At 35.5% G+C, this 72,089-nt stretch overlaps 1 protein-coding gene across 1 annotated transcript; it reads right to left on the bottom strand.

Annotated features, from left to right (window-relative positions):
- Positions 1 to 31,483: 31,483 nt before the first annotated feature.
- Positions 31,484 to 37,003, bottom strand: LOC142239898 (uncharacterized). The gene has a single exon (XM_075311642.1). It carries the CDS (start codon positions 37,001 to 37,003, stop codon positions 31,484 to 31,486), a length of 5,520 nt encoding a protein of 1,839 aa, XP_075167757.1.
- Positions 37,004 to 72,089: the final 35,086 nt, after the last annotated feature.

Below are 72,089 nucleotides of genomic sequence, written 5' to 3'. Positions count from 1 at the left end.
CACAATGTTAATAAAAACAAGTATATAGGGCCGTAAGTTCGGCCAGGCCGAATCTTATGTACCCCCCACCATGGATTGCGTAGAAACTTCTACTGAAGACTGTCATCACAATCGAAATACATGGGTTGTGGTATCTTAAAACTTCTTAACATCGTTTTCTAAATTGTGAGTTAGTCCATACGTGGTATATAAATTATTAGACAAAAAAGGTATTTATGGACAGATATGAACCAATTCATGCATGGTTGTTGGATACCGTATACTAACATCACGTACCAAATTTCAACCGAATCGGATGAATTCTGCTCTTCCAAGGGGCTCCGGAGGTCAAATCTGGGGATCGGTTTATATGGGGGCTATATATAATTATGGACCGATTTCGACCAATTTTTGCATGGGCATTAGAGACCATATACTAACACCACGTACCAAATTTCAACTGAAGCAGATGAATTTTGGTCTTCCAATGAGCTCCGGAGGTCAAATCATATGACCGGTTTATATGGGGGCTATATATAATTATGCACCGATGTGGACCAAATTTGCCTGGTCATTAGAGACCATATACTAACACCCTATACCAAATTTCGGCCGGATCGGATGAAATTTGCTTCTCTTAGAGGCTCCGCAAGCAAAATCGGGGGATCAGTTTATATGGGGGCTATATATAATTATTGACAGATGTGGACCATTTTTTGCATAATTGTTAGAGACCATATACTCACACCATGTACCAAATTTCAGCCGGGTCGGATGATAGCTTGTTTCATTCGGAAGTTAGCGTGATTTCAACAGACGGAAGGACGGACATGCTCAGATCGACTCAGAATTTCACCACGACCCAGAATATATATATACTTTATGGGGTCTTAGAGCAATATTTCGATGTGTTACAAACGGAATGACAAAGTTAATATACCCCCATCCTATGGTGGAGGGTATAAACATATGGAAATATGAAGCGAGAGAACTTTTAATGCAATTGTACAAAAGAGCATTTATGATTTACTAGGCGATATAAGACAAATTGAGTAACATTTGCAATTTTTGCTACAGCAGTGACGGTTTTACAAGGATATTGGTTAGATCTTGCCAAGATATGTGATCAAGTGTGGGTTGTGATATATTATTTTGTCAAGTCGGGCGACTTGGGGCCTTATTTAAAACTCAACCGTTCTGTGGAAAGTCTGGCATTGAAGATTTTCGTACGATTCCCAAAAATAGTAAGAATGAACTACTGTATGGTTAAAATGGTAATGATTTGGCGTCAATGATTTTCTTCTTTATTTTTAGTTCATTTTTTCTTCTATGAGAGGATGTAATTTCGTGAACTGGAGTTAAAAAGTACAACAGGGCATTAAATTTTCCTGGTTTTAATATCGCTTTGTGGAAATCTCAAAATGTGGAGCAAAATTTAGTTCAATTTTCGTGCGAGGTAATTCATTCTTCTTATAAAACAGTTCACTTCTTTTCGGTGTGTAAGTGTGGAAATTTAGCCATATTTGTATAATCCGGAAGGAGTATTTATCTAAATCTGAACCAAATTAGATCAAACATGACACACTTAAATATCATATTAAATATATTCTCCGTGGAAACTATGCAGACAATTGGAGGAAAATCTAATTGAAAATGGGTGTAAAATATGAAATAGTCTACCATATTTTCCCAATTCTGGTGTACATATATATGGGAGCTATATATAATCTGAACCGATTTTGACTAAATTTGACATGCATAGTTAGAATAATAATTCTGCTATCTCTGCAAAATTTCACGTAAATGGGAGTATGACTCTGGCCCCAGTGGTCATTTGTGTGTAAATCGGGCGAAAGATATATATGGGAGCTATATCTAAATTTGAACCGATTTCAACCAAATTTTGCACACTCACCGATACTGCTAAACGTACTCCTTGTGCAAAAGTTGAACCAAGTCATGGCTCTTGAGGCCATATAAGTCCAAATCGGACGAAAGATATATATGGGAGCTATATCTAAATCTGAACCGATTTCAACCAAATTTCAACCACTAAAATTGAGTCCATTATTAACATTCAATTATATGGGGCTAAATTTGACCCGATTTTTTCTAACTTCAATAGCATTCGTTTTTGTGCCGAAAAACACAAATTTTCATTAAAATCCGTCGATAATTGCGACCGAAATCTTGAGAACAACAAATGCATGGACATACAGACACCATGGAATCAGCATCATCTTCTGAGTTGATCGGTATATATTTAATGGCGTCTAAAATCAATATTTCTGGTAGGCACATTTTTTATTATATCCTAGCCACTATGTAGTTGAGGGTATATTAATTGGATCAATTAATTTCGAGATAGAATCAGAAGAAAAGATTGCCTGTGAAATGTTCATTAATGAATTTCTGATTTTACACCCTCCACCAGAGGATGGGGGTATACTAACTTTATCATTCCGTTTGTAACACAATGAAATATTGACCTTTGAACCCAATAAAGCATGTATATTCTGGGTAATGGTTAAATTCTTAGTCGATCCAGCAATGTCCGCCCCTCTGTGAAAATCATGCGAACTTCCGAACCAAGCAAGCTATCGGACATCAGTATTTGTTATTGATGTAAGTTAGGTGGTATTACAAATGGATCATATCGGACCACTTTTAGGTATATTCCCCATATAAAATAACCGCCATATTTGTCTTGCGGAAATTTCATTCGATCCGGTTGAAATTTGGTACGTGATATTGAAATTGCTGACACAAACATTTTAAATGAGAAAAAGTTTGCATGATTAAAAAAAAATACGTACGTACATAGTTTTTAGATATAATGTATAAATAATTTCAAGAGAAACTAACCTAACCTATATTATATTTACACTCAAAAAAAAAAAAAAAATCAACCCTCTATTTAAAACCGATTTAACTTTATTTTAGTTCGTGAAAGTTTCCTATAATCTAATAATTTTTTGCATACATTAGTTAAGTGAACTAAAATACTGGAAAAATATAATACAAAACTGAAGCATAAAGATCTAATATATTCGTACTTCTCAAAAAATAGTTCATTATTTCTTTAAATTGGTAAATTTTACTACAAATGCGCCCAACTTGAACTTCCTATAGTACTAAAGACATTATTGCAATTTTGAACTGCAATTTTTTCCTTCAAACTACAAAATTTTCTTCAACAAGTGATCAAAAAACAAGTACATATGGCCGTAAGTTCGGCCAGGCCGAATCTTATGTACCCTCCACCATGGATTGCGTAGAAACTTCTAAGAAAGACTGTCAATCGAATTACATGGGTTGTGGTATATATTAGGCAAAAAAGGTATGTGTAGGTAAGTCTACAAATAATTACGGATCGATATGGACTTTTGCACGGTACGTAGGGAGCCAGAGTTGAAATATGGGGGTCGCTCATATGGGGGCTATATACAATTATGAACTTGGTATGGACCAATTTTTGTGTGATTGGGGATCGATTTATCTGAGGGCTATATATAACTATAGACCGTTATGGACCTAGTTAGGCATATACTAGCACAATGTACCAAATTTCGACTGAAATTTGCTCCTCCAAGTGGCTCCAAAACCAAATCTCGGGATCGGTTTATATGGGGGCTATATATGATTATGGACTGATATGGACCACTTTTGTCATGGTTGTTAAATATCATATACTACCACACTGTTAGAAAAATATGTTTTTCATATGTTCCGATATAAACAAAATGTGTTTCGGGCACGATTTTAAACAACAATATATTTAAGTGCGAACATGTAATGTTCCTAAACTAACACTAAATGTTTGGGACATCTATGTTAATATGTTAGAATATATTATGTTTGGGGCATGAATGTTTCATAAATATAATATGTGTGAATGTAAACATATATAAATTAACAAATTTCGAGTAAACATATATATGTTGTGATATTTTATTCAGAGAGCGACAAAAAGAGAGTATAGAGAAAGAAATAGAGATGGAAACCGGGAGGGTTGGCGAAAGATATCAACATAACAAAGCGAGAGAATGAAAACAGAACAATTTCTGTGAAACCGCTTGTATGTTGTTTCGGAAAACTGTTTTATGATAAGGCTAAAAATTTGATATGCTTAAGTCTAAATATTATTTAATTTGAATAAAGAGAATAGACATTCGGAACCAAGAGAATAGACATTTGAAAAACAAACTGCATATGTTTTCGCCTTGATAGCAGCATTTTATGCATGTGTGAACATGTGTTTTGTTTATCATTTTGGCATTATGGGCACAATTTTTCGTTAAAATAAATCAGGGGTCTTCATAAAAATAACGAAAGGGCACTATACTCTTTTTAGAGTTGGGACAGTAAAATGAAATAAGGAGGAAATAGTGAAAAATTACACAGTAAAATGTAAAAAAACAAACTTTAGTTCTTCTTTATTAAAAAGTAGTCCACGAGGAGTTGACGGACACCATCAAATATAAAAGCGGGCATTAAGTTCGAGTTTTACAGCTAAAACAATTTAAAAAGTTTATTTTCTTTAAAATGAATTATTAAAGAAAAATAAAAGGAATTTTGGAGCGATGGTGTTAAATGCTAGTAAAAAACTGTTCACTCCTAAATAAATTTATGTTTATTTTATAAAATTATGTATGTATGTTTATACTCGACTCCACGTTCTTCTTTTGTTAGTTTTTGAATTCCTTCCAAATTTTAAAGTTTTGTACAAAAACAGCTTTTTATTAAAAAATTGTTATTTTTGCAATAAAAAATAATATTTTATCCAAAAATCAGTCAATTTCGTTTATATCAAGCACTGTTACTGACTATAAATCTTTAATAACACACATTTCGAAGTTTCCTTTAAAAAAATTTAATATAGTATAAATATAAATGTGTAAATTAAAAAAAAAAAAAAAAAAAAAACATGTTCGGTCGGAGCAGGGACTGAACCCACAACCCTTTGTATGCAAGGCAGACATGCTAACCACTGCTCCACGTGGCAAACAAATGTATGTTTCTGTTAAATAATGTTATGTTTGCATGGGCTCGTGGGCGCTGCAAACTATGCTATATAAATGTAACTTAAAACGATAATTATCTACTGGTGACTATAACAGCTACGTAGCCCAGTGGATAGTGTGTTGGCTTACAAACTGTATGGTCCTCGGTTCGATTCTCCGTGCAGGCGAAAGGTAAAATTTAAAAAAAATTATAAAAGTGAATAATTTCTTCAACATTATTTGCATTACAGATAACTAAATGCCAATAACTAAAAAATTTCGTGGAAGTGAAAATTACGAGTATGTTAGGGAATGAGCACAATCGTGTTTGGGAAAAATTCTTCCAAGCATATAATATTTTTGGCTCAAAATGCTTCCAAACATATAATATGTTCACATAAAACAAATATATTAATGTTTCGGCAGTATGCAATAATATATGTGCTTCCTGCAAAATATGTTTGGAACATATGTTAAAGAAGCGATTTTTTTGAGGGTGCACCACGTACCAAATTTCAACCAGATCGGATGAATTATGGACCGATTTCGACCAATTTTTGCATGAGTGTTTAGGCCATATATTAACACCACGTACCAAATATCAACTGAATCAGGTGAATTTTGGTCTTCCAAGAGGCTCCGGAGGTCAAATCTGGTGATCGGTTTATAACCAGTTTTTGCATAGTTGTTAGAGACCATATACTAACACCATGTACCAAATTTCAGCTGGATCGGACGAAATTTTCTTCTCTTAGAGGCTTCGCAAGCCAAATCTGAGGATCGGTTTATATGGGGGCTATATATAATTATGGACCGATGTGGACCAATTTTTGCACGGTTGTTGAATACCATATACTAACACCATGTACCAAATTTCAGCCGGATCGGATGAAATTTGCTTCTCTTAGAGGGTCTGCAAGCCAAATTTGGGGGTCCGTTTATATGGGGGCTATACGTAAAAGTGGACCGATATGGCCCATTTGCAATTCCGTCCGACCTACATCAATAACAACTACTTGTGCCAAGTTTCAAGTCGATAGCTTGTTTCGTTCGGAAGTTAGCGTGATTTCAACAGACAGACGGACATGCTCAGATCGGCTCAGAAGTTCACCACGACCCAGAATTTATACTTTATGGGGTCTTAGAGCAATATTTCGATGTGTTACAAACGGAATGACTAAGTTAATATACCTCCATCCTATGGTGTGGGGTATAATAATTATGTCTACTAAATTTTCTTGAATTTGTTGAAAAATATGTTTTTGTGATGTCAGCGTTTGTAGTACAGTTTAGTTAAAATTTTCTAAAAGTAATCTAAGTTTTCTAAAATTAACCAAAATTTGAACCTAGTGGGTTCACAGTTTTTTTTCAGTGTAGATGGGCAACGACTAGATCCTTTTTTGAAGTTGAACCCGTGACCCAGGGACAGTGCTGTGAGAAAATTTCCTTGACTTTAATAATTTTTTGTACGTAAAAATAGGAAAACATTGTACACAAATGAAGCAGAAAGATTTAATAAATTACATAACATATTGCAGAATTTCTTCAAATTTGTAAATAGTACCACAAATTCGCCCATCTTGCAATTTTGAACTCAAATTTTTTCCCTCCAACTACGAAATTTTCCTTAAATTGAAATTAATGAATAATGTCTTTATTTTGTGATATCGGCGTATGTAATACAGTTTAGTTAAATTTTTCTAAAATTAGCTTAAATTATCCTGTCTGGTGGGTTCAATGTTTTTTTGAATGTACTGCAAACTTAAACATGTATATAAATTAATTCCTCCGTTTTTTGACTGTTTTTAACAGATTTTTTATTACTTGTGCTGCTGAAATGATTTGAAGCTTGTTGTGTTATAAGATTTTTGAGTCAGAAAGATACGTGTCTATACACTTTATACCTGTCCGTTTCTGTATGGTCCTAATGAAGACATCCTACCAATTTTATTTTTTTGATCATCTTCTGAACATCTTGATTTGCCTGGAATTCGCCTGATGTCCTTTATCTATATAAATAGACATTTTGACAGTTCTTGTCAGATAATATCTTAGTCTTATTTCGACTCGCAAACATACTAATTTTCGATTTCAAACTTTTTCGCCCGTTCTTTAAAAATTTAAATCAAATAAAATAAATACGTGATAGTAGTGTTCGAATGTCGAATGACAAAGATATGGGGACTACAAAATGTACGGAAAAATATACTGGGAAGGGTTAAAACTTTGCTGGTCCAATGGTTACAGGGCACATAAGATTCGGCTCGGCCGAACTTTCGGTCGTATTTACTTGTTATTACAATCAATCCTATAACTTTGCGATATTTACTACACTGACGACTTGAATGAGATTTTTCTATTACTTTGCATAGCCTTAGTGAAGCGTTCATTTCTCATGCCAATCAAATCATTCAAGCTGGAATAGTTCCAATGATATTGAACGTCGGGTTACACAATACATCTTTGTAGCAATTATAGGTTCAATTCGAAATTTACTGATGTCGCCGTTTTTTTAATTTCCTGTATGTCTTTTAGTATGTCTCAAGTATGAGCATAGCCCTTTCCAAGTTTCTGGAGAGTTTAGTTGTAAAACCTACATTTGTTTTCATATGTAAATGATTTGTATAGAAATGAAGCAAAATTGGTAATCCACGACCCTATCTTTACCAGAATGCTTCACAATTTCGTTTTAATCTCGAGTTGTTTTTTAAGGAACCACAGCAATGATACGCCTCCACAATGCTCCACAAAAAGATCATAATCCCATAATGACGTTTAATACTCAAGCAAGCAGTACACACCCATTCTTAACGTCATTGTTGCCTGTGTCACCACCACCGCCAGCACAGGCAAATATCCCATGGTGGGCTTGAGCGATCATCATTATCCGTAACGAAAATGAAACGAAATCGTCTATAAATCAACTTTAATGACACAATTCAGTGTGCGATGCGACAATTGCATTGCATTGCCTTGCATCGCGCATGTAGTCCTCCATGTAGTGCATATTAATATGCACTTCCAAATCGCTGTTGGAATCATCGCCAGGCGACAGCAGTTAAAGCTAAATGATTGAATCGATGACATGGACACACACCCGCATGTACTGGCAAAATTATGGCTAAAATCACCACAATTGTCATGTTCGAAATGCAACGCAAAACGCTCACTCTATGGCTTGCCCAAAGACGTCAACCGTAGAATTGAAATAATATTGAAATATTGCAACGGTATCGTCCTCATCATGTAGCGGGGGGTTACCACAATTGTAAATGGTATTGAAACCATAGATTGAGTCGATGGTAATTTGGTTAAATCTATGTTTTAGCAGGAACGCGTTTGGATCCTGCAAACCGTATGTTAGTATGCTGACACCAACAGCATTTATATGCACGGACGAAGCAGACTGTTTTCATTTGTTTCGGTGTAAAAACTATATGCTTGGAACTCAAATTTTTACCACATTATTTTTTTGAAGTGCAAGCATATTATGTTTATACACTAGCAAAGCATGTGTGCGACATATATGTAAATATGTTAGAACATATAATGTTTGGGACATAAAATGTTTGTAAATATAATATGCTTGGATGCAAACATATATTAACTTAGAAATAGCCTAGAAACATATATGTGTTTAGAACGAGAGACCTAGAGAGTATGCTGCAAGTAAAATAATTAACCAATTGGCGCCTTAAAAATATATCCACAAAAAAATTTCATTAAAATTTTTTACTACCCTAAGGTGAAACATTTACTACCCTAAGGTGAAACATAATATGTTTGAACAATACAAACAGTATTTTGTTTGGACCAATCCTGAAAATATATATGCTTGAAGCAAAATGTGTTTGGGGTATATGTTACAGAAACGATTTTTTTTGAGGGTGTGCTTAAGTTAACATTTTCCAGGTCCTACAGTAATCTAAAGCTACTCGTATATGCCCCTTACGCCTTACACAAAATGCAGGACACTCACACAAGAGGTGCTTAATTGATTTATTTTCCTCCGCATCATGACAGCTCATACAATAGTCATTATACTTCGCGCCAATAGTTTTTGCAAAATCGCCTATCAGGCAGCGACCCGTTACAACAGATATCAGGAGTGATATCTGACGTCTTGAGAACACTAGCATGTCTATTGTGCGGTTTAAGTTTAAAAGGGGCCAAATTTGCTTGGTGTCGTTACAACCCTTGTAATTCTCCCATCGAAAATTTGCCATCCTAACATCCTTCTCATGCAGTAAGAGATTGCAGGTAGCCAGAGGCATACCAACAGATTCTAGTTCCCCTGTAATATGTAAGGTAGTTCCTTGCCTTGCTAACTCATCCACTTCGCAGTTCACCGGTATATTCCTATGGCCAGGCAGCCATATTAGGTGAATATTGTGCTGCTCAGCCATCTCGTTGAGAGATTTGAGGCAGTCGATGGCCGTTTTCGGGGCATATGATTTTTTATACCCACCACCATAGAAGGGTGACGGGGTTATAATAAGTTTGTCATTCCGTTTGTAACACATCGAAACATCGATTTCCGACTATATAAAGTATATATATTCTTGATCAGGGAGAAATTCTAAGACGATATAACGATGTACGTCTGTCCGTCTGTCTGGCTGTCTGTCTGTCTGTTGTAATCACGCTACAGTCTTCAATAATGAAGCAATCTTGCTGAAATTTTGCACAAACTCGTCTTTTGTCTGCAGGCAGGTCAAGTTCGAAAATGGGCTATATCGGTCCAGGTTTTGATATAGTCCCCATATAAACCGACCTCCCGATTTGGGGTCTTGGGCTTATAGAAATCGTAGTTTTTATCCAATTTGCCTGAAATTTGAAATCTAGAGGTATTTTACGACCATAAAGAGGTGTGCCAAAAATGGTGAGTATCGATCCATGTTTTGGTATAGCCCCCATATAGACCGATCTCCCGATTTTACTTCTTGGGCTTATATAAACCGCAGTTTTTATCCAATTTGCCTGAAATTGGAAATCTAGAGGTGTTGTAGGACCACAAATACATGTGCCAAAATTTGTGAGTATCGGTCCATATTTCGGTATAGCCCCCATATAGACCGATCTCCCGATTTTACTTCTTGGGCTTGTAGAAACCGCAGTTTTTATTCAATTTACCTGAAAATGGAAATCTAGAGGTATTGTAGGACCACAAATACGTGTGCTAAAAATTGTGAGTATCGGTCCATGTTTTCGTATGGTCCCCATATAAAACGACCTCCCGATTTGGGGTCTTGGGCTTATAGAAACCGTAGTTTTTATCCAATTTGTCTGAAATTGGAAATCTAGAGGTATTTTAGGGCCATAAAGAGGTGTGCCGAAAATGGTGAGTATCGGACCATATTTTGATATAGCCCCCATATAGACCAATTTCCCGATTTTACTTCTTGGGCTTCTAGAATCCGAAATTTTTATCCTATTTGCCTGAAATTGGAAATCTAGAGCTATTTTCGGGTCATAAAGACGTGTGCCGAAAACGGTGAGTATCGGTCCATATTTTAGTATAGCCCCCATAAGAACGATCTCCCGATTTAACTCCTTGGGTTTCTAGAAACCGTAGTTTTTATCTGATTTGCCTGAAATTGTAAATAATCTGGTATTTTAGGCTCACAAAAACGTGTATCGGATTAAGTTTTTATCGGTCCATTTGATAATGCCTCCATATAGACCGACATCACTTCTTGAGGGTGTAGAAGGCGCACTGATCATGAAATTACTTGAAACTCCATGTAAAATTTCCAGATTTTACTTCTCGGGTGAAAATCTACAGATTTAAGATTTCAAATCAAGACGTTATTTTATAATTTTCTTGCACACTTACAAGAGATATTAATGATTCCTCTAAAACTCAAACAAAAATGGTTCTTATAAATCCAGAATCTGATATAGTCCTCATAGGTGAAATCTTTAAATTTATCTTCGGAAAGTGTCCTCAAGTCCTCAAGACCTCCTGAAATTTCAAAGGAAACCCTAATAATTGGTTCATGCTGGTGGGTATTTAAGATTCGGCCCGGCCGAACTTACTGCTGTATATACTTGTTTTAATATAATATATGTGAATGCAAACATATATTAATTTAAAAGTTGTCTATAAACATGTATGTGTTTAAAAAGAGAGACCGAGAGAAAATGAAAACAATATTTTGTTTGGACCAATCCTGAAAATATATATGCTTGAAGCAGAATGTGTTTCGAAGTATATGTTACAGATGCGATTTTTTGAGTATGTTGGGTTTATATCTAAATCTGGACCGACTTTTAAGATTGTTTGCAGGTTTAAGTGGTATCTTGCAATATTACTCAATGGAAAATTTTTGTAATTGTGGTTGATATGACTATAAGGGAGGTATATATAAATCTGATCCAATATTGATACATTAAAGATTTAGAGAGTAATATATAGGATTATTTCGTGTCAATAGTAACCACACTAAAAGAAAAGCTTGACCGGTTCCAAAGATTTTGTCATTACATTAATGACTTTGGCATGGATCCGAGCTAAGAAACGGGAAATTCAAATAAGAATACATTGAGGAAGCAATTCCCTTTTCAATTTGAGTTTTACGTTCTTGATAGTACACTGAAAGAAGAGTTTTCTTTTCTGAAGAACGATATTTTCACATAAATAAAATTTCATTAAATGTCAGCCAACGAACAATTTTCATTGATATAACGAAACATTTTCATTAATACAATGAAAATATTCGTTAATAGTACGAAACGTTACGTTTATTGGCAGAAAATGCGTTATATTAACGAAAAATTTCATTATATTAACGAATTTGTTTCATTGGCTGACTTTTAACGTTAGTATAACGAAACTTTTTCTATTAGTGTTAGACAAGTAAAGTTTTCTTTTGACGCTAAAACATTTTCTTTCAAAGTAAATTAAAAACAAGTATAAACGGCCGTAAGTTCGGCCAGGCCGAATCTTATGTACCCTCCACTATGGATTGCGTAGACACTTCTACGAAAGACTGTCATCCACAAATTTCAACTCACTCGGATGAAATTTCCTCCTCCAAGAGGCTTCAAAACCAAATCTCGGGATCGGTTTATATGGACCACTTTTGGCATGGTTGTTAAATATCATATACTACCACCACGTACCAAATTTCAACCAGATCGGATGAATTTTGCTTCTCCAAAAGGCACCGGAGGTCAAATCTGGCGATCGGTTTATATGGTAGCTATATATAATTATGGACTGATATGAACCAATTCCTGCATGGTTGGTGGATACCATATACTAACATCACGTACCAAATTTCAACTGAATCGGATGAATTTTGCTCTTCCAAGGGGCTCCGGAGGTCAAATCTGGGGATCGGTTTATATGGGGGCTATATATAATTATGGACCGATTTCGACCAATTTTTGCATGGGAGTTTGAGGCCATATATTAACACCACGTACCAAATTTCAACTGAATCAGATGAATTTTGGTCTTCCAAGAGGCTCCGGAGGTCAAATCTGGCGATCGGTTTATATGGGGGCTATATATAATTATGCACCGATATGGACCAATTTTTGCATGGTTGTTAGAGACCATATACTAACACCATGTACCAAATTTCAGCCGGATCGGATGAAATTTGCTTCTCTTAGATGCCTCGAAAGCCAAATCGGGGGATCGGTTTGTATGGGGGCTATATATAATTATGGACCGATGTGGACCAAGTTGTCCATGGTTGTTAGTGACCATATACTAACACCATGTACCAAATTTCAGCCGGATCGGATGAAATTTGCTTCTCTTAGAGGCCTCGCAAGCCAAATCGGGGGATCGGTTTATATGGGGGCTATATATAATTATGGACCGATGTGGACCAATTTTTGCATGGTTGTTAGAGACAACATACTTACACCATGTACCAAATTTCAGCCGGATCGGATGAAATTTGCTTTACTTAGAGGCCTCGCAAGCCAAATCGGGGGGTCGGTTTATATGGGGGCTATACGTAAAAGTGGACCGATATGGCCCATTTGCAATAAAATCCGACCTACATCAATAACAACTACTTGTGCCAAGTTTCAAGTCGATAGCTTGTTTCGTTCGGAAGTTAGCGTGATTTCAACAGACGGACGGACGGACGAACGGACATGCTCAGATCGACTCTGAATTTCACCACGACCCAGAATATATACTTTATGGGGTCTTAGAGCAATATTTCAATGTGTTACAAACGGAATGACAAAGTTAATATACCCCCCTTCCTATGGTGGAGGGTATAATAAATATCTTTGAATAGTAAATTGGAATTAATTTGCTCTATACTAAAATACTTTATTCGTTTCGTTCCGAAGGAAAGTATTTTTTCTTTGGGTATACACTGGTAGAAAAAGTTTCGTTAATACGATGAATTTCTACGTTGTATTAACGAATTTCTTCATTAAAAGTCAGCCAACGTAGCTCTTCGTTGTAACAACGCAATTTTACGTTATATTTACGAAACCACTTATGCAATATATTTCGTAGTATTAGCGAATAATTTCTTTGCAGTAACGTATTAACGATAAATTTCGTTGTATGAATAAGACTTATTCTTTGTATGGATGCGACTATATGTTGCATAAATGAAAACTGTTCATTGTCTGAACACACAAAGAAAATTTCATTAAAAGTCAGCCAACGAAAAATTTTCATTGATATAACGAAACATTTTCATTAATACAATGAAAATATTCGTTAATAGTACGAAACGTTACGTTAATTTGCAGAAAATTTGTTATATTAACGAAAAAATTTCGTTGTATTAACGAATTTATTTCATTGGCTGACTTTTAACGACGCATTTTGTTAATATAATGAAACTTTTTCTATTAGTGAATGAAAGACGTACGTTGTATCAATGAAAACAAACGTTAAATTAACAAAACTTAACGAATTTTTGCATTTCAGTTAAGTCATTGTTAGTGTATTATTTGTTTGTTAAGATCTTTGGAATATAATTTAAATACACTCAAAAAAAAAGTTTACTTGGATCCAAAGATTTTGACCTTCCTTTAAGGATTTCGGTATTGATTCCGAACCAAAAATGCAGCTCCTTTAAAACAAGGATTTTTTTTGCAACCTATCTGGCTTTAAATCTAGGATCTATAAAATTAAAATTAGGATACAGATCTCATTTATCGAATTTTCATTCTATTTTTGCGGTATATTAATAGAGCTATTCACGTACAAACAAATGCCAGTTTAAAAATCCAAATTATGACGTATACTTCGAAGTAAAAAATATTTTCTTAATTCAAAAAAAAAAAAAAAAAAAACTTTAAACCAAATAACTAAATCCTCAAAATAAATCTTAGCCTATATTTGAAGCTTTTTTATCTTAAATCTAAAGATTCAATATTTCAATTAATTTAAGGACGATTTATTTAAATCAAAAATGCGTTTCTTTACTTTAAGGAAATTTTGCCTTAGTTTAAAGACAAGCAACTTTAACGAAGGGACGCAAATTTTCAAAATGTGTGTTCTAAATTTAATGAAAAAAATTTTTGAAGCAAAGATTATAAACTTTCTTTTAATTAAAATTTCATAATTTTTTCATTATTTATTTGTCTTTAATAGTGTGCAAATTGCGCATCCTAAAATTGAGGTTGCGTAATCATTGATCTTAATTCTATATATTATTCAACCGTCGAACGGAACGGACGTGTTTTTTAATAGCGGATAAAATCATCGTAATAAGTACCTACTACGAATTTCAAGTGTGGTGGGATATTAGGCCACCATGCAGAGAAATTCAAAGACATCCACTGGGTTGCTAACTTCAGGGCCCAGTGGACGGGTATCGACTGGAGTTATAAATTTGGGCAATGACCAAGAGTTAGGCCCAATTAGTCGACCTGTAGACGGGTCGACAGGTGGCGACAATTTGACAAGTCGGACCTTTTCCAAGGTAACGGCATCAAAAGGAGATAATCCCTCACGAAAGAGATTCAAAGAACGCAGAAATGCTTTGTTTATCCTAAAGAAATTAGGATCAGTCGACCCAAGCACGTTGTCGGCTAAACAAAGCGATTCCTTAAAATGGGCTCAAGGAATTCTTGAGGCTGGAAAAAGGGAACGATCGCCGGATGAGCTGCCATCCTCCAAAAGGGATCAACGATCGTTTGCCTCAGTTGCTAAAGACAGCCTTGTGATGGCTATCATAAATAAAGGAGCATTGGACGGTATGGTTCCAAAGCAAAAATGGGGGGAAATTGAGAATGCTTTGTCTGGCGTCTACTCACAGGTGCTGGAAAAGTTTCCCGGCCCAGATCCTCGACACCAAGAGGCTGGTTGGTATCAAGGACGATTTAAGCTAGTCGCATTTGAGGACCAGAGGTCTATAGAATGTTTTAAAGCTGCTCTGATACTAATTGGTGAAGTTTGGGAAGGAGCTGCTCTAGAGTTAGTCGAGAAGAAAGACATACCGGCTAGACCAAGAGCACATGCGTGGATACCTGCAAACCCTCCTGACCCTGAATCTATTTTAAATAGACTGAAACAATGCAATCCAGATCTTCCAACAGCTGATTGGAAGGTTGACCGTTTGGATGAAGTGGATGGGCCAAGACGGCATGCAGTGGTTATATTGAACACTCAGTCTTTGCCACATCTAGCAAAGTCCCAGGGCCGTGTATGTTATGGCTTTCATTATATCCAAATGAAGGTGCATAAAAACGATCAGCTAAAGGATTCAGAAATGGCCAAGCCTCTGTCTGAATCAGAAGTAAGCGGATCCTCTTGCGAAGTCGAGGGGGATACCAAGACATTTGAGGACATGGATAGATACCGTATGCGTGAGGAGGCTTCTACTGCCTCAGAACTCACCAAAGTTGAACCTATGGTTATTGCGAGAGTCACCGATATCTCTGAAGAGGACATTCTTGATGACTCGATTGAAGCGGCTGATGTGACGGTTGTTGAAAATCTCGATGGTCCTACGGATCCTCCAGATAAATCTTCATCATTGTAAGGCTGCATGTGCTGCCTTAAAAGTTCTCCTGATGAAAGGGGACATAGATATAGTTCTTATTCAAGAACCATATGTTTATAAAAACAAAATATGTGAATTAAGTACTCCGGGGTTCAAACTATTGCAGTATACTGGTAATGATGTAAATCGAGCCTGTATAATTGCTAAAAACGAGCTCAACTTGTTTCTGCTTCCTCCAATGTGCAATACAGACACTGTCGTTGCAAGTTTAGAAATAGCCAAATGCAAATATTGGGTATCTTCGGTCTACATGGGACATGACAGGGAGATGCCTCCATATGCCGTTAAGACCTTAGTGGAGGAGTCACTGAAAACAAAGACGAAACTCATTATGGGATGCGATGCGAATGCACATCATAGTATATGGGGAAGTAGTGATACTAATGCAAGGGGAGAGTCGCTAATAGAGTTTATTTTGCGTACTAATCTGGTAGTTTGCAACAAGGGAGATGTCCCAACCTTTGAGAACAGGCAAGAGATTTTGGACATCACCTTGGCCTCGCAAGAACTGAATGAAATGATATCTGAGTGGCAGGTTTTAAATGAACACAGCTTCTCAGATCATCGCTACATCAGTTTCAAATTTGATGTTCATATCACCAAGATCATATTTCCGCCAAATGTTAGGAAAGCTGACTGGAATAGGTATAGAGAATCGTTCAATATGATGATACCGGAAATAACAGAGACAAATATGAGAAATGTGCAAGATATCGAATACGCAGTGGAGCGGATTACTAAGGCCTTCAACATCTCACTGAAAGCTGCATGCCCTAGAGGAAAGCCAAGGGGGAAACATCGACCACCATGGTGGTCTACGGAATTAAGTAATATGAGGAAATCCTGCAGGAAGCTCTTTAACAAGGCAAAGTCCACCAGAGCCCCTGAGGACTAGGACGCTTACAAGAAGAATCTGAGAGGATACAAGCGAGAACTGAGAAAGGCTCAGCATAACTCTTGGAATGCTTACTGCAGCAGTATTGAGAATACGTCCGAGGCTTCCAGACTACGGAAGGTTCTAGCATCCACCAACTCCGCTCCAGGTTTCATTAAAACATCGGAGGGCAATTGGACAACGTCCAGTGAGGAGACGCTGGAGGTACTATTGGACACACATTTTCCTGGAAATCAGACGGTTGAACCATGTACTGGCGGTGCCACAGTTGCTCAGCGGTCGTTTCCTGTCGAGGAAATTGTATCGGAAACTAGAATAAGATGGGCGCTAAATAGCTTTGGACCATTCAAATCCCCTGGACCTGATGGAATTACTCCGGCGGAGTTACAAGCTGTAACTGACAAAATTATCCCCTGGTTGTCGGTGATATATAAAGGATGTATCAACTTATCATATATCCCAGGAAAGTGGAGGGAAACAAAAGTCGTTTTCATACCTAAAGCGGGAAAAGCCTCTCACTCGAGGGCGAAGGATTTCCGACCAATCAGTTTATCCTCATTCCTACTTAAGACTCTGGAGAGGATGATAGATATTTATCTTAGAACTAGCATCGATTCAAGTTTGTTCTCGAAACGACAGCATGCATACTCGAAGGGCAGGTCTACTGAGACCGCACTACATGAACTAGTCAGCTTTATTGAAAGCTCACTATCTGTCAAAGAATACACAATCGTGGCGTTTCTAGACATCGAAGGGGCGTTCAATAATGTCCATCCGAGCTCGATATTAAATGGACTGACAACTCTGAATGTTGATCCATGTATACTCAGGCTGTTAGACGAACTGCTAATGAAGAGACGTATTTCAGCCACACTTGGACAAGCAAACATACAAAAGTATGTGAACAGAGGCACTCCCCAAGGAGGAGTTCTATCACCTCTTCTTTGGAATGTTGCTATAAATAGCCTTCTGGTTACTCTAGAAAAAGAAAGGATAAAAGTGGTGGCATACGCAGATGATGTAGCTCTGGCAGTCAGGGGAAAATTCCCATCCACAATCAGAGATATTATTCAGAGGGCCCTCCGGATGACTGAACAATGGGCGAAAGACAATGGTCTTGGGGTAAATCCTGCAAAGACAGAATTAGTCATGTACTGCAAAGATCGCAAAACTCCCACGGTTAGGCCTATTTCCTTAGGGGGTATTGAAATTCCCTTTGGTGATTGTGCAAAATACCTTGGCGTTATTTTGGACAGGAAGCTGAACTTTAAGCTTAATATTGAAGAAAGGGCGAGGAAGGCAACTGTAGCTTTGTACTCGTGCAAAAAGGCAATAGGAAAAAAGTGGGGACTAAAACCAAAAATTGTGCATTGGCTATACACGGCAGTGGTTAGACCTATAATGCTATATGGTGTTGTAGTCTGGTGGCCGGCACTTCAGAAACCGACTGGTTTAGATAAAGTTCAGCGTATGGCGTGTTTGTGTATTTCAGGCGCATTCAGCATGACAGGAACAAATTCCCTTAATGTCATGCAACATCCATTGTCTTTAGACATTTTGGCCAAACAGTCAGCTGCAACAACGGCTGTGCGGTTGCGCGAACTATCGCTGTGGTCGGAAAAAGGTTACGGTCACAGTTCTGTCCTCAAAATAATGTCAGATGTGCCTAACGTAGTGGATTACACTTTGGCGAGTCCACTTTTCGACAAAAAGTTTGAGACTCTAATCCCCAACAGTGAGGCGTGGTGCACACAGACCCCGGGGAATAAAGAATATATAGATTTCTACACTGATGGCTCCAAATTGGATGGACAAGTGGGTTTCGGAGTATATTCTAATGATCTGGAACTTCAAATAGCGAAAAGATTACCTAATCACTGTAGTGTTGTTCAGGCTGAAATATTAGCAATAAGAGAGGTGGCGAATTGGCTGAGAAGTAATGTTCCAAAAAATGTGGGCATTAATATATACTCAGAAAGTCAACCTGCAATAAAATCCTTGGACTCTGTGTTCCTCAACTCGAAAACGGCCATCGATTGCCGCAAATCTCTCAATGAGATGGCTGAGCAGTACAATATTCACCTAATATGGGTGCCTGGCCATAGGAACATACCGGGGAACTGCGAAGCGGATGAGTTGGCAAGGCTAGGGACTACCTTACATATTCCAGGGGAACTAGAATTTGTTGGTATGCCCCTAGCTACCTGCAAGCTCATGCTGCGTGAGAAGGCTGTTATGATGGCAAATGTTCGATGGGAGAATTGCAAGGGTTGTAACGACACCAAGCAAATATGGCCCCATTTCAACTTAAACCGCACACTAGATATGGTAATGTTCTCGAGACGTCAGATATCACTCCTGATATCTGCTATAACGGGTCGCTGCCTGATAGGAGATTTTGCAAAAACTATTGGCGCGAAGTATAATGACTATTGTATGAGCTGTCACGATGCGGAGGAAAAAGAATCAATTAAACACCTCTTGTGTGAGTGTCCTGCATTTTGTGTAAAGCGCAAGCAACTTTTAGGAGCATATAGCTTCAGATTACTGGCGGATCTGGAAAACGTTAACTTAAGCAGTCTGCTAATATTTTTGGAACAATCTGGTTGGTTCAACAAAGAAAAATAATCAAGAAGGTTCAGCGGTTAAAACTAGAAGTGCCCATATGTAATAGGTACTTTTAGTTAATGTGGTATCACAATGGACTGAATAGTCTAAGTGAGCCTGAATCTTAATCGGGCTGCCACTTTAACCTAACCTAATCATTGATATCACGTAAATATTTTTTTCAGTGTATAGTAGCAAATAATATTTATTGATAAACTAAGCAGTTTATTATTATTTTAGTCAGAATTGGACTATTTTATTTTTGACAAAATTTGTCATACACAGAAAAAAAATTCCGTAGTTAAACTAACGCTAAATTTAACTTATTTTTATTGGAAAACAATTATTTGCTAGTAGTTAAATTTTATTATTTTTACCGAAATTTTCCACAGCTTAATGAAATCTTACTTTTTTTAAGTATGTCTCGAAAATTTTATGAACTAAACGTGTGTATAAAGTTCAATGACCGTACACATAAGTTCAATATGAACTAAAGCAAAAGTAAATTTTCGTACGATTACCAAAAATAGTAAGAATTAACTACTGTATGGTTAAAATGGTCATGATTGGGCGCCAATGATTTTCTTCTTTACTTTTAGTTAATTTTTTCTTCTATGAGATGATGTAATTTTGTGAACTGCAGTTAAAAAGTACAATAGGGAATTAAAATTTCCTGGTTTTAACAAACCTTTGGGGAAATCTCACAATGTGGAGTAAAATTTTGTTAAATTTTCGTGCGAGGTAGTTCTTTCTTCCTATAAAACATTTCGGTGTATATTGTGACTTTAACATAAAAAATGCCTCTTATTTCTAAGACCAAAGCACGTCTTAATTCTGTGTGCGAACGTCATCATTAAAAATATTTTACTTTTCCAAAAAAAAAAAAATGTTAATCGTATCGCCGTGTCGATTTATCGCAGATTCAATGTCTGCAATATCTTTGCCACCAAGTTTCATTCCGGTAATTGTTCCACGTTCTTCATCTGAAAGTTCACTTCCCCGAGGCATTTTCAGAAAAGATTAATAATTTACATTAAATTTCTTGCGAATATATAAGAAACTCAGGGAGCCACCGTGGTGCAATGGTTAGCATGCCCGCCTTGCATACACAAGGTCGTGGGTTCGATTCCTGCTTCGACCGAACACCAAAAAAGTTTTTCAGCGGTGGATTATCCCACCTCAGTAATGCTGGTGACATTTCTGAGGGTTTCAAAGCTTCTCTAAGTGGTTTCACTGCAATGTGGAACGCCGTTCGGACTGGGCTATAAAAAGGAGGTCCCTTGTCATTGAGCTTAACATGGAATCGGGCAGCACTCAGTGATAAGAGAGAAGTTCACCAATGTGGTGTCACAATGGACTGAATAGTCTAAGTGAGCCTGATACATCGGGCTGCCACCTAACCTAACCTAACTTAACTCAGCCACGATCTATCCCAGCAAAAATACTTCAGTATTAAGAGTTTAGTTGCGCTTTTTGGTATACAATAAAGTAGCCCAGTAAAAAAATTTGGAAGTTCTTCTTAAGGCACAACTTTAAAAGCACTTCAAACAATGTCCTCTCAAAGATGTGCTTTATTTTAACTGCACAGGAAGTTCATTTGAGTCAATTTTTTATAACTCGCGTTTTTCATATTTTTAATGGGAAATTTAAAATGTTATTGTTCAAATGGGTTAAAAACCGATTGAAAATTAATAAAATTGTGCAAATTATTTTAAAAATTGCTAAATCCTTTCTAGAAAAGTTGAGAATTTTTGAAAATATTTGATGTCAAACGTTCCAGACAAGCGTTATAATGCATTAAAAATCGTAAAAAAATTTTAAAAATTATTTATTCGTCAAAATATCTCAAAATTTCTTTATTCACATCCAAATCACTGGATTCGCATCACACCTTAAGAAGTTATGCAAATTCAGTGCAACGGCTGTTGAAATGGTGGACATCCGTCCTATGACAAGCCCATGTTAAAATCATCGCTTCTGCGCCAATTTTGCACCACTTCCGGATCCAAAAATAACATTTTTACTACTTTTTTGGCGACGCTTTTTTTGCTGGGAGGTAGTGCATCCACACTGCATGTATCAGTGGTAATAACGTAAATGAGTAATCAATCATTCGTTTACGTTATTGCAACTAATTCATGCATCTATGAAAGGTAGTGCTGCTTTCCTTCATACTAGCAATGCTATAAAATAGGAAATTCAAGATTATATATCATTTCTGAACAATATTGACCAATTATATCAGCGCTATTTAGAAGCTGCTCTACGTCGGGACATCACCCACAAAAATCAGCGCTGATTCGGTTGTTTTGTAACCAGTTGGTACTGACTCTCTCTCTCTTAACATACAATCCTGTTGAAATAGTGCTCCATTTTTGCTGGGATATTTATTATTCACACGAAACGAAACTGTAATGAACTTGTGCACTCTTCAGCGAAAAGAACGTAAATGTAAATACAAACGACCAAATTAATGCTTGCCCACCAGACAATTTTTCATTTGAACTTTTTACCGTTTGTTTTTCAAGATGCAAACACTTATTGTCATGTATACACATTACATATTTTTTCACCCTGGTCAGTACCATAGTACCGCCGCGATTGATTTAGTACCTTTTGTGTAGACATTTTTAAGTCGATGTCAGATTTATAGTACAATATTTTTGACAAAATATTTTAATATTTTGAGAAAGTCTTTTTTACAAGTTTGGCAAAACAGACAAACTAAAAAACCAAAGACTATTAAAAAACAAGTATAAACGGCCGTTAGTTCGGCCAAGCCGAATCTTATGTACCCTCCACCATGGATTGCGTCGAAACTTCTACGAAAGACTGTCATCCACAATCGAATTACTTGGGTTGTGGTATCTTAAATCGTTTTCTAAATTGTGAGTCCATTTAGACAAAAAAGGTATGTTTAGGTAAGTCTATAAATAATTAGGAATCGATAGGGACTTTTGCACGGTATGTAGGGAGCCAGAATTAAAATAAGGGGGTCGCTTATATCGGGGCTATGTACAATTATTGATATGGACCAATATTTGTGTGATTGGGGATCGATTTATCTGAGGGCCATATATAACTATAGACCGATATGGCCCTAGTTAGGCATGGTTGTTAACGACCATATACTAGCACAATGTACCAAATTTCAACTCACTCGGATGAAATTTGCTCCTCCAAGAGGCTCCAAAACCAAATCTCGGGATCGTTTTATATGGGGCTATGTATAATTATGGACTGATATGGACCACTTTTGGCATGGTTGTTAAATATCATATACTACCACCACGTACAAAATTTCAACCAGATCGAATGAATTTTGCTTTTCGAAAAGGCATCGGACCGGCTTATATGGGGGCTATATATAATTATGGACTGATATGAACCAATTCCTGTATGGTTGTTGGATACCATATACTAACATCACATACAAAATTTCAACCTAATCGGATGAATTTTGCTCTTCCAAGGGGCTCCGGAGGTCAAATCTGGGGATCGGTTTATATGGGGCCTATATATAATTATTGACCGATTTCGACCAATTTTTGCATGGATATTTAAGGCCATATATTAACACCACGTACCGAATTTCAACTGAATCAGATGAATTTTGGTCTTCCAAGAGGCTCCGGAGGTCAAATCTGGTGATCGGTTTATATGGGGGCTATATATAATTATGGACCGATGTGGACCAATTTTTGTGTGGTTGTTAGAGACCATATACTAACACCATGTACCAAATTTCAGCCGGATCGGATGAAATTTGCTTCTCTTAGCGGCCTCGCAAGCCAAATCGGGGGATCGGTTTATATGGGGGCTATATATAATTATGGACCGATGTGGACCAGTTTTTGCATGGTTGTCAGACACCACATACTAACACCATGTACCAAATTTCAGCCGGGTCCGTTTATATGGGGGCTATACGTAAAAGTGGACCGATATGTCCCATTTGCAATACCATCCGACCTACATCAATAACAACTACTTGTGCCAAGTTTCAAGTCGATAGCTTGTTTCGTTCGGAAGTTAGCGTGATTTCAACAGACGGACGGACGGACGGACGGACGGACGGACATGCTCAGATCGACTCAGAATTTCACCACGACCCAGAATATATATACTTTATGGGGTCTTAGAGCAATATTTCGATGTGTTACAAACGGAATGACAAAGTTAATATACCCCCCATCCTATGGTGGAGGGTATAAAAATATTAAATTACAAAAATGTATTTCTGTTGAACATTTTGTCAAAATTTTATTCTATAGAAAATTTTGTCAAATTTTTATTTCTGTTGAAAATTTTGTCAAAACTTTATTTTTATAGAAAATTTTGTAAAAATTTTATTTCTATAGAAAATTTTGTCAAAATTTTATTTCTATAGAAAATTTTGTTAAAAATTTATTTTTATTTATCTACAGAAAATTTATGGTGTAACATGAAGTACAACTATAGCAACCGTAGTTACAGTACTACGGTAGTCTTTATGGTAGTCTGTGCGGATACTAAAAAAAATATTTAAAATTGAGAAGTTGGCAAACAAAATTGTGTTTTCTTTAAAATTCAGTCTAAAGGAGCTCATGCTCCTTGGAGCTCCAATGGAATTTTTGTTGAAATATAGTGAAAGTACTTTTTCGCTCAAAAAATACCTTTTTGGTACTTTCTTAAAAACTGTATATTCCATCCCTGGTTTTGACATATTAGAGAGAGAGAGAGAGAGAGAGTATGGAGATACAGAACTACTCAAAGACCAATTGGCATTACCAACGAACATATCATCATATCATTATATTAGCGATCATTTTCGTTTTATAAATGAAATTGTCAACTTCAGTTGCAGAGTGTATAAAAGGTCTGTGTTTTAAGGGCTTTGTAAATTTTTTTTCTAATACTCGAAAAAATTACGAAGTTAATATTCGTAATATTAACGTATTTCATTATTTATATAACTAAAAACGAAAACACAAAATTGCCTTTTAACGATTGATTTTATTGTATTATTGAAATCGATTTTATTGTATTATTGAATCGGTTGTTCATTGACTTAATATGAACGATTATGCAACCTTAATTCACAATATTCAATTTCTTTATAATAAACAAATTTTAATTAAAGAAAGTGCATAATCTTAAGAATTGTTGTCTTTAAATTTAGGACACGATTTTTTGAAATATGCGTCCCCCGTATGTCTTTCAAGTAGGCAATTTAGATTGCGTTTACATTTTTTGTCTTCGTAAACTGAAAATTACAGTCTCAACCAGAAATATTTTTGTTTTATCCCAATTTTTTATTGAAAACAATCCACCCTATGATATTGTGGAGGCAAATGTCACTTTATTTTGTTGCGACTAAAATGTTAATGGGTGTTGATAACAGGATATGAAAATTTGGGAATACACAGAATGGGCTCGCCTGCTGTTATCGGCAACGCCATAATGCTGAACGTTCTACATGAAGCCAGCCACAATAATTTCTAGATGTAATCTAAAATTGTTACCGTATGTTATTCTATGTTTTGAGGATTACGATGTGAGTGCATAAATTGCGCAATTGTGAAGTAAGCTTTTGTTAATTTTCTGTTCTCATAAAGAATCAAGAACTCACGCATGGCGATGTTCCCGTTACGCTGATATCTGCAAAAGGCGTTGCTTTATAGTTCAAGCTTATTTGTTAGTATGAATTGCAATTCATGTGAATATTATGAATGACAAAATTGGAAATGTCACGTAGAAAATGTTAACGTGGAAATTTAAAGATAAAGCCTTTTGCAACAATATGTTTGTTCTGAAAGAATATTTGCAAAAACGAGTCACAGTCATCCTATAGATCAATCCCTAGATTCGACTTACAGAGTGCATAATAAAATATTTAGTACTTAATAAAATATTTAGTACTGTTTCGCATTATTTTTAAGGGCAAGCATATAATGTTCATAAACTAGGATAACATGTGTGAGACATGCCATTTTTTTAAATATAATATGGGTAGATGCAATGATATATTAGTTTAGAAATTGTATATAAACATATATCTGTGTAGAAAGAGATACCGAAAGAGTATGCTGCAAGTACATAACAAGTAACCAATTGGCACCTTAAAAATATATTCTTCTTATTTCTACTAATGTATGCCTAACGTGAAACATAATATGTTTGAACAATACAAACAATATTTTGTTTGGGCCAATCCTGAAAATATATATGCTAGAAGCGGAATGTGTTTGAGAGTATCTTACCGACACTACACTGAAAAAAAAGCAAGCCCTGTTCCAAAGATTTTGTCTTAATTTTAACAATTTTGGTATTGATTCCGAACCAAAGAAGTGGATAATACAAGTAAGGATACATTTAAGACACAGTTCTCTTTTAAATTTTGGTTTTATGTACTTGCTTCTAGGAAGCAAATTTTAATTTTTCGCTTTTTCAGCTTTTTTCTTCATAAGCCATCAAAGTCCATTAAAAACGAGTTAACGACAACTTTATTTCCCAAATTTAGACTCGACTTCCAGTAGAATTTTTGCTATGTTTCAAGTAAAAAACGTCTTTAAAATAAAGTGTTAAAAAACATGTCCTATTTTTTACGATTTTTTGCTTTGTATATACGGCCGTAAGTTCGAATCTCATGGATTTCATAGAAACTTTTACGAAAAACTATCATCCACAATCGAATTACTTGGGTTGTGGTAATACTTACCGATGGCAAGGTATCTTAAAACTTCTTAACATCGTCTTCTAAATTGTTAGTCCATACGTGGTATATGTTAGACAAAAACGGTATGTGTAGGTAAGTCTACAAATAACTACGAACCGATATGGACTTTTGCGCGGTAATTAGAGAGCCAGAATTGAAATATGGGGGGTCGCTTTATATGGGGGCTATATACAATTATGAACCGATATGGATCAAGTTTTGTGTGATATGTCAATTTTATATATATTGGTAAGGGTTTGGTATAATCCTAATATACACCGGTCTCCCGATTTAACTTCTGGAGAGACTAAAAAGCGCTCCGATCATCCAAAGTAGAATAATCAGATTTTACTTCTTATGCTCATTCGAACAATACGGCTAAAATTACATAGAAATTATATTTCAAATAATATGAATGGCGTTACTTCATCGGATCTTCTTTCACGCTTAGGCGAGATGCTTAGGATTTCTCTAAAACTTAAAAATGTTTCTTATAATCCAGAATCTGATGTACCACATATGCAGAAACTTTAAGTTTAACTTCAAAAAGGACCCCATTTGAACCGATCCGTTTGAGATAATATCTGTCATTAAAGCCACCTGAATTTCTATATATTTTCAAGTATAGCGGGTTAATATACTTGTTTATATTGTACACGCACAGAAAAAAAACAAGTTTAGACTTGGTTGCCGCATCCATTTAATGCTTATCTAGAGCATGTAATTGTCGCGAAAACCATGTATTTTTTCTTTGTGAGAAGATTTTTTTTGTCGAGAAAAATGTATGCTGGCAATAAGCATTTAAATGGTTCTCAAATGCTGCAAACATGTTCTATTATTTAAATGATAGAATTTGAGACCATTACAGGGTCGGGAAATAATGTACATGACCATTCAATTTTTTGACGTTTTTGCAGGGAAAAAAGTTTTTTTCGTGACCATTTAATTTTTTGCAGCGTAAAGGATTTTATAAAAACTTTGAGCATGTACAAAATTTTCATTTTGCCGTCAATCGAGTGTTGATTGTCGCTTACAATGGACGCAGAATACGGAATTACTGTGTTTTGTGTTAATTTATTTATTCATAAGTGGTACGTGGTTTTATGTGAACATTAAAGGAGGGAAGTGAAATTGAAAAATGTGTTTGTGTTTGTTTGCTCTGCATTTGTATGCCCTCCACCATATAATGGGGGTATATTAACTTTGTCATTCCGTTTGTAACACATCGAAATATTGCTCTAAGACCCCATAAAATATATATATATTCTGGGTCGTGGTGAAATTCTGAGTCGATCTGAGCATGTCCGTCCGTTTGTTGAAATCACGCTAACTTCCGAACGAGACAAGCTATCGACTTGAAACTTGGCACAAGTAGTTGTTATTGATGTAGGTCGGATGGTATTGCAAATGGGTCATATCGGTTCACTTTTACGTATAGCCCCCATATAAACGGAACCCAAATTTGGCTTGCAGAGCCTCTAAGAGAAGCAAATTTCATCCGATTCGGCTGAAATTTGGTACATGGTGTTAATATATGGCCTCATATACCCATGCAAAAATTGGTCGAAATCGGTACATAATTATATGTAGCCCCCATATAAACCGATCCCCAGATTTGACCTCCGGAGCCCCTTGGAAGAGCAACATTCATCCGATTCGGTTGAATTTTGGTATGTGATGTTAGTATATGGTATCCAACAACCATGTAGGAATTGGTTCACATCAGTCCATAATTATAAATAGCCCCCATATAAACCGATCCCCAGATTTGACCTCCGGTGCCTTTTGGAGAAGCAAAATTCATCCGATCTGGTTGAAATTTGGTACGTGGTGTTAGTATATGGTCTCTAACAACCATGCAGGTTGGTCCATATCAGTCCATAATTATATATATCCCCCATATAAACCGATCCGAGATTTGGTTTTGGAGCCTCTTGGAGGAGCAAATTTCATCCAAGTCAGTTGAAATTTTGTACATTGTTCTAGTATATGGCCGTTAACAACCATGTCTAACTAGGTACATATCGGTCATAGTTATATATAGCCCACAGATCCCCAATCACCCAAAAATTGGTCCATATTATGTTCATAATTGTATATAGCTCCCATATAAGTGAAGCCCATATTTAAATTTTGACTCTCTAAGTACCGTGCAAAAGTCCATATCGATTCGTAATTATTTATAGACGTACTCAGAAAAAAATTCCCGTAGTTAAACTGACGCTAAATTTAACTTATTTTTATTGGAACAAATTATTTGCTTGTACTTAAATTTTATTATTTTTATCGAAATTTTCCACAGCTTAATGAAATCTTACCTTTTTTAAGTATGTATCAAAAATTTTTTGAACTAAACGTGAGTATAAAGTTCAATGACCGTACACATAAGTTCAATATGAACTAAAACAAATGAAAATTTTCCTACGATTTCTCAAAATAGTAAGAATGAACTACTGTATGGGTAAAATGTTCATGATTTGGCGCCAATGATTTTCTTCTTTACTTTTAGTTAATTGTTTCTTCTATGAGATGATGTAATTTCGTGAACTGCAGTTAAAAAATACAACAGGGCATTAAAATTTCCTGGTTTAAACAACGCTTTGTGGAAATCGCAAAATGTGGAGTAAAATTTAGTTCAATTTTCGTGCGTGGTAGTTCATTCTTCCTATAAAACTGTTCACTTTTTTTTCGGTGTACCTATACATACCTCTCTTGCCTAATATATACCACGTATGGACTAACTTACAATTTAGAAGACGATGTTAAGAATTTTTAAATATTACCACAACCCAAATAATTCCATTGTGGGTGACAGTGTTTCGTAGAAGTTTCTACGCAATCCATGGTGGAGGGTACATAAGATTCGGCCTGGACGAACTTACTGCCGTATATACTTGTTTTCTATATTGTATCGTTTATTTGTATTAGCAGTTAAATAATGATGTGATGTTGAGGAGCATGACTTAATATGGAATATTTATTTATTGCTAAAATTGAACCAAAATAGAGTAAATAAAAATATGTGATGTTTGCTTGCACGACATTATGTGGTATCCTTTTCCCATGTGGTGTCCTTTTTTTTCCGACGAAAAAAGTTTTTTCATAAAGATCATAACATTTTAAGTGGTGACTATGTTCTTTTATCTGGGAGAAAGACATTTTTGATAAATACCATAACATTTTAGATTGTGACCATTTTCTTGTAATTGAAACAAAATTATTTTTCTTTATCAATATCATAATATTTTAAATGAGGATAATTACATTTTTCTTAGATCTATGTTCACTGAGCCACCATAGTTGCAGGAGAAAATGTTACATGGTCGCCGCAAAAATAGCTCCTATCATATTATTTTATTCTTCGAATATAATCGTGACAACCATGTTTCTTCTCTGCGTGTATACTTCTTTACATGTGAAAACAACACTATTTGGTGGCTCCCTCATGCTAATAGAATTTTTATTTTATTTATGAAACAGTCCACACTGAAACAAAGCTTTCCCTGTTCCAAAGATTTTTGGAATAATGATTTTGGTATTGATACCGAGCCAAAGAAGTAAGAATTTAAGATACAATTTTCTTTTAAATTTGAGTTTTGCTCGCTTGATACTTGGAAACAAATGCATTCACTTTTTCTACTTTTTTTCCTCACGTGCTATTAAAGTCCATTAAAAACGTGTCAACGAAACGTACATTTCTAAATGTAGACTCGAAATTAAACCCTGTTTCAAGTAAAAATTTCTTCAAAAAAGTGCTGGCGTCTCCTATTTTGGAATCCATTTTTGATTTGTAGTGAAGATACCAAAATTCAACCAATTTAAAGACGATTTCATTAATTTTGAACAATTTTCCAAAATTATTAGAGCCATGTTGACCTTAGCCAAACAAAATTTTCGTTCATGTAAAGATGTCAATTTTTAAGTCTAATGGTTTAACTAAAGGGTGATTCTTTTGAGGTTAGGATTTTCATGCATTAGTATTTGAGAGATCACGTGGGATTTCAGACATGGTGTCAAAGAGAAAGATGCTCAGTATGCTTTGACATTTCATCATGAATAGACTTACTAACGAGCCACAACGTCGAATTTTCAGTGAATGGGCCCTAGAAAAGTTGGCAGAAAATCCGCTTTTTTATCGACAAATTTTGTTCAGCGATGAGGCTCATTTCTGGTTGAATGGCTACGTAAATAAGCAAAATTGCCGCATTTGGAGTGAAGAGCAACCAGAAGCCGTTCAAGAACTGCCCATGCATCCCGAAAAATGCACTGTTTGGTGTGGTTTGTACGCTGGTGGAATCATTGGACCGTATTTTTTCAAAGATGCTGTTGGACGCAACGTTACGGTGAATGGCGATCGCTATCGTTCGATGCTAACAAACTTTTTGTTGCCGAAAATGGAAGAACTGAACTTGGTTGACATGTGGTTTCAACAAGATGGCGCTACATGCCACACAGCTCGCGATTCTATGGCCATTTTGAGGGAAAACTTCGGAGAACAATTCATCTCAAGAAATGGACCGGTAAGTTGGCCACCAAGATCATGCGATTTGACGCCTTTAGACTATTTTTTGTGGGGCTACGTCAAGTCTAAAGTCTACAGAAATAAGCCAGCAACTATTCCAGCTTTGGAAGACAACATTTCCGAAGAAATTCGGGATATTCCGGCCGAAATGCTCGAAAAAGTTGCCCAAAATTGGACTTTCCGAATGGACCACCTAAGACGCAGCCGCAGTCAACATTTAAATGAAATTATCTTCAAAAAGTAAATGTCATGGACCAATCTAACGTTTCAAATAAAGAACCGATGAGATTTTGCAAATTTTATGCGTTTTTTTTTAAAAAAAGTTATCAAGCTCTTAACAAATCACCCTTTATAAGGATCAAATGAGTTCATTGAACATTTTTATCGACTTTTAGTTGGTTTGGTCTTCTATGTGTTATTAATGTTGCCAAAAAAACCAAAGGGCCTTTGATAAACAGGAATTGTTCAATTCGTTTATTCACTAAAAATTACAATAAATAAATTATATGTATTACAAATTAAATTAAAGAACTTACAATTGTAGACCCTTCCGCAACATTGAAAATTCAAACACAAATGAAAAAGTAATAGAGAAAATTAAGTTTCAATAATTTCAAAAACAAAGTCTACTACGATGAAAACTAATTTATATAAGTACATATGTTCAAATAAAGAATTAAAAAACCAGTATAACAAACCTACTGTAACAAAAAATAATACTACGGTCAAATCTGTATATAACATTCCCGCCCCCGTGAATTGACGTGCGGAAATTCACCACTATTCAAAATCCAATTTGGCCAGCTTCGATATTGGTCTTTTGAAAATTCCATCTTGTGTTTTTACATCTGCAGATCTAGCTACACCATCACTTCCACAATAGGTTTCCAATATTCTGCCTCGTTTCCATTTTGATCTGGGTAGATTACTGTCACAGACAATAACAAGATCCCCAATTTGAAGTTTTTCTGAAGGCACACACCATTTAACCCTTCTGGTTAGATCTGGCAAATATTCCTTTAACCATCGCCCCCAGAAGCCATTCTTTAAATTTTTTAAAATGCGCCATTGTTTTCGCAAATTCACCAAACTGGCATCGAACGCCGCGGGAGTTTGTGTTGAGTTGGTGGTTCCAATTAAAAAGTGGTTGGGGGTAAGGGGCTCAGGATCGTTTGGTTTTAAAGGCAAGTGTGTGAGTGGTCTAGAATTCACAATATTTTCTGCTTCCAACAGTAGGCTTTGAAAAACTTCGAGTTTCGGATCAAGACCACGCAACAATACTTCAAGAGATTTTTTAATGGACTGTATTAAGCGCTCCCAAGCCCCACCAGCGCTGGGATCCGCAGGGGTATTAAAGATCCATTTTATTCCGAGTGAAGATAAAAAACAATTAATTTGATTATGATCCAGAAATTCTTTTTCGTTTCTTAATTCTTTCTGCAGACCAACAAAGTTTTTCCCGTTGTCACTTCTCACTTGCAAAGGAATTCCTCTTCTATTCATAAAATTTCTTAAACTTAAAATGAAAGAGTCGGTAGATAAATCTGCAACTATTTCCATATGAACAGCTCTTACAGTCAGGCACGTGAATAATGCCACATATCTTTTTTCTGTCGACCTTCTTATTTTAATATTAAAAGGCCCAAAAATATCCACTCCGGTATAAGAAAATGGACGCACAAATGGTGTAACTCTATCAATAGGTAAGGCTGCCATTACCGGTTGCGAGGGTTTCGCTTTTCTTAGTTTGCACGAATTGCATTGCATTTCAACTGACCTTAGTAGGCTTCTTATTGATGGAATCCAAAATTTTTCCCGAACATCACAGATTACCTTTGCGGAATTTTGATGACAATTTTTCCGATGATAGTATTCCACAACTAGACGGCTATATCGGTGCCCTTTAGGAAGTATTACAGGGTTTCTTGCTTGTTCTGAAAGGCAAGTCGCATTTTGAAGACGGCCATTGGCTCGAATTATGCCTTTTTCGTCCAGAAACGGTAATAACGTCAATAAAGGGCTTGATTTCGAAACAGGCTTTCCTTTACTTATATCTGAATATTCTTCCCAAAAAGTTTCTTTCTGAATCTGTATCAAGATGAGATTTTCGGCTTCGGATATCTCCTCAGCAGACAACTCATGTCTAAACATTTCGTCACCGTGAATAACTCGACGAGTGTTGTTGATGAATCTTAATATCCAAGCTACTATCCGGCGTACCTTGATATATTTGGAATTACCGTTCACAATCTTTTCTAAGATGCTAGGAGATTCTATTGCAGCACACGTCATATGTTTTTGTTTTAACTCTTCCTTACATCTGTCAGATATTCCCAAAATATTACATTCGTTAGGCCAATCGAATTCCGATTGAATAAGAAATTCAGGTCCGTTTTTCCATTCATCTTCAGGGTCATATTTAAACGGGAAATGGGCTCTCGTTGCTTTATCTGCTGGGTTTTTTGAAGTTGGACACCAACGCCACTGAGATTCATATGAATATTCCAAAATTTCGGATACCCTATTTTCGACATATTGCTTGTATTTCATTTGGTCCGATCTGATCCAACTTAACACTGTACGAGAATCTGTCCATAAAAAACATTTGTCAAATTCTATCTCATGGCATTCTGCTATGGTTTTCTTTAATCGGGCTGCGTACACCGCTCCTTGTAGTTCCAGCTTTGGTATTGAATGAAATCTCAAGGGGGCGCATGCCGTTTTGCCAATAATAAAATTTATTGTTATGGAATTATCCTCATATTCTATTCGCCAGTAAGCCACAGCAGCTACTGCTTGTTCACTCGCATCACAGAATATGTGCAGTTGGATCGATTTCCTTTTACGCCCATCAAAATACCATCGAGGGATTTCAAAGCATTCAAGTTTTTTGATCTGTTGCAACCATTGTTTGAATTTTGAATATATAGTTTCCGGCAATTTCTCGTCCCAACCAATACCATTCTTCCATGCTTCCTGCATTAGTATTTTGGAACCGATCATATAATTTGCAACAAACCCAAATGGGTCAAACACCGACATAGCTATGCAGAGTAATTCTCTTTTTGTGGGTATTCGTTTCAAGTTCAATACGTCCTCTGGAACTTTATGAAATTTTAATATGAACGTAAACTTGTCATATTTTGGCAGCCAATGCATTCCTAAAATCCTTTCTGCGGTTTTTCCTACATTCACCGAATCATTTTGCATTTCAATACCTAGTTGATTCGCCACAAAATCTGAGTTGGTAACAAAATTGTGCATTTCAAAACCTCCAGCTTTATGTATTTCTATCACGGATCGAACCACTTGAACAGCTTCCATTTCACTTTCAAAGCAATCTACAAAATCATCCACATAGTGCTTATCCTTAATTGACTTGACAGCTCTAGGAAAAGAATCAACAAATTGTTCAGCGTTTTTATTTTTGACATATTGTGCAATTGTTGGAGAACACGTAGCTCCAAATATTAAACGTTGCATCACATAGCTTCGTACTGGCTTTGATGGGTCCCCTTCCCTCCATAGGAAACGCTGTGCTTCTTGGTCCGATCTCTTAATGCATATTTGATGAAACATCTCTTTCAAGTCGCCGCAAACAGCTATTTTTTCTTCTCTGAATTTAAAAAGAACTGTTAGAAGGGGTTGGTTCAAGTCGGGTCCAGCAATTAAATTTTTATTTAAAGATACTCCATGGGTTTCAGCCGCTGCATCAAAAACTAATCTCATCTTTTTCTTGTTCGGATTCATGACACCGAAATGAGGCAAATAAAATGTTTTACTGGTTTTCATATTCGCTTCTTCTTCCTCCATAATTCTTGCGTACCCTTTCTGTACATACTCATCGATTTTGGCGCAATATTCTGTTGCATATTTGTAATCCTTTTGCATTTTTCGCTCAACCGTAAGCAATCGTTTAAACGCCATTTCGTAGGATTCCGGAAACAAAACGTTATCATTTCGCCACAACAAACCCGTTTCAAATCTATCTCCATACTTCCTAGTACTCAAATTCAAAATGTCTAATGCTCTTTGGTTATCTCTGGAAACCAATGGTTTCACAGGAGTCTTGATTCCGAAAGTTTCTTGGCCAAAATAATCTCTCATCATATTATCCAATTCATTCTGGGACCTTTCTTCATTTTCTGACCTTTTAACATGACATGAAATGTATTTTGATTTTGGTTTATCAACTGGCCCATATATTATCCACCCAAGTCTCGATTTTGCAGCTATGGGTCCAGAAGGAGAGAGTACTTTAGGTGTATCGATCGTGACTGTCAAATATGCATGCGCCAGACTTATAATCATTTTTGGTTTTATATTAGTGTATCCATGTAAATTAACTCCAGGAAGATTAAGTTGTTTAGCTTCTTCAGATATCTCGGAGGGATTAAAAGTTTGAACTGGTAAGTTCAGTTTCGAGGTAATATAAACATTCCTCATTGTGTACTTGCTTGAGTCTTGTTCTATCCCACTTATTTTGACTGTTACAACCTGTGTCTCTTCTCTAGAAACATGGTTGTTTATCCACTGTAATTCCAAAGTATCTTTTTGTCCAGTAATTTCTAGGTTACGAGCAACCTGTTCGTCAATCATAGACACATTGGCCCCATCGTCTATAAACGCATAGATAATTTCTGAGGTCGTGGGACCAAACACTCTGACAGGAATTACTTGGAATAAAACCGAACAATTTCTAGGATTTATTTCAGCAAGACAATTACGGCCTAATGTTTGCTGGAAAGAATTTGGCTGTTCTACGCCATCGTTATTGGTCAAGTTATTAATCTGAGTTATATTATTCTGGTCCTTATGTAATAATCGATGATGGAACCGCATACAAGAGTTTATGTCACATTTTTTCTTCTTAAAACATTTTGAAGATTGATGGTTTCCTTTTAGACATATAAAACATACTTTAAATAATTTAGCCTTTTGCCATCGAATTTCCAAAGGCAGTTTTATAAAATCGCCACATTCACCTAACGATTTGCAATGTTTTGAGCATAAAATGCATCCTTTACTTTCAACAGACGCGCTAGTACAAGCAAACTTTTTAGATCGTTTATCATTCTCGGTCGAGGTGATGGGCAGAGAGTCAGCTACCATGTGGATGATTTTTCCTTGATCATGCAACCACTTGGAAAAATCAAGAATAGTTGGGGCACTTCCCAAGCTTAGACATGTTTCGGCCCAGTGAATTCTCTTTGATACCGGTAATTTCGATATAAGCTCGCTTAAAAGCATTGGATTTGCCAAATGAAAATCTCCCCCTACTGACTGCAAAAATGTTGTCATATTTGTCACTTTTATAGAAAAGTTCAGGAGGCCATCGAAATCAGTTTCTTTTATGTTGGGAAGCACTCGCACCTTTTGAATTTGTGACTTTATCAACTGGTCTGGCCTTCCAAAGGTTTCCGCCAAAACGTCCAAAATTGCTCCTACATTTTTAGAGTTTGTTAAGAGCGATTCTACCGTTTCACGAGCCTTTCCATATAAAGATTCACGTAAACGCATAATATTATGCAAATCAGAATACTGAAACTCTACCGTAGTGCTATTGAAAGATTCAATAAAAGTTTGCCAATCTTCAGGTGAGCCCGAAAATTTTGGCAAATCATATATTTTCTTATGACGATGCAAATTGGCGTTATTGTCCTGAGGCAATGGAGTAAATGAAATATTACCTCCCGACGTCGTAGGATACGGCATAGCACGTGAGTGATTTAAATATGAAGAATCATTAGCAATTTGGTATGGATATAAACACGGACCTGTACGTACGGATGTTAACGTTGGCATTGTATATTGGCTAAAGTTTGGTATATTCGATTGGAATGACGTAGTTGAAGTTGTATATGTATTGTCGAATGTTGTATTAAATTGTATCTGGGATATAGCTGGGTTTGAAATATTATAATTCGAGTCGGCAAGATGGGTTAAATTTCCCATATTTGTTGATATTGCATTATTCGCGTTCGAGAAACTCACCCGCATTTCATTGTTAGATGCATTATTTTGAAACTCACTTCTTAGAGATGAAATCGTGTCTCTAATTTGTACATTGCTGCTTTCAACCATTGATTGCATTGCGTTAATTTGCCTTAAGAAATTTGACTGCATTTCCTCCATTTGTCTTGCAAATCGTGCAGATATTTCTTCTACACTATCTATTGTTAATACTGGCTGTTGATTATTTCCATCGCCAGAGCCTTGTCTGTGCGATTCAGGATGGCCTTTTGAGCCGGAACTCTGATCTTGACTGACGTTACGTTGTGGAGATCTTTCCAAAGGCATCTCAATCGACGTAGATTTTCCACTCCTAAGAAGCATATAGAGATGCGGATTCGTACTTAAAGAATAAACTTCGCTGGGACTCTCAAACGGCAAAGAGAGAACGACAAATGATCATCAAACTTCGCTGGAACTCTCAAACGGCAGAGAGAGAACGACAAATATTTTATATTATCCTTACACAAAGATATAATCCAAACGTCAATGTTCACATTTATGATTTCCAAATTAACTCTTAGATTATCTGGATTTCTCACAAGGCAAAAGAGAAATCAACCAGATTTTCCTCGGAATTCTTTCAATTTGAATAAAAATGTTATTAATGTTGCCAAAAAAACCAAAGGGCCTTTGATAAACAGGAATTGTTCAATTCGTTTATTCACTAAAAATTACAATAAATAAATTATATGTATTACAAATTAAATTAAAGAACTTACAATTGTAGACCCTTCCGCAACATTGAAAATTCAAACACAAATGAAAAAGTAATAGAGAAAATTAAGTTTCAATAATTTCAAAAACAAAGTCTACTACGATGAAAACTAATTTATATAAGTACATATGTTCAAATAAAGAATTAAAAAACCAGTATAACAAACCTACTGTAACAAAAAATAATACTACGGTCAAATCTGTATATAACACTATGCTAAACAAAATTAGCAATCGCATTTTAGGGACAAAAATATTTGGCCTCACGACAATATTTTTTCCAGTGCATGTACATTAATAAAAAAACAAAATTATAATTTAATAATATGTACAAATTCATATTTTATTTTATGTTTTTTTTTTTTTGTACAAATTTGCCTTCTAGTTAATATTCGGTGTCAATTGCTTTTCTTCCTTGTTCGATGGTAAATATTTTTTAACCAAGCGGTCATTGATGCATACATTTTTTAATTAATTGGTAACACCTGACACCACTAAGCCATGTCTCCGGATTGCTGGGGATTTATACATAATTAAGTTTAAATTTCCTATTACACAGGGGCCATAAGTAGCAGCAGTCGTCACCTGGAAAGATGGCGAAATTCATCACCTACAAGATTGACAGAAATCTGTCGGATAATTGATGGGTGTCTCCACAATACATATTTCGCTTTTTCTAGTAGCTTTGACAGGTGTTTTGTCTTCCCCGGCCGTGATACTGCATTCCTTGGGGCGTTGCTTGAGCGGCTGATGAGAATGTATAGAATTTTAATTTTCAAATATTAGACATCACCTATTAATAGGCAAGAGTTGAATAGAGAAGGGTTTTTAATGGGAAAATAGATTTTTATCTTTGTTGCATACTTCCGTTGGCAGAGTGTTGGCATGGATGATAGCTATAAATATTCCATGTATGAGAATACCAATGATTACATTATACAGTGGAATTTTCTGAAGAATAATATTTTTATTTCATTTCTTTTCCTTATTCGTGATAATATAGAATTTTAAATTGCATGTTTTGCCGGTTTTAGTGGAAATGCGTTACATAAAAAAAAATCAATCAATTTTTTCTAACTTGCTTTTTTCATATTTTTAAGTGGTAATTTTAACTTGTTTTGTTTCAAATAGTTTGAATACAAAGTAAGCAAAAGTAAGAACTAGAAAAACTGCGAAATTTTGATAATATTTTGACAACTTCCGGATCCAATATGAACATTTTCACTATTTTTCTGACGACGCTTAATTTGTTTGGATGCTGTGAAATAATTCCGTTTTAAAATACCGTCTTTGTACACGCACAGAAAAACCATGTTTGGACATGGTTGCCGCATCCATTTAATGCTTATCTAGAGCATGTAATTGCCGCGAAAACCATGTATTTTGTCTTTGTAAAAAGAGTTTTCGAGCGGAGAAAATGTATGGTGGCAATAAGCAATTGAATGGTTCTCAAATACCGCAAACATGTTCTATCATTTAAATGATAGAATTTGAGACCATTAAATGGTCGGGAAAATCATGTACCTGACCATTCAATTTTTTTTTACTTTTTTACAGGGAAAAAAGTATTTTTATAGGTTAAGTATAGATATGTCTAGAACCATTACATGGCCATAAAGACCATTTACATTTTTTTCGTGACCATTTAATTTTTTTACTTTTTTGCAGCGAAAAGAATTTTATAAAAACATTGAGCAGGTACACACGATTTTCATTTTGCGCGTCAGTCATGTGTTGATTGTTTCTTGGAATGGACGGCGAATACGGATTTACTGTGTTTTGTGTTAATTTATTTATTCATAAGTGGCACGTGGTTTTATGTGAACACAAAAAAGGAAAGTGTAATTGAAAAATATAACTGTTTTTATACCCTCCATCATAGGATGGGGGTATATTAACTTTGTCATTCCGTTTGTAACACATCGAAATAATGCTCTAAGACCCCATAAAGTATATATATTCTGGGTCGTGGTGAAATTCTGAGTCGATCTGAGCATGTCCGTCCGTCCGTCCGTCTGTTGAAATCACGCTAGCTTCCGAACGAAACAAGCTATCGACTTGAAACTTGGCACAAGTAGTTGTTATCGATGTAGGTCGGATGGTATTGAAAATGGGCCATATCGGTCCACTTTTACGTATAGCCCCCATATAAAGGGACCGTCAGATTTGGCTTGTGGAGCCTCTAACAGAAGCATATTTCATCCGATCCGGCTGAAATTTGGTACATGGTGTTGGTATATGGTCTCTAATAACGATGCAGAAATTGGTCCACATCGGTCCATAATTATATATAGCCCCCATATAAACCGATCCCCAGATTTGGCTTGTGGAGCCTCTAAGAGAAGCATATTTCATCCGATCTGGCTGAAATTTGGTACATGGTGTGAGTATATGGTCTCTAACAATCATGCAAATATTGGTCGACATCGGTCCATAATTATATATAGCCCCCATATAAACCGATCCCCAGATTTGGCTTGCGGAGCCTCAAAAAGAAGCAAATTTCATCCGATCCGGCTGAAATTTGGTACATGATGTTGGTATATGGTCTCTGACAACCATGCAAAAATTGGTCCACATCGGTCCATAATTATATATAGCCCCCATATAAACCGATCCCCAGATTGGCTTGTGGAGCCTCTAAGAGAAGCATATTTCATCTGATCTGGCTGAAATTTGATACATGGTGTTAGTATATGGTCTCTAACAATCATGCAAAAATTGGTCGATATCGGTCCATAATTATATATAGCCCCCATATAAACCGGATGGTATTGAAAATGGACCATATCGGTCCACTTTTACGTATAGCCCCCATATAAAGGGACCGTCAGATTTGGTTTGTAGAGCCTCTAAGAGAAGCATATTTCATCCGATCCGGCTGAAATTTGGTATCTGGTGTTGGTATATGGTCTCTAACAACCATGCAAAAATTGGTCCACATCGGTCCATAATTATATATAGCCCCCATATAAACCGATCCCCAGATTGGCTTGTGGAGCCTCTAAGAGAAGCATATTTCATCTGATCTGGCTGAAATTTGATACATGGTGTTAGTATATGGTCTCTAACAATCATGCAAAAATTGGTCGATATCGGTCCATAATTATATATAGCCCCCATATAAACCGATCCCCAGATTTGGCTTGCGGAGCCTCAAAGAGAAGCAAATTTCATCCGATCCGGCTGAAATTTGGTACATGATGTCAGTATATGGTCTCTAACAATCATGCACAAATTGGTCGATATCGGTCCATAATTATATATAGCCCCCATATAAACCGATCCCCAGATTTGGCTTGTGGAGCCTCTAAGAGAAGCATATTTCATCCAAGCCGGCTGAAATTTGGTACATGGTGTTGGTATATGGTCTCTAACAACCATGCAAAAACTGGTCCACATCGGTCCATAATTATATATAGCCCCCATATAAACCGATCTCCAGATTTGGCTTGCGAAGCCTCAAAGAGAAGCAAATTGCATGCGATCCGGCTGAAATTTGGTACATGGTATTGGTATATGGTCTCTAGCAACCGTGCAAAATTTGGTCCACATCGGTCCATAATTATATATAGCGCACATATAAACCGATCCCCAGATTTGGGTTGCGGAGCCTCTAAGAGAAGCAAATTTCATCCGATCCGGCTGAAATTTGGTACATGGTATTGGTATATGGTCTCTAGCAACCGTGCAAAATTTGGTCTATATCGGTCCATAATTATATATAGCCCCCATATAAAACGTTCTCCAGATTTGACCTCCGGAGCCTCTTGGAGGAGCAAAATTCATCCGATCCGGTTCAAATTAGGAACGTGGTGTTAGTATATGGTCGCTAACAACCATACCAAAATTGGTCCAATCACACAAAAATTGGTCCATATCGGTTCATAATCATGGTTGCCACTAGAGCTAAAAATAATCTACCAAAATTTTATTTCTATAGAAAATTTTGTCAAAATTTTATTTCTATAGAAAATGTTGTCAAAATTTTATTTCTAGATAAAATTTTGTCAAAATTTTATTCGGTTCATAATAAAATTTTCATCATTGTCAAAATTTTATTTCTATAGAAAATTTAGTTCAAATTTTATTCGGTTCATAATCATGGTTGCCACTCGAGCCAAAAATAAACTACAAAGATTTTATTTCTATAGAAAATTTTGTCAAAAGTTTATTTTTATAGAAAATTTTGTTAAAATTTTATTTCTGTATACAATTTTGTCAAAATTTTCTTTCTATAGAAAATTTTGTGAAATTTTTATTTCTATAGAAAATTTTGTGAAAATTTTATTTCTATAGAAAATTTTGTTAAAATTTTATTTCTGTAGAAAATTTTGTCAAAATTTTATTTTTGTAGAAAAATTTGCCAAAATTTTATTTCTATCGAAAATTTTGTCGAAATTTTATTTCTATAGAACATTTTGTCAAAACTTTTTTTCTATAGAACATTTTTCAAAATTTTTTTTCTAGAGAAAATTTTGCCTTAATTTTGTTTCTATAGAAAATTTTGTCAAAAGTTTATTTCTATAGAAAATTTTGTTAAAATTTTATTTCTGTAGAAATTTTTGTCGAAATTTTCTTTCTATAGAAAATTTTGTCAAAATTTTTATTTCTATAGAAAATTTTGTGAAAATTTTATTTCTATAGAAAATTTTGTTAAAATTTTATTTCTGTAGAAAATTTTGTCAAAATTTTATGTCTACTTTGTCAAACTGAATTATATACGTATTGGATCGATCTTTTTTGATTTAATATATATGACGTATGGACTTACATACAATTTAGAAGATGGTGTTAGGAGGTTTTAAGATACCTTGCCATCGGCAAGCGTTACCGCAACTTAAGTAATTCGATTGTGGATGGCAGTGTTTAGAAGAAGTTTCTACGCAATCCATGATGGAGGGTACATAAGCTTCGGCCTGGCCGAACTTAAGGCCTTATATACTTGTTTGTTCTGAATTTTGCTATATGGATCATTTATTTTTATTTGCAGTTACATGATGTTTGCGTTTGTACATTTGATAGGCACACGATGTAAATATGGAATTATTACTTATTGTTGAAATTGAAATAAAATAGTGTGTGTAAAAATATGTGATGATTGCTTGCACGACATTATAAATACAAACAAACAATGAATTTGTTTATAAATAAAAATAAAGTTAATTTTGTGTTTTCTTTTCTCAAGTGGGGCCCTTTTTTCGACGATGAAAAAAGATTTTTCATAAAGATCAAAACATTTTAGGTTGTGACCATGTTCTTTTAACTAGAAGAAAAACATTTTGAATGAATATCATAACATTTTAAATCGTGACTATTGTCTTTTCATTCAAACAAAATTCTTTTTATCAATATAATAACATTTTAGATGAGGACAATTATATTGTGACAATCATGTTTCTTCTCTGCGTGTAGTCAGTACAAAAACTTTAAAGTGAAGGTCAATATTTCCAAACAAACCATTTTATGAACGCGAAATGCAAAATACCACGTTTACAGGACCATAATGACATCAAATGTAGAAATTGTATAACTTCCTTATCAGCTAAATGCTATGAGAAAGGATAGAAATCACTTAAATGTTTGGAAAAAGGACATCGTAGATATTTCTCTTTTACGTTTTTTTTTATACCCTCCACCATAGGATGGGGGGTATATTAACTTTGTCATTCCGTTTGTAACACATCGAAATATTGCTCTAAGACCCCATAAAGTATATATATTCTGGGTCGTGGTGAAATTCTGAGTCGATCTGAGCATGTGCGTCCGTCCGTCCGTCCGTCTGTTGAAATCACGCTAACTTCCGAACGAAACAAGCTAACGACATGAAACTTGGCACAAGTAGTTGTTATTGATGTAGGTCGGATGGTATTGCAAATGGGCTATATAGCCCCCATATAAACGGACCCCCAAATTTGGCTTGCGAGGCCTCTAAGAGAAGCAAATTTCATCCGATCCGGCTGAAATTTGGTACATGTTGTTAGTATATGGTCTCTAACAACCATGCAAAAATTGATCTACATCGGTCCATAATTATATATAGCCCCCATATAAACCGATCCCCCGATTTGGCTTGCGAGGCTTCTACGAGAAGCAAATTTCATCCGAGCCGGCTGAAATTTGGTACATGGTGTTAGTATATGGTCTCTAACAACCATGCAAAAATTGATCCACGTCGGTCCATAATTATATATATAGCCCCCATATAAACCGATCCCCCGATTTGGCTTGCGAGGCCTCTAAGAGAAGCAAATTTCATCCGAGCCGGCTGAAATTTGGTACATGGTGTTAGTATATGGTATTTAACAACCATGCAAAAATTGGTCCACATCGGTCCATAATTATATATAGCCCCCATACAAACCGATCCCTCGATTTGGCTTGCGAGGCCTCTAAGAGAAGAAATTTTCATCCGATCCGGCTGAAATATGGTACATGGTGTTAGTATATGGTCTTTAAGAACCATGGAAAAATTGGTCGAAATCGGTCCATAATTATATATAGCCCCATATAAACCGATCACCAGATTTGACCTCCGGAGTCTCTTGGAAGACCAAAATTCATCTGATTCAGTTGAAATTTGGTACGTGGTGTTAATGTATGGCCTCAAACTCTCATGCAAAAATTGGTCGAAATCGGTCCATAATTATATATAGGCCCCATATAAACCGATCCCCAGATTTGACCTCCAGAGCCCCTTGGAAGAGCAAAATTCTTCCCATTCGGTTGAAATTTGGTACTTGATGTTAGTATATGGTATCCAACAATCACTCAGGAATTGGTTCCTATCAGCCCATAATTATATATAGCTCCCATATAAACCGATCCCCAGATTTGGTTTTGGAGCCTCTTCGAGGAGCAAATTTCATCCGAGTAAGTTGAAATTTGGTACATTGTGCTAGTATATGGTCATTAACAGCCATGCCTAACTAGGCCCATATCGGTCTATAGTTATATATATATCCCTCAGATAAATCGATTTCCAATCACACAAAAATTGGTCCATATCAAGTTCATAATGGTATATAGCCCCCATATAAGCGACCCCCATATTTCAATTCTGGCTCTCTACGTACCATGCAATAAGTCCATATCGATTCGTAGTTATTTTTAGACTTAACTATACATAAGTTTTTTGTCCAATATATACCACATATGGACTAACTCACAAGTTAGAAAACGATGTTAAGAAGTTTTAAAATACCACAACCCAAGTATTTCGATTGTGGATGACAGTCTTTCGTAGAAGTTTCTACGCAATCCATGGTGGAGGGTACATAAGATTCGGCCTGGCCGAACTTACGGCCGTATATATTTGTTATTTATTCGAATAGTCAGAATTTGTAGTCCAATTTTTTTATACAACAATTATAGTATTTGCAGTAAATAACCTAAATTTAATATAGCTCTTTTTGAATCTGAACTATATATCGTAATGTAAATTTCAGCCACAACAAATGGAAATAGCGAATTGGGAGATCAAGATGTAAAACTGATAATAAATCAAGTGAGGAAAGTCTAAAGTCGGGCGGGGCCGACTATATTATACCCTGCACCAATTTGTAGATCTAAATTTTCGATACCATATCACATCCGTTAAATGTGTTGGGGGCTATAATACATACATTTAAATATCACTCGATCTAGACAGAATTTGACTTCTACAAAATCTATAGACTCAAAATTTAAGTCGGCTAATGGTGGAACACAATGTTAGTAAAAAAAAATATGGGAAACATTGAAATCTGAAGCAATTTTAAGGCAACTTCGCAAAAGTTTATTTATGATTTATTGCTCGATATATATGTATCAGAAGTTTAGGAAAATTAGAGTAATTTTTACAATTTTTCGACTAAGCAGTGGCGATTTTACAAGGAAAATGTTGGTATTTTGACAATTTTTGTCCAAATCAGAAAAACATATATATGGGAGCTATATCTAAATCTGAACCGATTTCAACCTAATTTGGCACACATAGCAACAATGCTAATTCTACTCCCTGTGCACAATTTCAACTAAATCGGAGCAAAATATTAGCCTCTGCGGTCATATGAGTGTAAATCGGGCGAAAGCTATATATGGGAGATATATCTAAATCTGAACCGATTTCAACCAAATTTGGCACGCATAGCTACAATGCTAATTCTACTCCCTGTGCAAAATTTCAATTAAATCGGAGTAAAAGATTGGCCACTGTGGTCACATGAGTGTAAATCGGGCGAAAGCTTTATATGGGAGCTATATCTAAATCTGAACCGATTTCAACCAAATTTGGCACGCATAGCTACAATGCTAATTCTACTCCCTGTGCAAAATTTCAACTAAATCGGAGCAAAAAATTGGCCTCTGTGGTCATTTGAGTGTAAATCGGGCGAAAGCTATATATGGGAGCTATATCTAAATCTGAACCGATTTCCACCAAATTTGACACACATACCTATAATGCTAGTTCTACTCCCTGTGCAAAATTTCAACTAAATTGAAGCAAAAAATTGGCCTCTGTGGGCAAATGAGTGTAAATCGGGCGAAAGCTATATATGGGAGCTATATCTAAATCTGAACCGATTTGGATGATATTTTGCAAGTTTTTCGAGACTCATAAAATATTCGGATGTACGGAATTTGAGGAAGATCGGTTGATATACACGCCAATTATGACCAGATCGGTGAAAAATATATATGGCAGCTATATCTAAATCTGAACCGATTTTTCCAAAATCAATAGGGATCATCTTTGAGCCGAAACAGGACCCTATACCAAATTTTAGGACAATCGGACTAAAACTGCGAGCTGTACTTTGCACACAAAAATACATCAACAGACAGACAGACGGACAGACAGACAGACGGACATCGCTAAATCGGCTCAGAATTTAATTCTAAGACGATCGGTATACTAAACGATGGGTCTCAGACTTGGCGTTACATACAAATGCACAAACTTATTATACCCTGTACCACAGTAGTGGTGAAGGGTATAAAAATGTATGGGCGAAAGGCAGTAAAATTTCAATGACATAAAAAGAAGTTCAATGCTAGCTAAACCCGAAGAAGCTTCTCGTACTCTTCTCAAAAATAGTAAGAATGAACTACAGCGTGGTTAAAATGGGAATGAACTGGCGCAAAAAAAGATTGTATTTTCTGTTTTTCTTTATTTGTGGTTAATTTTTGCTTTTCGAGAAAGATTCATTTCGTAAATGGTACTTAAAAATTAAAAAAATACTGCCAATTTTCGTTGATTTAATTAATCTCAAAATTTGGAATAAAATTTAGTTCCAATTTTGCACAAGATATTTTATTTTTCTTATAACATAGTTTATTTTTATACCCTCCACCATAGGATAGGGGTAAATTAACTTTGTCATTGCGTTTGTAACACATCGAAATATTGCTCTAAGACCCCATAAAGTATATATTCTGGGTCGTGGTGAAATTCAGAGTCGATCTAAGCATGTCCTTCCGTTCGTCTGTTGAAATTACGCTAACTTCCGAACGAAACAAGCTATCGACTTGAAACTTGATACAAGTGTTGTTATTGATGTAGGTCGGATGGTATTGAAAATGGGCCATATCGGTCACTTTTACGTATAGCTCCATATAAACGGACCCCCAGATTTGGCTTGCGAAGCCTCCACGAGAAGCATATTTCATATTTCGATCTGGCTGAAATTTGGTACGTGGTGTTAGTATATGGTCTCTAACAACCATGCAAAAATTGGTACACATCGGTCCATAATATATATAGCCGCCATATAAGCCAATCCCCAGATTTGACCTCCGGTGCCTCTTGGGGGAGAAAATTTCGACCGATTCGGTTAAAATTTTGTATGTAAAGTGGTCCATATCGGTCCATAGTAGTATATAGCCTCCAGGCAAATATATTTTGATCTTGCTAAAATTTGGTACTAAGTACACAAAAATTGGACCATAGAGGTTCATAATTGTATATAGCACCCATATAAACCGAACTTCTGCCTCTCTTTTAGCCCGCAAAAATACATACCGGTTACATTCAAAAAAAGTTTACTTGGAGCCGTAGTTCGATTGTGGATGACAGTCTTTAGTAGAAGTTTTTTATGCAAACCATAGTGGAGGGTACATAAGATTCGGCCTGGCCGAACTGACGGCCGTATATACTTGTTTTTCTCTGTAGAGGGAATCAACCATGTATAAAACTCAGTAATTTAGAGTCCCGATTTATATGAAATAGATTGGAAATTAGACTTTCCGTGTACTCAAGAAGAACGGTCTCTATGGGCCCGGTACCGAAAAATGGACCACTATATAAAATATTGTCGTGAAGCCAAAGATTTCCAGAAAAAGCGAATGTAAATATCATAGAGGACACATTTGTCTGATATAAAGTTTTTTCCTTGTCCATAAGCCGATAACATTTTCAATGAAGTCGTGTTGTCCGTATAGTTAAGTGATTCGACTTACAAATGGGTATTTTTGAATGAAAGATAATTTTTTTTGACTAAGGTCAACTTGGCTTTAATATTTCTGAAAATTTTTCAAAATTAATGAAATCATCTTTAAATTTGTTGACATTTGTTATCTTGATCACTAAGCAAAAAAAGCGTTCAAAAATAGAACATGCCTTTCAAAAATTTATTTTAAAGACGATTTTTACTTAAAACATAGCATTATTTCCAATTGAAGTCAAGTCTGAATTTGGAAATTTAAGATTTTGTTAAAACGTTTTTAAAGGACTGTGATAGCACATGAAGAAAAAAAAGTTGAAAAAAACGAATAAATTAAAAGTTGTTTCCTACACTGAAAAAATTGGCCTATATGAACGATTATGCAGCTTAATTCTTAGAAGATGCTATTAATACAATATTAAGGACAAATTTCTTTAAAATAATAACATTTTAATTAATAGGTAGTTTATAATCTTCGCTTTAAATTTTTTTCATTAAATTTGGGACGCGAATCTTGCAAATTTGCACCCCTCCGTTTATGTTTTAAGTCCTTGAACTAAGGAAAAGTTTCCTTGAAATAATGAAAAAAGTTGTAATTAAAGAAATGTTTTTTTTTTTAATTCACTCATATATTGAATCTTTACATTATAAGATGAAAACGCTTTAAATATAGGCCAAGACCTTTTTTGATAATTTAGCTTCTTTGGTTTAAGTTTTTGTTTTTTTTTTTTTTGAATTAAGACACTTTTTTTTAAGTATCAGTTATAATTTGGATTTTTTATACCCAGAAGGAGACGAGGTAGACATATGGTGTCTTTGGCAATAATGCTCAGGGTGGTTCCCTGAGTCGATATAACCATGTCCGTCTGTCCGTCCGTCCGTCTGTCTGTGAACACATTTTTGTGATCAAAGTCTAGGTCGCAATATAAGTCCAATCGCCTTCAAATTTGGCACATGTTCCTTTGTTTGGGTAAGAATAAAACCCTTTTGATTTTGGAAGAAATCGGTTCAGATTTAGATGTAGCTTCCATATATATCTTTCGCCCGATATGGACTTATATGGTCCTAGAAGCCAGAGTTTTGGCCCAATTTAGTTGAAATTTTGCACTAGGAATACAATTAGCAGTATAGTCAAGTGTGCCAAATTTGATTGAAATCGGTTCAGATTAAAATATAGCTCCCATATATAGCTTTCGCCCGATTTACACTCATATGACCCCAGGACCAATTTTTTACTCCGATTTTGTTGAAATTTTGCACAGGGAGTATAATTAGCATTGTAGCTGTGCGTGCCAAATTTGGTTGGAATCGGTTCAGATTTAGATATAGCTCTCATATACATGTTTTTCTGATTTCGACAAAAATGGTCAAAATACCAAAATTTTCCTTGTAAAATCGCCTCTGCTTAGTCGAAAAGTTGTAAAAATGACTCTAATTTTCTTTAACTTCTTATACATATATATCGAGCGATAAATCATAAATAAACTTTTGCGAAGTTTCCTTAAAATTGCTTCAGATTTAATTGTTTACCATATTTTTTACTAACATTATGTTCCACCCTAGTGCATTATCCGACTTAAATTTAATTTAATAAAACTATATATGTGCTTCAAAATGATTCCGATTTTGAATTTCAAGGCAATATAATAAAAAATGGCATCGTCTAGATGCTAAAGAATTCAACCGGTTTATAAAGGGGCTACATAAAAAAGTGTACCTATATAGTCCAAATTCGAACTTGCAAGCAAAAAACAGTTTTTGTTTATTTTTGACTCTAGCATGATTAACAGACCGAGTTCGTTTTTTCTCTATTGGAGAGAAAAGTATTTATATACGAAACAATTTAAAGACCAAAGATGTTGTTTTCTTGAGGTATATAATATATATAGTTTCAATATGTTCCGGTGACATATGAATATACTTACATGCAAAATCTCCTTACCTAAAAGAATTAAAGAAAATTGTCAGTGCATATAAAAATAACGAAAACAAGCTTTCAGAAAAATTTTTTTAATCTTGTTAAAAAGGTAAATTGAAAAAATATTTTCGTAAGCACAAAGATTTCAACATAACATAATATAACATAACATACCACTTTATTGAATAGAAAAGAAATACATTTCAACTTATGAACTAAAAAATTGCACAGATTTGGCTCAGCCTTACATCTAGAGTATATATTTTATAAACTTGATGCAAAAATGGTTGATTTATATGAAGGAAAACTTTTAACAGAAACCTTCTATAAAAATGTACAAAGATTTCATATCCTTAAAAACGAACACCATTTTTGCGTAGCATATAAGACGAATTTCTCTAATGCAAAGTTTTTTTAATCAAAGCTGATAAACTTTTCATTGAAGGCGATTTGTCTTTAAAATTAGGTTAGATTCTACAATAAAATGGATATCTTTGACTATTCTGCAAAAAAATCGTCAATATGAAAGAAATCGTCTGTAAATTCGTTGACTTTAATTGCAAAGCAAAAAAACTTTCAAAAATAGGAGAAATCTTCCAAGTCTTCATTTCAAAACCTCTTTTTACAATAAAACAAGTATATACGGCCGTAAGTTCGGCCAGGCCGAAGCTTATGTACCCTCTACCATGGATTGCATAAAAACTTCTTCTAAACACTGCCATCCACAATCGAATTACTTAAGTTGCGATAACGCTTGCCGATTTTAAAACCTCCTAACACCATCTTCTAAATTGTATGTAAGTCCATACGTGGTATGTATTAAATCAAAAAAGATCGATCCAATACGTATATAATTCAGTTTGACAAAGTAGACATAAAATTTTGACAAAATTTTCTACAGAAATAAAATTTTAACAAAATTTTCAATAGAAATAAAATTTTCACAAAATTTTCTATAGAAATAAAAATTTTCACAAAATTTTCTATAGAAAGAAAATTTTGACACAAATGTCTACAGAAATAAAATTTTAACAAAATTTTCTATAGAAATAAACTTTTGACAAAATTTTCTATAGAAATAAAATCTTGGTAGATTATTTTTGGCTCGAGTGGCAACCATGATTATGAACCGAATAAAATTTTAACAAAATTTTCTCTAGAAATAAAATTTTGACAATGTTGAAAAATTTATTATGAACCGAATAAAATTTTCTATAGAAATAAAATTTTGGTAGATTATTTTTGGCTCTAGTGGCAACCATGATTATGAACCGATATGGACCAATTTTTGTGTGATTGGACCAATTTTGGTATGGTTGTTAGCGACCATATACTAACACCACGTTCCTAATTTGAACCGTATCGGATGAATTTTGCTCCTCCAAGAGGCTCCGGAGGTCAAATCTGGAGAACGTTTTATATTGGGGCTATATATAATTATGGACCGATATGGACCAATTTTTGCACGGTTGCTAGAGACCATGTACCAATACCATGTACCAAATTTCAGCTGGATCGGATGAAATTTGCTTCTCTTAGAGGCTCTGCAACCCAAATCTGGAGATCGGTTTATATGAGCGCTATATATAATTATGGACCGATGTGGACCAATTTTTGCACGGTTGCTAGAGACCATATACCAATACCATGTACCAAATTTCAGCCCGATCGGATGAAATATGCTTCTCTTAGAGGCTCCACAAGCCAAATCTGGGGATCGGTTTATATGGGGGCTATATATAATTAAGGACCGATATGGACCAATTTTTGCATGGTTGTTAGAGACCATATACCAATACCATGTACCAAATTTCAGCCGGATCGGATGAAATTTGCTCCTCTTTGAGGCTTCGCAAGACAAATCTGGAGATCGGTTTATATGGGGTCTATAAATAATTATGGACCGATGTGGACCAATTTTTGCATGGTTGTTAGAGACCATATACCAACATCATGTACAAAATTTCAGCCGGATCGGATGAAATTTGCTTCTCTTTGAGGCTCCGCAAGCCAAATCTGGGGATCGGTTTATATGGGTTTATATATAATTATGAACCGATGTGGACCAATTTTTGCATGATTGTTAGAGACCATATACCAACACCATGTACCAAATTTCAGCCGGATCGGATGAAATTTGCTTCTCTTTTAGGCTCCGCAAGCCAAATCTGGGGATCGGTTTATATGGGGGCTATATATAATTATGGACCGATGTGGACCAATTTTTGCATGGTTTTTAGAGACCATATACCAACACCATATACCAAATTTCAGCCGGATCGGATGAAATATGCTTCTGTTAGAGGCTCCACAAGCCAAATCTGAGGGTCCCTTTATATGGGGTCTATACGTAAAAGTGGACCGATATGGCCCATTTTCAATACCGTCCGACCTACATCAATAACAACTACTTGTGCCAAGTTTCAAGTCGATAGCTTGTGTCGTTCGGAAGTTAGCGTGATTTCAACAGACGGACGGACGGACGGACATGCTTAGATCGACTCAGAATTTCACCACGACCCAGAAGATATATACTTTATGGGGTCTTAGAGCAATATTTCGATGTGTTACAAACGGAATGACAAAGTTAATATACCCCCATCCTATGATGGAGGGTATAAAAAATTGCATATTATTTATACATAAAGCGAGCTTGAACTTTAAAATTTAAGTTGCGATTAACAGGATTATCTATGACTTTGATATTACATACTAAACACAGATAAAACCACTAATAAGTAAAAAGTGATTTGCATGTAAAATGTATCTTTAGTGTAATTCCTCGCATCTTAAAAATAATTTAGTAAAGGCAAAATCTTTGGAACTGGGTAAGTTTTTTAATATTTATAAGACTTTAATGTAGGCCAATGGAATTTTCTTAATTCCAGGTATAAATTTCACCGACCGCACAAATAAATAAATTCTCGTTAACAACGCATTAAGGAAATCTCAAAAAATGGAATACAATTTTCGCACGAAGTAGTTCATTTAGTACACCAATCTTCGAAAGTAGAAATTATGATATGTTTCAAGTAAAAAAGTCTTTAAGATAAAGTGTTGAAACAAATCTCCTATTTTTAAAATCTTTTTTGCATAGTTGTCAAGTTGCAAAAAGTCGATTCATTTTCATTTCATTAATTTTGAAGAATTTTATCAGAATTATTAAAGTCAAGTTGTCCTTAGTCAAATAAAATTTTCTTTCATTTTAGGATACGCAATTTTAGGTCGAATCACTTAACTATAAGGATTAAACGACTTCATTGAAAAGTTTATCGACTTTTGCACAAGGAAAAAAAAAATTTATATCAGAAAAAAGCGTCTTCTATGCTAAGCAAAATTCGGATTCCAATTTTAAGGACATGAAATCTTTGGCCTCAGGACAATAATTTTTTCAGTGAAGTACTTTTTTTTTAATGAAGGATATGCAACGAAGACATAAGTCGCCCACGTAAGGTATATTACGTGTGAATGTATTTAGAAAAATTTCTTTCATGCAGTAGACGAGGATACCAAGTTTCACCCTGACCGATCTCTCTAGCCTTGTGTAATCAATCACTCTAACATTAAATGAATGACAATGTCTAAATTTTTTTAAATATGAACATTATGTAGCTGACTGTAGGCTACTTTCATATTTAATACTATATACTACATTGCAGTATAAGAGGAGTATAACATCACAGACGGGCTATCCAGGTTTGGAAAAAAATCGCATGGATTTTCGCATGCGTTCATATACAAACACCTGTCTCAAAAACCACGAAAGCTTTAGGGGTGAACGGAATATTTATTAACACTCATCTCAAATATTAAAGGAAGTGAACCAAACAACGTTGCTAATTGCATTTTTTTTTCGTCGTCTACCTTCACAAGTACCACCATAGGCTCGGTGGGTTATAAAGTAATCGGTGCAAAAATGTGACATGTGGCGCCACAAGTGAATGGATCTTTATGGTTCTGGTTTTATGTAATCGTTTAACATAAGACAAATTACGTTTTCTAGTCAGACAGTCTTAATGAATGTTAGCAACGAAATGCATTAAATATAAATTAATTTAAAAATGTCTGCTTTTTTCATGGAAGGAAGAGAGCCTTAAAGGAAATATTCCTGGAATCGACTACTGCATCGAGCACAAAATCGATTAGCTGCTTTATGATGAGCTCTGGTGTAATTTGCAAATTGAAAGGTGTGGAGTTAAGATCAATTAATGTAGTGGTGCTATTAAATATTTTTAGTACGCTTCCTTATTTGTGTCCAAACAGATGAATGCGCCATTTCTATGTGTGGAGAAAAACCGTCAAACATAAATTGGCTGCTGTGACTATAATGGTCAAAATGACCATTCTATGGATGCACACAAAGAAAAAAGTTTGGAAAACGGATGTCGTAACCATTGTTCTCTTGTTGCAGCGCTTTGAATTCATTCGCAATGTTTAAAACTTTATCACAAAATTTTTTTTTTGTTAGATATTTCTGTGCAATAAAAAATAATTTTTATTCCAAAATCACAGTCCATTTCTTCTGCACCAAACACTGTTATTTGGCTTTAACACAATTTAAGGGTTCGCAGTCAATGACTAATAATAGTAGTATAAACAAGTATATACGGCCGTAAGTTCGGCCAGGCCGAAGCTTATGTACCCTCCATCATGGATTGCGTAGAAACTTCTTCTAAACACTGCCACCCACAATCGAATTACTTAAGTTGCGGTAACGCTTGCCGATGGCAAGGTATCTTAAAACCTCCTAACACCATCTTCTAAATTGTATGTAAGTCCATACGTGGTATATATTAAATCAAAAAAGATCGATCCAATACGTATATAATTCAGTTTGACAAAGTAGACATAAAATTTTGACAAAATTTTCTACAGAGATAAAATTTTAACAAAATTTTCTATAGAAATAAAATTTTCACAAACTTTTCTATAGAAATAAAAATTTTCACAAAAATTTTCTATAGAAAGAAAATTTTGACAAAAATGTCTACAGAAATAAAATTTTAACAAAATTTTCTATAGAAATAAACTTTTGACAAAATTTTCTATAGAAATAAAATCTTGGTAGATTATTTTTGGCTCGATTTTCTATAGAAAGAAAATTTTGACAAAAATGTCTACAGAAATAAAATTTTAACAACATTTTCTATATAAATAAACTTTTGAACAAAATTTTCTATAGAAATAAAATTTTGACAATGATGAAAATTTTATTATGAACCGAATAAAATTTTAACAAAATTTTCTCTAGAAATAAAATTTTGACAAAATTTTCTATAGAAATAAAATTTTGGTAGATTATTTGCCACTAGAGCCAAAGTGGCAACCATGATTATGAACCGATATGGACCAATTTTTGTGTGATTGGACCAATTTTGGTATGGTTGTTAGCGACCATATACTAACACCACGTTCCTAATTCGAACCGGATCGGATGAATTTTGCTCCTCCAAGAGGCTCCGGAGGTCAAATCTGGAGAACGTTTTATATGGGGGCTATATATAATTATGGACCGATATGGACCAATTTTTGAACGGTTGCTAGAGACCATATACCAATACCATGTACCAAATTTGAGCCAGATCGGATGAAATTTGCTTCTCTTAGAGGCTCCGCAACCCAAATCAGGGGATCGGTTTATATGTGCGCTATATATAATTATGGACCGATGTGGACCAATTTTTGCACGGTTGCTAGAGACCATATACCAATACCATGTACCAAATTTCAGCCGGATCGGATGCAATTTGCTTCTCTTTGAGGCTTCGCAAGCCAAATCTGGAGATCGGTTTATATGGGGGCTATATATAATTATGGACCGATGTGGACCAATTTTTGCATGATTGTTAGAGACCATATACCAACACCATGTACCAAATTTCAGCCGGATCGGATGAAATATGCTTCTCTTAGAGGCTCCACAAGCCAAATCTGGGGATCGGTTTATATGGGGGCAATATATAATTAAGGACCGATATGGACCAATTTTTGCATGATTGTTAGAGACCATATACTAACACCATGTACCAAATTTCAGCCGGATCGGATCAAATATGCTTCTCTTAGAGGCTCCACAAGCCAAATCTGGGGATCGGTTTATATGGGGGCTATATATAATTATGGACCGATATGGACCAATTTTTGCATGGTTGTTAGAGACCATATACCAACACCATGTACCAAATTTCAGCCGGATCGGATGAAATATGCTTCTGTTAGAGGCTCCACAAGCCCCCCCTTTGTATGGGGGCTATACGTAAAAGTGGACCGATATGGCCCATTTTCAATACCATCCGACCTACATCGATAACAACTACTTGTGCCAAGTTTCAAGTCGATAGCTTGTTTCGTTCGGAAGTTAGCGTGATTTCAACAGACGGACGGACGGACGGACGGGCGGACGGACGGACGGACGGGCGGACGGACGGACGGACGGACGGACATGCTTAGATCGACTCAGAATTTCACCACGACCCAGAATATATATACTTTATGGGGTCTTAGAGCAATATTTCGATGTGTTACAAACGGAATGACAAAGTTAATATACCCCCATCCTATGATGGAGGGTATAAAAATCCGTTAGAAATATTGCGTCGCCAAAAAGTAGTGAAAATGTTCTTCTTGGATCCGAAAGTGGTGCAAAATTGGTGCGATGAATTTAACACGGGTTGATCTGTATACTTTTTGTGATATACCTTTATTCTTTTACAGGATGTAAAAACAATTTCATAAAGACTAACTAAAACATAAAGACTAACAGCAATTAACGACTCACCCTCACTCACGATTCACGACAATTCACGTGACTCACGATGTTTTCCAACCGGGAATGAGTAAAGGTAACAAAATTCATGAATATAATATAGTTCGACAGCTAAATTAATTTCAGTTAACATATGAGTAAGAATTAAATCTTGATTTTTTTTCGTGAGTGTTATTTTGCAGAAATTTTATTCAAGCACATTCACGAACTGATTTTATTTCTTAGGCACAACACAATTGTTTCAGTTCCATTCACATACATTCACGAGAGTTGCTTCAGATTTCGTTCACGATTCACGCGTGAATCACTCGTGTCACGCGCACACCTCTACAATACACTATCCACTGTTATTAGCATCAAGAGATCATTATCGTTGATTTTGCGTTTATGGCTATTGATCAACGCAAAATGTCAAGCAGTTACATTTATAAAGCATAGTTTTCGGCGTCCACTAGCCGATGTAAAGAAACTTCATTTAACAGAAACATAAATTTAGTTGGCCACCGTGCAGCAATAGTTACCATGCCCGCCTTGCATACAAAGGGCCGTGGATTCAATCCTTGCTTCCACCGAACACAAACATTTTTTTTTACATATATTTTTAAAGAAAAGGTGTCCGGCATTACATACTACTATATAAAATGTTTTATATGAAACTTCAAAATGAGTCCTATTAAAGATTTAAAGTCAGAAAAAACAGAACTTGATATACGAATTGGACTGTATTATTTGATAAAAAAAATTATTTTTTTATTGCAAAAATAAAAATCTTGTTACAAAAAATTTTTGTGCTGAAAGAAGTTAGAAATTTTCGAAGAAATTCCAAAAAACTTTAACAAAACAAAGACTTTTTCGCTACACGTTTTCAATTGTATTTATGTTTGCGTGTAGGGTTTTCTTCGCAACGGAATGCAGTGAATTCACAGTATTTGGTTATTTTCTCGCTCTCGCCTTAAAATATTTTATATCAAATAGAAGGATCAATTATACAAAATATTATTTTTAGTTCCATTGGATTAATCAAGAACAGAAAAATATTTCACGAAAATTTTACCAATTAAAGTCTAAATTGAGTTTTAAAAAATATTCAATTAAAAATTTAATTGATTCAACAATTTTTTAATTGAAACAAAAAATCAATCATAACAAGTATAAACGGCCGTAAGTTCGGCCAGGCCGAATCTTATGTACCCTCCACCATGGATTGCGTAGAAACTTCTACGAAAGACTGTCATCCACAATCGAATTACTTGGGTTGTGGTATCTTAAATCGTTTTCTAAATTGTGAGTTAGTCCATACGTGGTATACATTAGACAAAAAAAAAAAAGTATGTGTAGGTAAGTCTACAAATAATTACGAATCGATATGGAATTTTGCCCGGTACGTAAGGAGCCAGAATTGAAATATGGGGGTCGCTTATATGGGGGCTATATACAATTATTGATATGGACCAATTTTTGTGTGATTGGGGATCGATTTATCTGAAGGCTATATATAACTGTAGACCGATATGGACCTAGTTAGTCATGGTTGTTAACGGATGAAATTTGCTCCTCCAAGAGGCTCCAAAACCAAATCTCGGGATCGGTTTATATGAGGGCTATTTATGATTACGGAATGATATGGACCACTTTTGGCATGTATACTACCACCACGTACAAAATTTCAACCAGATCGGATGAATTTTGCTTCTCCAAAGGCACCGGAGGTCAAATCTGGGAAACGGTTTATATGGGTGCTATATATAATTATGGACTGATATGAACCAATTCCTGCATGGTTGTTGGATACCATATACTAACATCACGTACCAAATTTCAACCGAATCGAATGAATTTTGCTCTTCCAAGGGGCTCCGGAGGTCAAATCTGGGGATCGGTTTATATGGGGTCTATATATAATTATGGACCGATTTCGACCAATTTGTGCATGGGAATTTGAGGCCATATATTAACACCACGTACCAAATTTCAACTGAATCAGATGAATTTTGGTCTTCCAAGAGGCTCCGGAGGTCAAATCTGGTGATCGGTTTATATGGGGGCTATATATAATTATGGACCGATGTGGCCCAATTTTCGCATGGTTGTTAGATACCATATACTAACACCATCTACCAAATTTCAGCCGGATCGGATGAAATTTGCTTCTCTTAGAGGCCTCGCAAGCCAAATCGGGGGATCGGTTTATATTGGGGATATATATAATTGTGGACCGATGTGGACCAATTTTTGCATGGTTGTTAGAGACCATATACTTACACCATGTACCAAATTTCAGCTGGATCGGATGAAATTTGCTTCTCTTAGAGGCCTCGCAAGCCAAATCGGGGGATCGGTTTATATGGGGGCTATATATAATTATGGACCGATGTGGACCAATTTTTGCATGGTTGTGAGAGACCATATACTAACACCATGTACCAAATTTCAGCCGGATCGAATGAAATTTCCTTCTCTTAGAGGGTCTGCAAGCCAAATTTGAGGGTCCGTTTATATGGGGGCTATACGTAAAAGTGGACCCATATGACCCATTTGCAATACCATCCGACCTACATCAATAACAACTACTTGTGAAAAGTTTCAAGTCGATAGCTTGTTTCGTTCGGAAGTTAGCTTGATTTCAACAGACGGACGGACATGCTCAGATCGACTCAGAATTTCACCACGACCCAGAATATATGTACTTTATGGAGTCTTAGAGCAATATTTCGATGTGTTACAAACCGAGTGACAAAGTTAATATACCCCCCCTCCTATGGGGGAGGGTATAAAATTAGTTGGATCAATTAATTGAAGACAAAAAATATTTTTTGTGTGAGTCCAAGTAGAGAGGAATATATTTACCATTTTGGTTTAATTTATTTTTGGTTTACATAAAATAAACTATGAAATAAAATAATTAAGTAAAAATGTTCACGTACATTTCAAATATTCACGTACGTTTGAAATTTAACCCATTCCCTGCCATCGCTTGAGTATAGAAAATTGGCAATATTTAATCTCGCAAAACTTAGTTTACAAATGAAATCAGGCAACGGTTCTTTTTGTTTTTTTGTGTTTATGTTTTTTATGTTTATGCTTTTTACATTTTTTAACTGAAGTTAAATGTAAATATATAAATGAATTTATTTTTTTTTATTTTAAATGGCGGAGAAAACGCATTTCTATGATATAAAGTTTTTTCCATGTCCAAAAGTCGATAAAATTTTCTATAAAGTCGTTTTGTCCTTATCATTAAGTGATTCGACTTAAAAATGGGTATATTAAAATGAAAGAAAAATTTGTTTGACTAAGGTCAACTTGCCTTTAATAAATCTGAAAAAATAAAGTTTTTTACCTAGAATCAAGTACGCAAAACTCTCCCTCATTTGGGTCGGTATCAATATCAAAATCATTAGTGTAAAGACAAAATTTTTGAAACCGGGAATGTTTTTGTAATAGTTGTCTTCACCGACACACATTGTCTTGGGTGCTGGGTTATAGACTCGTTTTACGATGGAAAAACTGAAAAAAAAATTCTTTCATTTCCAAACAATTTTTTTACGTTACAAAAAATTCCATGTTAATATAGTAAAGAGAGAGTCACCGTGGTGCAATGGTTAGCATGTCCGCATTACATATAAAGGGTGGTGGGTTCAATGTCAGTTTCAACCAAACACCAAAAAATTTTTCAGAGATGGATTATCCCCTCTCAGTAATGCTGGTGACATTTTGGAATATTTCAAAGAATCGGGCAGCACTCAAAGGTACGATGGAATTTCATCACTGTAATATCAAAATGAAGTGAGCCTGAAATATAGGGCTGCCAATATACCTAGCCCAAACTAATATATTTTCGAAAACTATATCGCAAGAGACTGTCTTAGTCATTATACAAGATTTTTGTTTTACAAAATTTTTCATATTATGATTTTTTTGGCTGATGTAAGGGATTGATACGTACATGGTTAGGTTTCCCAATGGCGCCTTAGAATCGTAGCTGCAGACGACTTTAATTTATTCAAATATCTAAATGTATGTAAACAATAATAGAATAAAAATTGTCGTGTCTAGATGCCCAAGAATTCAAAACCGGCGATCGTTCTAAAGGGTGATTTGTTAAGAGCTTGATAACTTTTAAAAAAAAAAAAACGCATAAAATTTGCAAAATCTCATCGGTTCTTTATTTGAAACGTTAGATTGGTCCATGACATTTACTTTTTGAAGATAATTTCATTTAAATGTTGACCGCGGCTGCGTCTTAGGTGGTCCATTCGGAAAGTCCAATTTTGGGCAACTTTTTCGAGCATTTCGGCCGGAATAGCCCGAATTTCTTCGGAAATGTTGTCTTCCAAAGCTGGAATAGTTGCTGGCTTATTTCTGTAGACTTTAGACTTGACGTAGCCCCACAAAAAATAGTCTAAAGGCGTCAAATCGCATGATCTTGGTGGCCAACTTACCGGTCCATTTCTTGAGATGAATTGTTCTCCGAAGTTTTCCCTCAAAATGGCCATAGAATCGCGAGCTGTGTGGCATGTAGCGCCATCTTGTTGAAACCACATGTCAACCAAGTTCAGTTCTTCCATTTTTGGCAACAAAAAGTTTGTTAGCATCGAACGATAGCGATCGCCATTCACCGTAACGTTGCGTCCAACAGCATCTTTGAAAAAATACGGTCCAATGATTCCACCAGCGTACAAACCACACCAAACAGTGCATTTTTCGGGATGCATGGGCAGTTCTTGAACGGCTTCTGGTTGCTCTTCACTCCAAATGCGGCAATTTTGCTTATTTACGTAGCCATTCAACCAGAAATGAGCCTCATCGCTGAACAAAATTTGTCGATAAAAAAGCGGATTTTCTGCCAACTTTTCTAGGGCCCATTCACTGAAAATTCGACGTTGTGGCAGATCGTAAGTCTATTCATGATGAAATGTCAAAGCATACTGAGCATCTTTCTCTTTGACACCATGTCTGAAATCCCACGTGATCTGTCAAATACTAATGCATGAAAATCCTAACCTCAAAAGAATCACCCTTTATATGCGCTCTATAGCCAAACATAGACCGATATAAACCAAATCTCTATGGACCTAAATACCTCTAGATTTCCAAGTTAAGGCAAATCGGACATCGTTAGATAGTTTTAGAATCGTTTAAAATTTCTCCCCGATCATGATTATTTATACTTTATACATCGATATTCCATAGTGATGGTTATAAAAATTCTTCTATGCTATCCATGGTGGTGGGTATTTCATACTCGACCTAGCCGTAAGGTAGGGCATCAGGTATGTTAAAAAACAATTGTATTAAATTCTTGACAATTTTAATTTTCCAAATTATATTCTTGTAATGGCAATAACTTTGAGTGAGTTTTAGTTTTCTTCTCTTCTCAGTTTTTTGTCCCTTTGGTTATCATCGATAATTACATGGTACTCGTACAACAAAATTATAGGTGTTACCTTGAATTGTATGTAATCAAAATATATGTAATTTTATTTCATGGGTGTAGTTCACAAATGTTGGATTCCGTCGTCAACGACACCACCGTATTATGCCCCTCTGTGCCTGGTTCAATTGCATTCTTCCGTTTTGAATGTGATGGCGAGAGGTCTGAGTTAACATACGACACTCCATGGCTATAGTCAATATCGCGAATTCAATTCAATCAAGCAGACTATTTATAATGGCTATAACACCCAGTCAGCCAGAGCAACAGCAACAGCAACAGCAAACACTGAAACACCAATTGCAAATGTTTGCTAACAGATATGGTAACCGAGATATGATGACTTTTTTGTACCCCTCAAATAGATTTTATTTACTTCTATCGAGGAGTCTTGACATGCGAGCAATTTCTCGGCGAAGTGGTTGAAGTCTTACAACTGAGTGGATGGATGGCGGGCGGGCTGGTGGGTCCCGTTCGCTGTCTTCTATCGTTGGTGGTGTGGACATAGTCATGCCTTGATCACGGTACTCGAACAAATATTGCCACTGTCAATGCTGCCAAATTGCAACTGCATGACAAATTATTGCATTGTCTAAACAAAGAAATCACGAATTCTAAATCGTCAAGCCTGAATGTATGTTAGCAGATATTACCTGGATACCCCTATGTTTGTATTTTTGCAGAAAATAGATCTACCAACCAATTTGGTGTGACTAAGTCTAATAATATTTAATAGGTGGTCCCGATCAAAATTGGACTACAATTTGCAATCAAGGAAAGTCAATGTTGAGCAAAGCCTACTGTACCAGTAAAAAGTTATTATACCCTCCATCATAGGATGGGGGTATATTAACTTTGTCATTCCGTTTGTAACACATCGAAATATTGCTCTAAGACCCCATAAAGTATATATATTCTGGGTCGTGGTGAAATTCTGAGTCGATCTAAGCATGTCCGTCCGTCCGTCCGTCCGTCCGTCCGTCCGTCCGTCCGTCCGTCCGTCTGTTGAAATCACGCTAACTTCCGAACGAAACAAGCTATCGACTTGAAACTTGGCACAAGTAGTTGTTATCGATGTAGGTCGGATGGTATTGAAAATGGGCCATATCGGTCCACTTTTACGTATAGCCCCCATATAAAGGGACCCTCAGATTTGGCTTGTGGAGCCTCTAACAGAAGCATATTTCATCCGATCCGGCTGAAATTTGGTACGTGGTGTTGGTATATGGTCTCTAACAACCATGCAAAAATTGGTCCACATCGGTCCATAATTATATATAGCCCCCATATAAACCGATCCCCAGATTTGGCTTGCGGAGCCTAAAAGAGAAGCAAATTTCATCCGATCCGGCTGAAATTTGGTACATGGTGTTAGTATATGGTCTCTAACAACCATGCCAAAATTGGCCCACATCGGTCCATAATTATATATAGCCCCCATATAAACCGATCCCCAGATTTGGCTTGCGGAGCCTCAAAGAGAAGAAAATATCATCCGATCCGGCTGAAATTTGGTACATGATGTTGGTATATGGTCTCTAACAACCATGCAAAAATTGGTCCATATCGGTCCTTAATTATATATAGCCCCCATATAAACCGATCCCCAGATTTGGCTTGTAGAGCCTCTAAGAGAAGCATATTTCATCCGATCCGGCTGAAATTTGGTACATGGTGTTGGTATATGGTCTCTAACAATCATGCAAAAATTGGTCCACATCGGTCCATAATTATATATATCCCCCATATAAACCGATCCCCAGATTTGGCTTGTGGAGCCTCTAACAGAAGCATATTTCATCCGATCCGGCTGAAATTTGGTATATAGTGTTGGTATATGGTCTCTAATAACCATGCAAAAATTGGTCCACATCGGTCCATAATTATATATAGCCCCCATATAAACCGATCCCCAGATTTGGCTTGCGGACCCTCAAAGAGAAGAAAATTTCATCCGATCCGGCTGAAATTTGGTACATGGTGTTGGTATATGGTCTCTAACAACCATGCAAAAATTGGTCCATATCGGTCCATAAGTATATATAGCCCCCATATAAAACATTCTCCAGATTTGACCTCCGGAGCCTTCATCCGATCCGGTTCAAATTAGGCACGTGGTGTTAGTATATGGTCGCCAACAACCATACCAAAATTGGTCCAATCACACAAAAATTGGTCCATGTCGGTTCATAATCATGATTGGCACTAGAGCCAAAAATAATCTACCAAAATTTTATTTCTATAGAAAATTTTGTCTAAATTTTATTTCTATAGAAAATTTTGTCAAAATTTTATTTCTATAGAAAATTTTGTCAAAATTTTATTTCTATAGAAAATTTTGTTCAAATTTTATTCGGTTCATAATCATGGTTTCCACTCGAGCCAAAAATAATCTACCAAGATTTTATTTCTATAGAAAATTTTGTCAAAAGTTTATTTCTATAGAAAATTTTGTTAAAATTTTATTTCTATAGAAAATTTTGTGAAAATTTTCTTTCGATAGAAAATTTAGTTAAAATTTTATTTCTGTAGAAAATTTTGTCAAAATTTTATGTCTACTTTGTCAAACTGAATTATATACGTATTGGATCGATCTTTTTTGATTTAATATATACCACGTATGGACTTACATACAATTTAGAAGATGGTGTTAGGAGGTTTTAAGATACCTTGCCATCGGCAAGCGTTACCGCAACTTAAGTAATTCGATTGTGGATGGCAGTGTTTAGATGAAGTTTCTACGCAATCCATGATGGAGGGTACATAAGCTTCGGCCTGGCCGAACTTACGGCCGTATATACTTGTTTGGTATGTAAAGTTATTTAGTATGTAAACACGGCAAAAGTGTATCTTCCTATTTTAAATATTCCATATTAGGAATACAAAAGTCAAAAATTGGCTCTGAAGTCGAAATATCACCTTTAAAAATAAATGTCAAAAAGTTAACACTGCGTTAAACGGAGAAAAGGGAAATTTTGCCAGCCAGGGGTGGGCTACCACAAGGCTCAATTCTGGGATAAACTTTATTTACAGGCCTTGAAACGTTTTGTTCACCTCTTTCTATACCTATAATGTTCAATTGCTTTTCGAGTGGATATTTGCAGCCTAGATGTTTTATAAACTAAGAATAATTCTGTAAAAAAATGGATATGTCTCAATAATCTCTCCTTAAATGGTTCTAAGACTAAAGCATTGATTTTTGCATCTCATACTGGTATTGGGAAGTTGTTCATGATGGTGAACAACTTCTTATTCTGAAGTTGTTCACCATCTAAAACACCATCTAAAAACTTTGATTTGAAAGTCGTAACGAAATGAATATGATGCAAATCATTCTAAAAGCCAAAAGCCGTAAAACAAAAGTGCAAAGTAGAAGACAGGGCCGACAATATCATACCCTAAACCACCCCAACTGAATTAATTAAGTTTGTGAGATAAACCTAAATCTCATACAATGTGGCTGAGGCTTCGCATTTCTATTCTATGTTCATACTTAAGAAAAGTAAGGGGTACATATTTATGGGAGCTCTGTTTATGGAAAATCTGTAACAAAATGCCTGAAATTTCTGAAATCCAAGAGGTATTTAAAAGTTATAGACCGCACTAAATTTAATTACGATCGGTTAATGGATGAGGGTATTGTAAAAAGTTTCATGATAATTTGGCAACACATATATATGGGCTATATCTAAATCTGAACCGATTTGAATGCAACTATATATTGGGAAAATCAGGCGATACATACAGCAGTGTGCAAAACCGAGCTCATATTACTTTTGAGTAGATGTGTTAATAAAAATGTTACCAACCAAACTCAATATTTTTTTGTATTTTACTCGTTACGAAATTCAAGCAAAACTGCTGTGCAAATTCTTAAAAAAAAAAAAATATTATGAAAGTTAGAATAATTGACAAATTTATAATGCTATGATGTTATAAGTACTTCTCCTAATTTCACGCAACCGTATGGGAGTTATATCTAAATCGGGACCGGTCCGTTCCGAAGTCGTGAATGGACGGTAACAAAATTAAAAGGAAACGTTCACGAATATTTTTTTGTATAAATTCGTAACCATTACAAAGCATGGTGTCATTTTATCGTTGTCAGATTGACATAGTCTGTTCTCCGTTTTAAAAGACATGTGTGTTGATTCACTGTCATGAAATGAGCACGCCGTTCATGATTTTTCTATAGGTGTAGAATATTTGATTGTTCCAACTTTGAGCAAGATCGGTTAATTAATAAAGATTACGCAACCTAAATGCGCAATGTGCACAATATTAAGGACAAATTTTGTTCAAATAATGAAATTTGAATTAAAATAAAGTTTATAATGTTTGCTTCAATTTTTTTTATTAAATTTAGGACACTAATTTTGGAACTAAGGCAACTATTCCTTAGTGTAACGAAAAACATTTTTGATTTAAAGAAATCTTACTTAAATTAACGAAATATTGAATCTTTAGATTTAGGATAAAAAGGCTTCAAATATAGGCTACGACTTATTTTGGGGATATTGTATCAGTGGTTTAAAGTGTTTTTTATTCGAGTTAGGTATTAATTAATTTTTACTTTGAAGTATCTCCTATAATTTGGTTTTGTTTTGTTTAATTCGATAAATGAGATCTGTATCCTAATTTTAATTTTATTGATCCTAGGTTTAAATCTACATAGGTCCCCAAAATATGTCTTTTATGTAAAGAAGCCACATCTTTGGCTCGGAACCAATCCCAGAATCCTTAAGGGAAGGTCAAAATCTTTGGACCCCAGTAAACTATTTTTTGAGTGTGTATATGGGAGCAGTAACTAAATTTGCACCATTTCGTTTATATTTTGCAGGCTTGAGGAGTGCTACAAAAGATTACTTTGTGCCAAAAATGAAGGCGATCGGTTGGTAAATAATTGATTGATTTCAAATTTAAAGCGTTCGTTATTTTACCGAAAAATAACTCCCTCCTCATAACAAAAAAATCAAAAATCATCTCCCAAAATGAGAAAATGACTTTGAAAAATTTTATGAAGAAGCTTTGTACCAAATTATAACTTCTAACAAGGTAGTTCAGAATTCCCTAAAATTTTAAAATTTTTGAAAACAATGCCTGCATCTCGAACTTGGTATGGCACTAAGGACATTTTTACAAATTCTAAGTCTTATTTGGTCTTGAACTTCTACTCTTTCTTAAGTATAATCCTTATTAGTACAAATCACACGCTCACAAAAAATCGCTTCTGTAACATATACTCCCAAACATATTTTGCTTCAAGCATATACATTTTTGGCTATTGCCCAAACATTTATATGTTTGATCTCTTCCAATATATAATATGTTTGAAAGCACATTGGTCTAAACAATATATGTTTGGGTAGTCAATTTCCAAACATTTTGTATTTTTGCATCCAAATTCAATAATGTTGTCTTCCAAAAAACAATATGTTATTATGTGAACATATAATATGTTTGGAAGCATTTTGCACCCAAAAATATTATATGCTTAAAAAAAATTCTCCCAAACAATATTGTGCTCAAAATTTTATTTATTTATTTATATATTTACAATCATAATGAATTACGAAAATAAACAGGTGCTATATATATAACAACATAGGTTTTCGACCTGAATGCTCAAAATTTTGTTTCTGCCTAATTGTATATTCCCCCATATCTTTCTCACTTCCACGAGATTTTTTAGTTCTTAGCACCTTTTTCTGTAATACAAACATTGTAGAAGAAATTATTCAATTTTATGATTTTTTTTATTTTAATTTTACCTTTTGCCGGACGGGGATTCGAACAGCGGACCACACAGTTTGTAAGGATCAAAGAAGTAGCTGATCAATTGCCCAAGGAAAAATAAAATGTTAATTTTGTAATAACAAGCAACAACCACCAACTTAATTCAATATCGCTCCCTGTTTAATAGCGCTCCAAGCTACTAAACACATATATGTTTATTTATTCTATTTCTAAATTAATATATGTTTGCATCCAAGCATATTATATTTACAAACATTTTATGTCCCAAACATAATATGTTCTAACATATTAACATATATGTCCCAAACATGTTATGCTAGTTTATGAACATTATATGCTTGCACTCAAAAATATTGTGTTTAAAAATTTGTGTTCCAAACATATAATGTTTATAGCCAAACATATGAAAAACAGTCTTTTTCATCCGTGCAGAGAAATGCAAACTTGAATTTTATTCATGTAATGCAGTAAAAGTCAAACACTATTGAAGTAACATTTTTTTTTGTGAGACACCCTTTTACGACTACAGTACGTTTCAATATAGATTTGGAGTTTTTTTTCGCTTAGAATTTTATTGTTTTTGTTTGTTCGGTTCTTTTATTTTAGGCCAAGTTTATTTGCATGCATTCCGTTATAATTTCACTGAAATTATTATTGCTACCAATCAAAATGAAAACAAAGAAGAAAAGGAAACCATTGTCAAGAATTGCTTCATGGTAATGCAGGAAAAGATTTCGTCACGATTTTTCGAGGATAAATTGAAAATCCAAATTGATGTACATGTTCTTAACAAAGGTGCGAAAAATTATCTTGCTGCTTCGATAAGAAGTTCAGTACATTTTGTATACCCATAGGGAATTGGATTAAGCTGGGATGAGATGCTTATACCCTTTCCTTTTTGAGAGTTGCTCTCCGGAAACACATAAGAATGATGTGAAAATATAAAATTATAAATGAATGGTATAATAATGAAGTCGAAAACATTACGTTCGGGAGCCACCGTGGTGCAATGGTTAGCATGTCCGCCTTGCATACACAAAGTCGTGGGATCAATTCCTGCTTCGACCGAACATCAAAAAGTTTTTCAGCGGTGGATTATCCCACCTCAGTAATGCTGGTGACATTTCTGAGGGTTTCAAAGCTTCTCTAAGTGGTTTCACTGCAATGTGGAACGCCGTTCGGACTCGGCTATAAAAAGGAGGTCCCTTGTCGTTGAGCTGGGGAGCACTCAGTGATAAGAGAGAATTTCACCAATTTGGTATCACAATGGACTGAATAGTCTAAGTGAGCCTGATACATCGGGCTGCCACCTAACCTAACCTAACCTAACCTAACCTAACCTAACCTAACCTAACCTATTACGTTCGGGAATATTCATAACTTTTTTACCTTACACCCTTAATGTGATTTCCCTATTTATATAGGTCTACTCTAGAGGGATACAAAGTTGGCTTTCGTCTCTAATTAAGTCCGTAATGCACTCAAAATATCTTTAAAAGATTTCCACGCAATAAGGAAGATTTAATGCACTGCTGTACTTTTTAACTACAACTCAAGAAATTACACTTTATTAAAATGAAAGAAAACAATCATTGGCGCCATAGCTACTTTAACCGTACTGTAGTTCATTCTTACTATTTTTAGGAATATTGGGAAAATTTTCTTTTGTTTTAATTTAACTACAAATACAGAAAAAATATTTACGTGATATTAAAGGTTACGCAACTTAAATTTTAGGATACGCAATTTACAAAATATTAAGGATAAATTTCTTTAAAATCAAGACATTTTAATTAAAATAAAGTTTATAATCTTCGCTTCAACATTTTTTTCAATAAATTTAGGATACAAATTTTGTCAATTTGCGCTCATCTGTAAAAGTCGCATGTCTTTGAACTAAGGAAAATTTTCCTTAAAGTAAAGAAACATATTTTTGATTTAAAGAAACCGTCGTTAAATTAACTGAATTATTGAATCTTTAGATTTAAGATAAAAACGCTTGAAATATAGGTTAAGACTTATTTTGAGAATTTAAAATCTTTGCTTTAAAGTTTTTTTCAAATTAAGAAAATAATTTTACTTGAAGTATTCGTTATAATGTGGATTTTTAAACTGACATTTGTTTTTACGTGAATAGCTTTATTAATATGTTATACGGTGAAAAGAGAACAAGTATAAACGGCCGTAAGTTCGGCCAGGCCGAATCTTATGTACCCTCCACCATGGATTGCGTACAAACTTCTACGAAAGACTGTCATCCACAATCGAACTACTTGGGTTGTGGTATCTTAAATCGTTTTCTAAATTGTGAGTTAGTCCATACGTGGTATACATTAGACAAAAAAAGTATGTGTATGTAAGTCTACAAATAATTACGAATCGATATGGACTTTTGCACGGTACGTAGGGAGCCAGAATTGAAATATGGGGGTCGCTTATATGGGGGCTATATACAATTATTGATATGGATCTGAGGGCTATATATAACTATAGACCGATATGGACCTAGTTAGGCATGGTTGTTAACGGCCATACACTAGCATAATGTACCAAATTTCAACTGACTCGGATGAAATTTTGCTCCTCCAAGAGGCTCCAAAACCAAATCTCGGGATCGATTTATATGGGGGCTATGTGTGATTATGGACTGATATGGACCACTTTTGGCATGGTTGTTAAATATAATATACTACTACCACGTACAAAATTTCAACCAGATCGGATAAATTTTGCTTCTCCAAAAGGCACCGGAGGTCAAGTCTGGGGATCGGTTTATATGGGTCCTATATATAATTATGGACTGATATGAACCAATTCCTGCATGGTTGTTGGATACCATATACTAACATCACGTACCAAATTTCAACTGAATCGGATGAATTTTGCTCTTCCAAGGGGCTCCGGAGGTCAGATCTGGGGATCGGTTTATATGGGGGCTATATATAATTATGGACCGATTTCGACCAATTTTTGCATGGGAGTGTGAGGCCATATATTAACACCACGTACCAAATTTCAACAGAATCAGATGAATTTTGGTCTTCCAAGAGGCTCCGGAGGTCAAATCTGGTAATCGGTTTATATGGGGGCTATATATAGTTATGGACCGATGTGGACCAATTTTTGCATGGTTGTTAGAGACCATATACTAACACCACGTACCAAATTTCAGCCGGATCGGATGAAATTTGCTTCTCTTAGAGGCCTCGCAAGCCAAATCGGGGGATCGGTTTATATGGGGGCTATATATAATTATGGACCGATGTGGACCAGTTTTTGCATGGTTGTTAGAGACCATATACTAACACCATGTACCAAATTTCAGCCGGATCGGATGAAATTTGCTTCTCTTAGAGGCCTCGCAAGCGAAATCGGGGGATCGGTTTATATGGGGGCTATATATAATTATGGACCGATGTGAACCAATTTTTGCATGGTTGTTAGAGACCATATACTAACACCATGTACCAAATTTCAGCCGGATCGGATGAAATTTGCTTCTCTTAGAGGCCTCGCAAGCCAAATTTGGGGGTCCGTTTATATGGAGGCTATACGTATAAATGGACCGATATGGCCCATTTGCAATACCATCTGACCTACATCAATAACAACTACTTGTGCCAAGTTTCAAGTCGATAGCTTGTTTCGTTCGGAAGTTATCGTGATTTCAACAGACGGACGGACGGACGGACGGACGGACGGACATGCTCAGATCGACTCAGAATTTCACCACGACCCAGAATATATATACTTTATGGGGTCTTAGAGCAATATTTCGATGTGTTACAAACGGAATGACAAAGTTAATATACCCCCCATCCTATGGTGGAGGGTATAAAAGGTATGTGTAGGTAAGTCTACAAATAATTACGAATCGATATGGACTTTTGCACGGTACGTAGGGAGCCAGAATTGAAATATGGGGGTCGCTTATATGGGGGCTATATACAATTATTGATATGGATCTGAGGGCTATATATAACTATAGACCGATATGGACCTAGTTAGGCATGGTTGTTAACGGCCATACACTAGCATAATGTACCAAATTTCAACTGACTCGGATGAAATTTTGCTCCTCCAAGAGGCTCCAAAACCAAATCTCGGGATCGATTTATATGGGGGCTATGTGTGATTATGGACTGATATGGACCACTTTTGGCATGGTTGTTAAATATAATATACTACTACCACGTACAAAATTTCAACCAGATCGGATAAATTTTGCTTCTCCAAAAGGCACCGGAGGTCAAGTCTGGGGATCGGTTTATATGGGTCCTATATATAATTATGGACTGATATGAACCAATTCCTGCATGGTTGTTGGATACCATATACTAACATCACGTACCAAATTT

This window comes from Haematobia irritans, chromosome 5 (genome assembly GCF_050003625.1).
Source record: "Haematobia irritans isolate KBUSLIRL chromosome 5, ASM5000362v1, whole genome shotgun sequence".
NCBI classification, from domain to species: Eukaryota; Metazoa; Arthropoda; class Insecta; order Diptera; family Muscidae; genus Haematobia; species Haematobia irritans.
The sequence above is the reverse complement of the archived record's forward strand: the minus strand, read 5'-3'. Positions and strand labels throughout refer to the sequence as shown.

Excerpts from the sequence above, each read along its gene's own strand:
- LOC142239898 (XM_075311642.1), bottom strand. The coding sequence starts at position 37,003 with ATGCCTTTGGAAAGATCTCCACAACGTAACGTCAGTCAAGATCAGAGT.